The 60,948-nt window shown below is 40.1% G+C and overlaps 2 protein-coding genes and 1 long non-coding RNA gene across 3 annotated transcripts; 2 read left to right on the top strand and 1 right to left on the bottom strand.

Annotated features, from left to right (window-relative positions):
* Positions 1-8,949: 8,949 nt before the first annotated feature.
* LOC120030377 (E3 ubiquitin-protein ligase TRIM39-like) lies at positions 8,950-14,049 on the bottom strand. The gene is made up of 9 exons (XM_038975764.1): positions 13,885-14,049; positions 13,538-13,642; positions 13,160-13,329; positions 12,863-12,961; positions 12,227-12,445; positions 11,617-11,722; positions 11,319-11,345; positions 10,712-10,887; positions 8,950-10,338 (listed from the first exon to the last, which is right to left on the bottom strand). Exons 2-9 carry the CDS (start codon positions 13,638-13,640, stop codon positions 9,964-9,966), a joined length of 1,275 nt encoding a protein of 424 aa, XP_038831692.1. The 5' UTR covers positions 13,641-13,642; positions 13,885-14,049; the 3' UTR covers positions 8,950-9,963.
* Positions 14,050-22,697: 8,648 nt separating this feature from the next.
* Positions 22,698-24,843, top strand: LOC120030403. Its single transcript, XR_005473646.1, has 3 exons — positions 22,698-23,003; positions 23,559-23,673; positions 23,905-24,843. It is a non-coding gene; the product is annotated as an uncharacterized LOC120030403 (long non-coding RNA).
* Positions 24,844-35,094: 10,251 nt separating this feature from the next.
* Positions 35,095-41,055, top strand: LOC120030146. The gene is made up of 2 exons (XM_038975473.1): positions 35,095-35,186; positions 39,977-41,055. The coding sequence occupies exon 2, from the start codon at positions 40,022-40,024 to the stop codon at positions 40,964-40,966; it is 945 nt and encodes a 314-aa protein (XP_038831401.1). The 5' UTR covers positions 35,095-35,186; positions 39,977-40,021; the 3' UTR covers positions 40,967-41,055.
* The last annotated feature ends 19,893 nt before the right edge of the window (positions 41,056-60,948 follow it).

Genomic DNA, 60,948 nt, shown 5'->3' with positions numbered 1-60,948 from the left:
TAGAGCCGCCCGTCTGTCCCGAGCCGTCAGAGCCGTTAGTCAGTCAGGAGCCGCTAGAGCCATTCGTCAGTCAGGATCTGCCAGAGCCGCCAACCAGACAGGATCTGCCAGAGCCGCCAACCAGACAGGATCTGCCAGAGCCGCCAACCAGACAGGATCTGCCAGAGCCGCCAACCAGACAGGATCTGCCAGAGCCGCCAACCAGACAGGATCTGCCAGAGCCGTCAGCGAGCCATGAGCGTCCAGAGCCGTCAGCCAGCCATGAGCGTCCAGAGCCGTCAGCCAGCCATGAGCGTCCAGAGCCGTCAGCCAGCCATGAGCGTCCAGAGCCGTCAGCTAGCCATGAGCGTCCAGAGCCGTCAGCTAGCCATGAGCGTCCAGAGCCGTCAGCCAGTCATGAGCTGCCCCTCAGCCCAGAGCTGCCATTTATCCAGAACTGCCCCTCAGTCCAGAGCTGTCTCTCTGTCCGGAGCTGCCCTTCAGTCCGGAGTTGCCCCTCTATCCTGAGCTACCTCTCTATCCTGACCTACCTCTCTGTCCTGAGCTACCTTATCCCGGTGCTGCCCCTTGTCCCGGTGCTGCCCCTTATCTTAAGGTTACCATTTATATTAAGTGGGTGTAAAATGAGGGTGGTCATTCTAAGGGGGAGACGTAAGCTGGGATTGACTATGGTGGGGTGGGGACCTCGCCCAGAGCCTGAGCCACCACCGTGGTCAGACGCCCACCCAGACCCTCCCCTAGACTTTTGGTGGTGCGTTCGGAGTACGCACCTTGAGGGGGGGGTTATGTCACGTTCCTGACCGGTTTTCTGTTATTTTGTATGTGTTTGACGGTCAGGGCGTGAGTTTGGGTGGGTAGTCTATGTTATGTGTTTCTATGTTTGTTAAAGGGTGACCTGATATGGTTCTCAATTAGAGGCAGGTGGTTTTCATTTCCTCTGATTGAGAGCCATATTAAGGTAGGTGTTTTCACATTGATTGTTGTGGGTGGTTGTTTCCTGTATCTGTGTTTGTTGCACCATACGGGACTGTATCGTTCGTTCGTTTTGTTTGTAGTCAGTACTGGTTCGTTCGTTCTTCGTTACGTGTAAGTTCGTAGTCCAGATCTGTCTACTTCGTTTGTTGTTTTGTATTGTTGTTCAAGAGTTTTTCCATCTTCGTCTGTTCCTTGTAATAAATAATATGTATAACTCCAACGCTGCATTTTGGTCGAATCCTTGCTACTCCTCTTCGGATGAAGAGAAGGAGGAAGCCCGTTACAACTACATGTTTTATATACAATGAACTGAGTCCTAATGGCCACTACATGTTTTATATACAATGATCCGAGTCCTAATGGCCACTACATGTTTTATATACAATGAACTGAGTCCTAATGGCCACTACATGTTTTATATACAATGAACTGAGTCCTATTGGCCACTACATGTTTTTTATACAATGAACTGAGTCCTAATGGCCACTACATGTTTTATATACAATGAACTGAGTCCTATTGGCCACTACATGTTTTTTATACAATGAACTGAGTCCTAATGGCCACTACATGTTTTATATACAATGAACTGAGTCCTAATGGCCACTACATGCTTTAGATACAATGAACTGAGTCCCAATGGCCACTACATGCTTTATATACAATAACTGAGTCCTAATGGCCACTACAAATATTTTGTCATGTTTTTTTACTTATTTGTTACATGTTTTTTTCTTCTTCACCCCAAACACTTACGTGACGCAACAAAAATCAATTCGAAAACTTTTTTGGTTGCTTGATCTGATTAGGCTATACCTTCTTTCTCTCTCTTTACAATGTGTTACAATGAGTGCTTATCCCCAGTATTATGTGAGCTCAAGGACTCAGGTGAAAATATGCACTATACCCTCAGTTAGTCTCACTAAACCAGTTCTCTCTCTTCCCCCGTTGCCAGTGGACACAACGAGTCTGTGGAGTCTGTGGAGTCATTGTGGCCTGAGAGCCCAAATGGGACGAAGAGGATAAGTTGCCTTGCTTTCACACACTTAAGAGTTTTATTCCAAAACGCTAAATATCCAATTTCAGAAATGTTTGTAAATGAGCTTTTATTGTTTAAATAAACTATGAAAGGGATTGGTGTATTTTTTCACTATCTAATCATGGCATCGGGTTGTTCACTGAAAGACATGTATTTGGTTAAAATCTATCACTTCATGGTTTCATTTCAGAGAGGCAAATAATCATGTTTTTTTTGCAAAATGCTATATATACATTTACATTACATTTAAGTCATTTAGCAGACGCTCTTATCCAGAGCGACTCGCTCTCAGAGAAATAAGTAATACTGCTAGATTTTATACACTCAAATGTAACAAATAACTACATTTTTAATAAAGAAATGTACAAATGATACATTTGTAACATCAATATTTATAAAAAATATACATAATAATAATTCAATATGAGATCTGTATGTGTAACCGATGTGAAATGGCTAGCTAGTTAACGGTGGTGCACGCTAATAGCGTTTCAATCGGTGACGTCACTCGCTTTGAGACCTTGAAGTAGTGGTTCCCCTTGCACTGCAAGGGCCGTGGCTTTTGTGGGGTGATGGGTAACGATGCTTCGTGGGTGACTGTTGTTGATGTGTGCAGAGAGTCCCTGGTTCGCGCCCGGGTCGGGGCGAGGGGACGGTCTAAAATTATACTGTTACATTGATGCTGTTGACCTGGATCACTGGTCATACAGGATATGTAAGGGGAGCCGGGAGCTACAACTGCGTAGGTGTGAAAGTGTTACTTCATTATAACTCCTTCTGGCTGCAGGGGGAGTATTGAGTAGCCAGATAAAAGGTGCCCATTTCAAACGGCCTCGTACTCAATTCTTGCTCGTACAATATGCATATTATTATTACTATTGGATAGAAAACACTCTCTAGTTTCTAAAACCGTTTGAATTATATCTGTGAGTCAAACAGAACTCATTTGGCACAAACTTCCTGACCAGGAAGTGGAAAGTCTGAAATCGAGGCTCCGTTCTACTTCCTGCCTATAAATGGGCATGATACGTATTAGTATACATGCACTTCAGAGACCTTCCCCTGGATGTCAAGAGGCGGTGAGAGAAGAAATTTAGTGTTTATCTTGGTCTGAAGTGGAATACAAGCTCTTTGTATGACGTGTACCCCATTTCCTGTTTCCTGGAGAGCGCGTCAAGGGACCTGGATTTGCCTTCTGTTTAGCTGCCGTTATAGGCGACTACTATCTCTGGCTTTGATTTTATTTGATACATGTGACCATATCATCGTAAAGTATGTTTTTTCAATATAGTTGAATCAGATTATTGAAATTTTTTGGGGAGTTTTGCCGTGTTCCGTTCTCTGACTTTGTTGACGATGGATAGATTCGCGCCACTTGGCTAGTGCGCTTGCTAATTCAAGAGGGAAAGAGTCCGTTCTAAATCCAAACAACGACTGTTCTGGACAAAGGACCCCTTGTCCAACATTCTGATGAAAGATCAGCAAAAGTAAGAAACATTTTATGATGCTATTTCATATATCTGTCGTACATGTGAACTAGTCGTGGGCGCCCAACTTTTGTGTACTCTAGCTATACCGAAGCTGGATGTCGTAATGAAGTTATTTTTTAGAATTCTAACACTGCGATTTCATTAAGAACTAATGGATCTATCATTTCCTATACAACATGTATTTTTTAGTTATGTTTATGAATAGCTATTTGGTCAGAATATGTGTGTCAGAAAAAGTGTCCGAAAAATATCCGGGCGTTGTGGGAAAAAGTAGCTAAGTTAGCACAACGTATAACCATTGATTTCAGCTCTAAATATGCACATTTTCGAACAAAACATAAGTGTATGTATAACCTGATGTTATAGGACTGTCATCTGATGAAGAAAATCAAGGTTAGTCAAAAATTATATATCTTTTACTGGTTTGTTACGATCGCTAACCTTTTGCTACTGGGAAATGGCATGTGTTTCTGGCTATTGTGGTAAGCTAATATAACGCTATATTGTGTTTTCGCTGTAAAACACTTAATAAATCGGAAATATTGGCTGGAATCACAAGATGCCTGTCTTTCATTTGCTGTACACTATGTATTTTTCAGAAATGTTTTATGATGAGTAATTAGGTATTTGACGTTGGTGTCTGTAATTATTATGGCTGCTTTCGGTGCAATTTCTGATTGTAGCTGCAATGTAAACTATGATTTATACCTGAAATATGCACATTTTTCGAACAAAACATAGATTTATTGAATAACATGTTATAAGACTGTCATCTGATGAAGTTGTTTGTTGGTTAGTTTGGTTGGTTCTTGGTTAGTTAGGTTGGCTTTGTGCATGCTACCTGTGCTGTGAAAAATGTCTGTCCTTTTTTGTATTTGGTGGTGAGCTAACATAAATATACGTGGTGTTTTCGCTGTAAAACATTTTAAAAATCGGACACGTTGGCTGGATTCACAAGATGTGTACCTTTCATATTTTGGTGATTACAATAATATTGGACTTGTTAATGTGTGAAAGTTAAATATTTAAAAAATATATATTTTGAATTTCGCGCCCTGCACTTGAGCTGGCTGTTGTCATAAGTGTACCGACGTCGGGCTTGTGTGAAAGTGTTACTTCATTATAAGTATCTCCAAATGTTTCTCCTTCACTCATTTGAAACGATCCAGCTAATGTAGAGGATCTCTCGCATTCCTCACCGGCCAATACTTATTTATTTATGACCCCAAGACCTGGATTGAAGCACAGAGATACTGCAGAGATAAGTACACTGACCTGGCCACCATAGACAACATGGAGGATATGAACAGATTGCTGAACTTAGAACATTTTGGTGATTACAATAATACTGTCTGGATAGGGCTGTATGATGATGTTAACAGCTGGAGGTGGTCTCTGGAAGACAGTGACTACTACAGTGAGGGAGGGGCTGAGTTCAGAAACTGGGGCAGTGGACAGCCTTATGACCAAGGCAGTGGACAGCCTGGTGACCAAGGCAGTGGACAGCCTGGTGACCAAGGCAGTGGACAGCCTGATGACCAAGGCAGTGGACAGCCTGGTGACCAAGGCAGTGGACAGCCTGATGACCAAGGCAGTGGACAGCCTGATGACCAAGGCAGTGGACAGCCTGGTGACCAAGGCAGTGGACAGCCTTATGACCAAGGCAGTGGACAGCCTGGTGACCAAGGCAGTGGACAGCCTGATGACCAAGGCAGTGGACAGCCTGGTGACCAAGGCAGTGGACAGCCTGATGACCAAGGCAGTGGACAGCCTGATGACCAAGGCAGTGGACAGCCTGATGACCAAGGCAGTGGACAGCCTGATGACCAAGGCAGTGGACAGCCTGGTGACCAAGGCAGTGGACAGCCTGGTGACCAAGGCAGTGGACAGCCTTATGACCAAGGCAGTGGACAGCCTGGTGACCAAGGCAGTGGACAGCCTGATGACCAAGGCAGTGGACAGCCTGGTGACCAAGGCAGTGGACAGCCTGATGACCAAGGCAGTGGACAGCCTGGTGACCAAGGCAGTGGACAGCCTGGTGACCAAGGCAGTGGACAGCCTGATGACCAAGGCAGTGGACAGCCTGATGACCAAGGCAGTGGACAGCCTGATGACCAAGGCAGTGGACAGTACTGCGCAGTGATGAGAGACAACGGAAGGTGGAACGACGATCGTTGCTCAAACAAGGAAATCTTCATCTGCTACGACGGTAAGAAATAACCGACTACATCAACCTATTATGCATTTATTTTGGACGATACACACACCACTGGGCACACCAAGTCATTTCAATGTGGACAATTGGGTAATATTTGTAGATACGTTGATCAATGAGATTACAATTTATATTCACCCACTCAAAAAGACAGCCAAAGGTTTTTTGAAATCCAAATGTGTATTCACGTTGCTTTCAACCATCTAAAAGAACCACCAAATTCCAAAGAAAAAATAATGTCTTATTTTTGGTTTAGTTGACACGTGTTATCACTGCACATTACAACAATTTTAAAGCACAACCAAATTCAAGTGGGAAAACAGGTGTCATTGGATACTTGGACCTTGTGACCCGCCCGAAGGCATATCCAATAAGACATGGGTGTAAGGTTCTGTATTTATTTTCTTAGTCAAACTTGTGTTCTGTTTCATTGTGTTCTTGAACGTAGCCCTGTTTCTTTGTGTTCTGGAACGTAGCCCTGTCTTTCATTTTTGTTCATTGATTTCACCTGTTATTTACTCACCTGGTCGCATCAGCTCCTTATTTAGTTCAGTTCATTCTGTTTGTGCCTTTGTGAGGTATTGTTCATTTGGACTCTACTAAGCCTTTTCCTAGCTTGTTTGTGAGAACCAGTTATAGCCTTCAGTCCTAGTTTTGATTCACCTGCCTGTTTGCCTACCTGTGTATGACCATTGCCTGCCTGTGACCACGATTCCTGCCTTCTGCGAAGGTGACTCACTTCTGCGCGTGAGTCTACACCTTTTTCTCCCTGAGTATTCATTACAATGGGGATGGGCTTATTGGAATGAAATAAATGGAACGGAGTGAAACATGTGGTTTCTATATGTTTGATGCCGTTCCCAACTATTCCATTCCAATGAGCCTGTCCACCTATAGCGCCTCCTACCAGCCTCCTCTGGCCATGCACGCACACACACACACACACACAGGTCAAATTTGTTCATAATATCATTTCCCAACAGGAGGGACCAATTCCTCCAATAATTTCAGTTTGATTAATGAAAGCCAAAGTTGGTCTGAGGCGCAGAGTTACTGCAGAGAGTACCACACAGACCTGGCCAGTGTGAGGAACCAGACTGAGAACCAGGAGATACAGGTTTCTTGTTTTCTTCTATGTTTCGTCCCTAATATATGCCATTTAGTATATGCCATTTAGCAGACACTTTTATCCAAAGCGACACAGTCATGCATGCATACAAACATTTGAACTTACTGTCTTGGCATTACAAGCACCATGCTCTACCAACTGAGCCACAAAGGAACAGAGGACCACTTGTGATCTCCCTTTCTCTTTCGGTTCTAGGCCGGGTTACAGTAAAGAAGTTACTTTATGACAACTGCTGATGTAAAAAGGCTTTATAAATACATTTGATTGATTGGTACAGAGAGTGGCCAATGGTAGCAGCATGTGGATCGGCCTGTTCAGAGACTCCTGGAAGTGGTCAGACCAGAGCGACACCTTCAGATACTGGGACGAGGGAGAGACTAATAATTTCCAAGGAACGTCTGAGGGTTGTGATGAAGTATGGATCACAAACAATGGACTATGGAACAATATTATCTGCACTCATCCAGTCTTTTGTCTGCTACTACACAGGTGAGTGAAATGTGTGTTTGTGTACCCAAATATTAAAGTAATAATGAGAGCATGAAAAGATTTTAAAGACGGAGGGGGTACTAAGTATGCGTGTGTATTGGGGGATATGTTGGAGTGCAGGTGAAATTCACCTCGACAATAGCGCTAACAGATTCTAACATCACCGAACTGGTCTTGAAGAAGGTGAGTCATTCTACCTCACCTGTTAACCGAACAATTTTCCCTTACCTTAACAGACAAGGAAACAAAGGCCCTAGTTAGTTAGGAGTTATTAACAGACAAGGGCCCTAGTTAGTTAGGAGTTATTCCTGGTAATAACATATATAATGTATATGAATAATATATGCCAGGGTTCCCCAACTGGGTGATTATATTCGACCCCCCAAGTTTTCTGAGCAATTTGTTTAACTTTTTATTATTAATTATTGGACATAAAATACTGTAAAAACACCAGCATATCAGCTCCAAGTGATTTTAATTTTGTAAACCTGTCTCCTCCCCTTCATCTACAATGAATGAAGTAGATTTAACAAGTGACATCAATAAGGGATCATAGCTTTAAAAAAGAGCAGGTGTTCTTAATGTTTTGTATATTCAGCGTATGTGATGTTATACAAACGTAAGCAAGGTTTGAAATTATAATTTTTTTGTCAAATATGATATCTGTTTGGGTCTTCTTGCAGTGAATTTTCAGTCTACAAATGATTTGTAACTACACTACCGCTCAAAAGTTTGGGGTCACTTAGAAATATCCTTGTTTTTTAAAGAAAAGCACATTTGTTGTCCATTAAAAAAACATCAAATTAATCAGAAATACAGGTAGACATTGTTAATGTTTTTTAATGGAATATCTACATAGGCGTACAGTACCGTTTTGCAATTATGTTAGCACAGCTGAAAACTGTTATTCTGATTAAAGAAGCAATAAAACGGGCCTTCTTTAGACTAGTTGAGTATCTGGAGCATCAGCAGTTGTGGGTTCGATTACAGGCTCAAAATGGCCAGAAACAAATAACTTTATTTTGAAACTCGTCAGTCTATTCTTGTTCTGAGAAATGAAGGCTATTCCATGTGAGAAATTGCCAAGAAACTGAAGATCTCGTACAACGCTGTGTACTACTCCCTTCACAGAACAGTGCAAACAGGCTCTAAATAGCTGTAATCACTCATCTAATACATTTTTGAACATACTATATCAACTAAATCAACATTCTTCATGTTATTGTCATCTTATCATGTTATTGAAATGTTATTCGTCATGTTATTCGTCATGTTATTTAAATGTTATTGAAATGTTATTCGTCATGTTATTGAAATGTTATTCGTCAAGTTATTGAAATGTTACTCGTCATGTTATTGAAATGTTATTCGTCATGTTATTGAGATGTTATTCGTCATGTTAGTCATATTATCTAAATCACAGACAGTTAACACCAAGTTCAACACATAGGCAGATTGATTATTGGACAAATAATCAGTACTATCATCAAGAACTACAGTTCTCAACAGACCAGAATCAATCAAATTACATGTGGCCCATTCCATCTTGATTTTTAACCAATCAGCCTGTCAGCCTCTATGACTGACAGGCAGAATGACAAATGGGGCAGAGTTCAAGAATCATAAAATACCATTTATAATATCGCATATATCATTACATTTGCATACTGGCAAACAGTTCAGCAGAAGTGTTTTTAGGATGGACACAGATGGGGATTTTGTTTGTTGCAGGGTCTTAAAACAATATGGCCTTTAATAAACGCATTTCATGCAATTCTATGTCATTTAAGCCTACATGACAGGAGACATTATCAGATTTTTTTATTTATATTACTACACAAATGAACGAAATGAGTGGCTACTCTGACACTGTCAAACAGATGAATTAAAAATGACCTGGTCTTGACCTGGCCCATGGCTAATAAAAAGAAACGAGACAGATTGTACAACATTAGGAGGAAATGTATTATAGGCTATAGCAGGATTCTAAATCAACTTTCCACTGGCATTGACTCACCCAATGATGAAGATAGCATGAATATGTTTAGCCTTGTCACCGTACCGGTGATGGTTTCAAGATAGGCCTGAGCTACTTTGAAAACAGTGCTGTTCGTCTGAGTTGGTAGCTCCTACAGACAGATTAGTCTTCTCTTTTCAGCAGTGGGCATTTGCTTTCCTAACATATTTCCCTCAATTGTATTTAGACATTTGCAAAAGGCCTTTCGCTATTCACTGACGGCAACGGAGAAAAAGAAAACCCATAGAAATACAATCCATAGAAACAGAAACCATAGAAGGAAAGTGTCCATTAAGTCAGGACTGGCAGCCATTTTGAGCGTACCCATGAGTATACCAGTGAAATTGGCAAGGTGAGAATCCTTCTATGGATAATATCTCTATGGCCACAACTCAACATGTTGTTCAATATTTGGCGCACGTGCTGCACAAATTCAGTCAGTGTTCAGACAGAAGTCATTATATAATTTAGGCAAAATTATTTAAATTTATCAGGGGTGGCGGCAGCCCTACTTCCCTTGGCTATGTCAAGAATCAGAGTTCTCAACACACCAGAACCAATCAAAATACATGTGGCCCATCCCATCTTGATTTCTAACCAATCAGCCTGTCAGCCTCTATGACTGACAGACAGAATGACAAATGGGGCAGAGTTTTTATCATTGTCATTGACACTAGAGCTCAGGAAAGGGAAAAGTTTCTCATTGAAGGTGCACCCAGTGAAGGAATAGATATGAGCCTTGGCTTCCGAGTCGTAAAAAGACACCAACCCTTCCTTGTGATCCACAAACACCCCCACCTTCTGGGGCTTCTCCCTCAGGGAGAGGAGGGTGGAGCCAGAATCATCTGCAGCCTTGTACTCATACCTATTGGTCAACCACAAGGTCCAGTAGCCAATCGCAGGGGTCGGGAGTGCCTTCCCCTTCCTGTCGATGGACTCCCTGGCCACTCCTAGGCCCCAGTCAGTCTTCCCAGAGACCTGCACCTTTAAGTTCAAATTCAAGTAAAAAAACAAACAACATTTATAGTTATATTTTTGTCATTCAGCAGATGCTCTTATCCAGAGCGACTTACAGTTCATCGCTAGGTACGAGAACCACATCTTACAGTCATAGCAAGTACAACTTCCCTTTAATATACCCGCAAAACTGAAACAACCCTACAATGATACTCTGAGGGCTGATTTCTTACCTTTGAAACAATGATCTGAAAGCATTAGTGTGTTTTTTTTGTCCAGTCTAATATGGTGGTATATAGACCGAAAAGATAAATATCTAAAAGCCCAAAAAGTCTAATATCCACCGATAATGTCAGTCAACCGATACATCCGTTTGGCTCTTTATTGTACTGTATCTCACCTCGAAGTAGAATCTCCTGGAGGAGAACCCTGTCCTCCCAAGGACGCTGATACTGGTATTGAACCTCTTGGGGTTGAAAGGCAGGATCCTCCAATCGTTGACGTGTCTCGCCTGTTTCCCATCCTCAGACAGAACCAGGAAAGGATGAGCTGTGTCGGGGTCCAGAATCACGTTCACTATCGGAAAATAACAATAAAGCAGATATATCATTCATCCATTAATCAATTAATTAATACATCCATCAATTCATTCATTCATTCATCCATGCATTAATTCATTCAGCCATCCATCCATTAATTAATACATTCATTTATCCATCTATCCATTCATCAAAACATTCATCATACATTAATCCTTTCATTCATCCATCCATTATTTAATCCATCCATCCATCCATTCTGTTAGTTTTAATTAGGGACATGAGTTGTCCATGACCACCCTGTGGTGTCACCTGACCAGGCTATAGTTAGGATCAAAACAAGAATGGATAAATGACAGTAAAATGTAAAATAATTAATTAAATGATGTGGTAAATAATTCAACGGTGGGTTAAGAGATTGAGAAACGAGAGATGAACATGTGGATTGCAAATTGTAGCATGTTTTACCTGCATTAGTCTTCAGCAATTTCAACCCTGAATGAAAAGAAAAAACTCACAATTGAAAATGTCATTGTTCATGGTGAAGATTTAATCTAATTTAATTATAGCCAAATCGAATGGGTCCAAATAAAAAATGACTGTAAATGTGTAAAACACTGGTTGAATCAACGTTGTTTCCACGTCATTACATTGAAGAAATGTGGAATAGACGTTGAATTGACGTCTGTGCCCAGTGGGTCATGATTCTACAGTATTTGTAAACTTTTATAAAATGTATCATTATAGATAAATAAAGAATTGTAACCTTTATCCGTGACTTTCTTCATCTCCTCTCTGAAGGTATCCTCCAGTTGGGACACAATTCCCCAGATGTTTTTTCCACCACCGCTAGCACTGATCTCAGAACAGATCTACAGCAGAGGACAGTTTGGATCGAGTTTTACTAAGGACTGATCTCAGAACAGATATACAGCAGAGGACAGTTGGGATCGAGTTTTACTAAGGACTGATCTCAGAGCAGATATACAGCAGAGGACAGTTGGGATCGAGTTTTACTAAGGACAGACTTCAACTAAATGTATTTTATGCATTATTTGCATAAACATTGTCACAAAGTGCTTAACAGTAACCCAGCCCAGAGCAGAAGAGAGAAAAACCTGACTAAGAGGGGTGGCCCTCTTCTGGCTATACTGGATAGAGTCAGCTGAGTTGAGTTTTACTAAGAACTGACCTGAAATAATCCTAACCCTGGCTTCATGTGCACATCCCGTCTCAACGCTAAGGCTAATCCTAACCGTAGCTTCAACCCTAACCATAACCCTAGCTTCATGTCCACATCCCGTCTCAACCCTAACTCTAACCCTCTAGTCGACGACATTCAACTCGACCACAGAGAGAAGCAGTAGCACACCTACCTGTTGTGGGGTGGAACGGAGTTCCCCTTGTTTATTATTTCCACTCTCTAAATCTGCTACTTCCTGTTCCAGCTCCTTGATGAGCCAATCAGCTTGTTTCTCCACAGCTCTCTGTTTCTCCTGGATCTCACCGACGACGTCAGCCTGGCTCCTCTCAATGGAGCGCAACAGCGCAGTGAAGACCTGCTCATTTTCCTCTATGTCTTTCTGTGAACTAGCCTGTGGAATGAAGTGAAATAGATTCAGACCAATTAATGTACTGTAAAAAATGACCTATTGTGAATCTGGGTCACAGGTGTTACTTTATGAGGAAATAAAGCACACAATCAGACCATTCAGATTGTGTGGCCCGGAACTATTTATCAGTTTTAATTTAAAAAATGCAGCTATGATGATGAAAGTAAAATAATTGAATTGAATTACTACAACTGCAGAAGACCCGTACCCTACATAGATGAGAACAACAGTCCGATGCTTATCAGGGCCTGTATTCATAAAGCATCTCAGAGTCAGGGTGCTGATCTAGGATCAGGTTTCCCCTGTCCAAAATAATCATATTCATTATGCTGTAAAAAAGCTAAACTGATCCTATATCAGCACTTCTAAGACTCTTTATGAAAACGATCCAGAACTCACTCTGCTGATCTCCACTGAGTTTTTGATCTCCTCCACCTTCTTCAGTCTGGCCTGGATCTTCCTGTTCACTCCTCCATCTGTAGTGTCCCCCTGTTCTGGCTATAGGGGGGAATGGGTTGATTTGAACCATAATCACAATGTTGATGGACAATTGTTTAATTGACCATACCAGGTAAAACTTTGGGCCCTGGTTATAAGTTCTAAACAAGGACTGGAGTTTTTCCTAGTCAGGTCACATGATCAAGAACAAAAATCTTCTATCTTTACAATTTTACTCAGCTGTCCCACACCACGTACCTCTCTCAATGCCAAAATGGTGTGTGGAGAAATGTCCTCCTGTGCCGATTTGAACTGGTTGATTATCTCGTTAATGAACGTGTTGACGTGGAGGTCGGGACGTTTCTTGAACGTCTCCTTACATAGAGGGCAGATGGCTTCCCTGATATCCCAGTAGTCAGAGATACAAGCTTTGATAGATAGATAGATAGATAGATAGATAGATAGATAGATAGATAGATAGATAGATAGATAGATAGATAGATAGATAGATAGATAGATAGTAACTTTATTAATCACTTAGGGACAATTTTTATGTACATCAGTGGCAGACAAAAATAGATACAATTTACTGTTTGAAACTTAATACAAAGTTAAGATCCATAAAACATGGCGTACATTTGCAGAAGTTGTGTCCACACGGAGTGGAGACAGGGTGGACGAAGATATCCAGGCAGATGGAACAGCGCAACTGGTCTTCTGTCATGCTGAGAGACGCCATATCTACACGCAAACACACACACACACACACAATTTGATCATATAGGCTAATAATGTTAGGTATCAATTTACATTGCTTTAACCCTTTTACCTTTGTAGTACATTTACATTTTAGTCTATTAGCTAGCAGACACGTATCCATAGCGACTTACAGTCAGTAATGGTGTAATAACACAAGCAACAGATTGTATTAACATGTTGTTACATAATATTGCAGAAAGCGTCTTGACATGGAGTTTTCCTACCTTAATTCTTGATTTTTTTGCTGTCGACAGTGGAGAACAGTGAAGTGTAGTCGCTCACCCAGTGAATGGAAAGCAGACTATACCAAAGGGTCTGGCTGTTCATCTGCACAGGTGAATTATTTGTAACGGTGGCGTTTACAAGAAACGGGGAGCTCGACACTTTCATTTTCACTTAGAAGTCTTCTTACATTTCTCCCTCGGTGCAATATCATTCTCTCTTAAAGGCACAGTGTGGTCTCAAGTGTGGGGATATTGAAATAAAGTCTTCAAAGGCTTCTCTAAGCACCTCATTTATCACGTAATTTACCAACAAGAACATTTCAGTAGGCAGGTCAATAGACAGGTCTCCACATTAGATGGCACAAATGTCATCCTCTGTGTGTCTCTATAGTACTGTATTAATATAATTGGAATATTGCTTTTCTACTGGAAAATAGCTCTTTCAAATAAAGTATATGTTTTTTAATAATAAAAAAACACATAAAAGCAATTTTTCCAATTATATTAATACAGTATGATTGAATACAAACAGTCCAGTGATACCCTCCGTAAAGCAATAAAACAGGCAAAACTTCAGTACAGAGACAAAGTGGAGTCGCAATTCAACAGCTCAGATGTGGCAGATGTGGCAGGGACTCCAGACAATCTCGGTTTGTAAAGGGAAAACCAGCCACATCGCGGACAGACGTCTTGCTCTAGGACAGTCCTTCTCAAATAGTGGGGCGCGCCCACTATTGTTTTTTTGTTGCACCGAACAAGAGCACACAGCACAGAGCAGGAGATATGAAGTGCAGATAACAAACCCTTAAGAGACACCATGGAAAAATATTTAACAGGGATGAAAAGAAAGGCGGAGAGAGACGGAGATAATGAGACAAACGTAAGTCTCCCGAAAGCTAAGATGAGGAAATATGACGACGCGTATGTAGCGCTTGGCTTCACTGGGACTACGGTGGGAGACGAGGAAAGACCGGTATGTTGACTGTGTCTAAAAATGTTGGCAGCGGACAGCATGAAGCCAAATAAATTAAGGCGTCACTTAAAGACATTACACCCCAATCACGCTGATAAGCCGCTTGAGTTTTTTCAGCGAAAACGTGCCGAATATTGCCAACAATCGTCCCGCTTTGTGAATGCTACTTCAGTAAACCAGCGAGCACTGTTAGCATCATATAAGGTGGCGTACCAAATTGCTCAGTGCAAAAAAAAACACTCCATAGCAGAGGAGCTGATACTACCTGCAGCATTAGACATGGTCTCTGTCATGCTGGATGACGCAAGTGCTGCAAAAATAAAAACTATGACTTCCTCATTTAGATTTTTTTTTAAATCAGCACAAATTGTTTTATTCATTTTTGTTTTATAGGTCAAAGTGTTCCATATATTGTGCTCCTGAGTTAATGTTGCTGATACATTTGAATTTATTGTTATTTATTGATTATATTTAATTTTATTTTTCAGTATCAAATGGTAAAAAAATGTTTACAGTTTAAATAAGGCTTGATTTTTTTTAAAATTTCAGGCAAATCGATGCACTTGAAGTCTTTTCTGTTACAGACTAAAAAACAATGTTAATAAAGTTATTCTTTGTTTATAAGTTGATCTATATTTCTTTGTTTTTTGTTAATAAGGATACAATGTTATGCAGAGGTGTACTTATAACAATTTTAGAGACAAATTATACTATTTACAGTCGCGGCGGAGAGTTGGGGGGCGCGAAATGTTTACTTCTTCCTAGGGGGGGGGGGGGGGGGGGGGCGTAACAGAAAATAATTGAGAAGCACTGCTCTAGGACAAGCTAAACACCTTTGCTCACTTTGAGGATAAGACAGTGCCGCCGACACGGGCCGCTCCTGAGGACTGTGAACTCACGTTCTCAGTGGCCAACGTGAGTAAGACATTTAAGCATGTTAGCTCTCGCAAGGCTGCCGGCCCAGAATGCATCCTTAGACGCGTCCTCGGCTGGCTGAAGTGTTTACAGACATATTCCATCTCTCTCTATCCCAGTCTTCTGTTCCCACTTGCTTCAAAATGTCCACCATTGTTCCTGTACCAAAGAAAGCGAAGGTAACTGAACTAAATGATTATCGCCCCGTAGCATTCACTTCTGTCATCATTGTCACGAACCGGCTCGAAGTCCGTAACAAAAAGGGAGACAATGTGGAGATAAGGAATAACAAAAATATATTTATTTACTGAAGTAACGTAAATACAATCAACAATGGTGTGTGTAGTCAGTAATCAGTAGTGTGAGTGGTTGTGTGCATAAATGTGATAATGAGGGGTGTTGAAAGGTGCCAAAGCAAACAAACAAAAATGCCACAACCAAAATCTAACAGTGTGTCTGCATGGAGAGAGTCTCCTCAATGAATGGTGAAGAGGTGTATTTATCCCGGGACACACCCGAACCCAGGTCTGTCCCATGTCGCTGACGACCCTCCCAGCTCCGCCCGCCGACATCCTATTAAGGAAAACAAGAGCAAAGAGAAAGAATTCGGCAGACAGAGTGGGAGGGTCGTCACATCATGAAGTGCTATGAGAGGCTAGTTAAGGATCATATCACCTAACACTTAGACCCACTGCAATTTGCATACCACCCCAACAGATCCACGGATGATGCAATCGCCATTGCATTACAGACTGCCCTATCCATCTGGACAAGAGGAAAACCTGCGTCAGAATGCTGTTCATTGACAACAGCTCAGCCTTCAACACCATAGTACCCTCCAAGCTCATCATTAAGCTCTGGGCCCTGGGTTTGAACTCTGCCCTGTGTAACTGGGTCCTGGACTTCATGACGGGCATCCCCCAGGTGGTGAAGGTAGGCAACAACACATCCACTAGCATATCCTCAACACAGGGGCCCCACAAGGGTGCGTGCTCAGCCCCCTCCTGAACTTACTGTTCACCCATGACTGCATGGCCACGTACGCCTCCATCCAACTCCATCATGTTTGCAGACGACACAACAGTGGTAGGCCTGATTACCAACAATGACGAGACAGCCTACAGGGAGGAGGTGAGGGCCCTGGTAGAGTGGTGCCAGGACCTCTCCCTCAACTTCAACAAAATTAAGGAGCTGACCGTGGTCTTCAGGAGACAGCAGAGGGAGCACGCCTCCATCCACATCGACAGGGCCTCAGTGGAGAAGGTGAAAAGCTTCAACTGACAATCTGAAATGGTCCACCCACACAGACAGTGTGGTGAAGAAGGCACAACAGCGCCTCTTCAACCTCAGGAGGCTGAAGAAATTTGGCTTGGCACCTAAGACGCTCACAAACTTTTACAGATGCACCATTGGGATTATCCTGTCGGTCTATATCACCGCCTGCTACAGCAACTGCACCGTCTACAACCGCAGGGCTCTCTAGAGGGTGGTGTGGTAAGACCAGCTCAGTTAATCCCTACCATTGTGGCAATGAATCATCATAATGCTGCATCAAATGTACATGATCCTAGGGGCATTGGCAATTGATGTGCCCCTAATAGCACTGAGTATCTCTGTTTATCCTACAGCTATTGTAAGCAGTAATCATAAGCCTATGAACCAGAGTTACGCTGTTAGCACTGAAGCGGTGTGCCCTAGTAGAAAGACCCTGCACTATCAGCTCCAATATAAATAACATGAGCAAGTCTACTTCTAATAAGCTTCCCAGTAAAGCATTAAAAACAATCAAGCAAACCAGAAAGGTGTCACGCCCTGACCGTAGAGAGCTTTTTATGTCTCTATTTTGGTTTGGTCAGGGTGTGATTTGGGTGGGCATTCTATGTTCCTATTTCTAGGTTTATATTTCTTTGTGTTTGGCCGGGTGTGGTTCTCAATCAGAGGCAGCTGTCTATCGTTGTCTCTGATTGAGAATCATACTTAGGTAGCCTTTTTCCCACCTGGGGTTGTGGGTAGTTATTTTCTGTTTAGTGTTTTCTGCACCTGACAGGACTGTTTCGATTTTGTTTATCACTTTGTTGTTTTTGTTCTAGTGTTCAGCCTAAATAAAAGCATGAACACTTACCACGCTGCGCTTTGGTCCGATCCTTCTTCACGCAACGATGACCGTTACAAAAGGTGCTAAAAATAGCTCATATTAACATATTCAGCCTAAGAAACAAGGTCCATGAAGTCAATAACTTGCTATTAACAGATGACATTCATATTCTGACTATCTCTGAAACTCACTGAGATAATACCTTTGGTGTTACAGTGGTAGCAATACATGGTTATAACATTCCCCGAAAAGACAGAAATGCCAACGGGGGAGGTGTTGCCGTTTATATTCAGAACCACATTCCTGTAAAGCTTAGAGACAATATAATGTTAAATACTGTTGAAGTAATATGGCTACAGGTTAATCTGCCTCACCTAAAGCCCATTCTTGTTGTCACGATCGTCATATGGTGGAAGAGAGGAGGACCAAGGCGCAGCGTGAAATGAATACATCTTCTTTATTAATGAAGACGAAAACGAAACGAAACAAAACACTATACAAACTAGACAAAATAATAAACCGACAAACGTGAAGCTATATAAACAAAAGTGCAGACACAGGCAACTTAGACATAGACAATCACCCACGACATACCCAATGAATATGGCTGCCTAAATATGGTTCCCAATCAGAGACAACGATAGACAGCTGTCTCTAATTGAGAACCAATCTAGGCAACCATAGACATACAAACACCTAGACTGAACACTGCCCCATAAACATACAAAAAACCCTAGACAATACAAAGACACATACATCCCCCATGTCACACCCTGACCTAACTAAAATAATAAAGAAAACAAAGATAACTAAGGCCAGGGCGTGACACTTGTGTAAAGCTGCTATAGACAACCAAGTGCTAACAGTCAGTATCTGGATAATATGTGTGAAATGCTTTATAATTTATGTGATATCAACAGAGAAGTATATTTTCTGGGTGATTTAAATATTGACTGGCCCTCATCAAGCTGCCCACTCAAGAAAAAACGTCAAACTGTAACCAGTGCATGCAACCTGGTTCAGGTTGTCAGTCAACCTACCAGGGTAGTTACAAACAGCACAGGAATGAAATAATCAACATGTATTGATCACATCTTTACTAATGCTGCAGAAATGTGCTTTAAAGCAGTATCCAAATCCATAGGATGTAGTGATCCCAATATAATAGCCATATCTAGGAAAACCAAAGTTCCAAAGGCTCGGCCTAATATAGTGTATCAGACAGGCCTGGGCAATTATTTTCCATGGAGGGCCACATTAGAATATATTTTTGCCATTGCGGGCCAGAATCATATTACAGGATTATACATCATGTCCAGATATGCTACTTATTTTACTTTTTTAACATGCACAGAAATAAACCACATCCATGTTCTCCTTTTGGTAGGTATTTTCATTATTAAACATGCAATGAACTAGACAGGGGGAAAAGTACTGCATTCAGCACCACGGACAGAACTCTTGCGGGTATGCAAAAAAACAAAAGAAAGAGAGAGAGCTCAACATGACATTTAAACTACTCAATCAGTGTGAGGAGTGAAGTCTCTGATGGGCATTGACTAGAGCAGTGAAGTCAGGTATAGTTTCTGACGTCGATATGCGGTGGATTGTTGAGAGGTGAGAGTCAGTAAGAGATGATATGTGCCTTGACTTGTTATATTTCATCAATTAAAATTTCTGTTCACATACATAGGTTGACCCAAACAGTACAGACATCTTCTGAGCATGACTCCTAATTCATAGAATACATAGAACCTCGTCAGTGACATTGTTTTGAATAGTTTTCCAATCACTGCATCAGACTGAAGATAGATAAACTCAAGTTGCAGGTCAGTGGGAGCGTTATCCACATTGAAGGTGAAAGGAGAGGAAACCAACAGTATGTCATTTTCCAACACTTTGAAATCCTACCAAAATGATGAGAAAACTCACCGTTTAAAGCACGCAGCAGGATGTACACTTCTCCCGCTGGTCATCTGATAGGGAACAGACGAGTACAGTTGTTCCTCCTTTAAAAGTTGCATCATACTGCGATAGACCTTGCATGCTGCCTCAGCATTATGTGGCACATCATATAAATCTCAGCTATTTTTTCTGTTACTGCAAGTTTTTGCTAGTTTGACCGCCAGAGGGCATCTTCGAGAAGCATTTGATAGTCTTCCATATTCCAGACACGCGGGAGACCGGGGTTCAATCCCCCAAAGGGGAGGAAGGAGTAGACTGTCCTTGTAAATAAGAATGAGTTCTTAACTGATTCCATATGTGTTATTTCATAGTTGTGATGTCTTCACTATTATTCTACAATGTAGAAAATAGCAAAAATATAGAAACATCCTGGAATGAGTAGGTGTGTCCAAGCTTTTGACTGATACATGCTTAATTAATTTGATGAATATTATGGTGTTTCTATTCCATGAAAAACGAAAAACCCTCTGGGTAAATTCAGACCGTTTCGCTCTCGGAGCGCACACAGGATGTTCGGGCTGAGGCAGTCAAGCAACCAAGCTAACATTGGCTAGCTTGCTAGCTACTTCCAGACACAAATGAGACCACTCTGACCATTTTACTCGCCCTAGCAGACCTGGCTAGGCAGTTTTCGTGTTAACCAGAACGTTGGTGACTGTAATAGGCTGACCATACAGCTTGCGTTGCGTGTGCGAGCGTTGCAAAATAAATGTAGAAATCCATGTTATTCAATTATTGCACCCAAACTGCACGCGTGCGCCAACGAGCGTCTGCGTTGCCATGGGCTAAAATATAAATCAGATCTATTTCTCTCTCTGTGCACAACCGGATATCACAAGAAACTGGGTGACGTGACAAAATCAATTACTTTTCAAAAACCTTTAAATTTCACATTCAGCAGTATATTTTAAACAAATGTTGTTACCTAATACCTCATCAGTGGGGTCTCAATGTCAGTGCTTCTTCTCGTTGGCCTAAATGACCAAAATGTAAATATATATGTAGAGGCTAGTTGCAACTGAATAGCAGATTGACTTGTTTGTGATCCTCCTTGATTGGCCAACGAGTTGTCACTTTGTATCAACAACAGTTATTCTATTCATACTTTGGGAAATTGTGATGTTTTAAAAATATTTTTAAATAATGTAAACACATTCTAATGTTCAATACAACATTGACCATAATTCATTCAACTATTGTTTATGAATTACATATTTTATTAAATGCTTTGGAAAATATCAAGAAGTATTTAATCAGAACAAACAATCCCAGTCATAATAATATTAATACAAATAAAATAAACAATGATGATGTAAATAGCTACAATAAAACCATTTTTGGGTCTTGATTATATAAACTTGATATCCTATATTTTCCTTATGAACATGTGAACAAAAAAGTAGTTTTCCTCATATCAAATGTCCATATTTAGGGCCTATAACAATAACATAAAGTTGCATAGAGGGCACATCTTCACATCTTTGCAACAATGGCTTCTATGACAGCATGGACAGTGCCATTGATGGTTACTGAAGGCTAATTGAGGGCTATTTGAGGGCAAATAATTATTTAAAGTAATAAAAGCCTATTATGTTTAATCATAGAAAACAGTTTGTCTTTAATATGTAACGGTAATGTTTTATAACTCTGGTCCAGGGTCACATTCCCAGTCGAGAGCTTTGGTCCAGGCCTCCAGGGAATCTCACTCTCCTCCTGCTCCACAGTCACCTGGTAATGAAACATGACAGACAATAAAACATGAAAATAAAGGAGAGCCGCACACTCTAGGAGCTCAGATGCAATTTTTTTATATCCAACGTTTCGACAGACAAGCTGTCTTCATCAGGGTATAATCACAAACACTGCGGGATGACTCGTTTATATAGTGTCAAAAGACACACAGGTGTCTGTAATCATGGCCAAGAGTGGCCTAATATCATTGGTTAATTCTCAAACATTAAAATGGCATACAAAGAACAGCATACAAAAACCAAATGGATAGCATACGATCATAGACAATAAAACATGAACACACTGCCCCCTACAGCTGAATTACAGGAACAACACTCAGAGATGGGTCAGTGTACAGCAGTATGGAACGCCGTTTGGGTCTTAAAGCACGTGGTCAAAACGCGATATTTTCAATGCTGCGTGTGTAAAGTAAGCAGGTGTAGGTGCTAAATTAATGCGTGCACGCATTAAATTAACGTCTTCACGCGCTAAATGAACACATACACGCGTCAAATAAGCACGTGCAAATGTGCAAAATAAACGGCTGCAAGTGGTCCTGCACACGTCAAATTAACACCTGCAGCTGCTAAATATACACCTACACAAGCTAACTTAACGCGTTCTTTAATATGCTAATTTTACCAGCCAATTTCCCTAGCTCCTCCTTTCATTAAATCGGTGTACAGTCAGTTTGATGCAACAACACCACAATTGAAGATGGTGAGAAGGAACTTCCATATCTGCTGCAAACAGACCCTAAATTATGGAACGCCGTTTGGGTCTTAAAGCACGTGGTGAAAACGCGATCTTTTTAATGCTACGTGTGTAAAGTAAACAGGTGCAGGCACTAAATTAACTCCTGCACGCGTTAAATTAACGTCTCCACGTGATAAATGAACGCCTATACGCATCAAATAAGCGATGTGCTAAATAAACGGCTGCAAGCGGTCCTGCACACGTCAAGTTAACGCCTACAACTGCTAAATATACACGCTAACTTAACATGTTCCTTAATATGCTAATTTTACTAGCCAATTTCCCTAGCTCCTCCTTTCAACCACTGCAAGCAGAGTTTGAACCTTTACAAGGTAACGGTTTTGTCTTTGAAATTTGTTGTTACTGAATCGTAAAGTTTATCAGCTAGTTTACAGTGGAAGGATCTGTTTCTCATCACTGGCTATAAAATTCAGCTAACATTAATCTAGCACCAAGATCAGTTTAGCATAAACTAAGTCAGATATTTTGCTAGCTAATTTAGCTAACGTCAGTAGCCTTGAACCCCGGCCATATTATATCATATAGTTAGCCTCAAACTTTGCCCGGACATACTGCTAGCCGCAGTGAACGACACCGTCTTGTGTTTTATTAAAAGCCTTGCTGAAAAAACATGTAAACTATAACAGCCACGGAAACACATTGGACTGTGTTAATACTATCAAGGTAAATTAACTTACATACTAGCAAGATTGTTGCTTGAATGCAGGGCCAGGCATACATAGATTAGACAACGGAGAATCTCAAAATCCTGGTAGTTCTCGATTTTTGGACTATTGTCTTTATTTTGCTTTATCATTGACAAGCTACCTAAATGTTACTTATCGGCTAGTACTGACGCAGGACATGTTTTTGAGTTACGCTTTTAGCCCAAAGCCTTGTATTTAAGCAAAATAACTTAAGGTAGGCAACTTCTTGAGCCTGACTGGCTTTGATTTAAATGCTAGCGTTAGCCGCGCTAGCACGCGATTAGCATGAAGACACAGAAAAGCTCACATAAAGCAAATTTGTCTAGTGACAACCTTGTAAAACCCTTGCTAACATCTAACGTTACATGTCAGCTTTCGAACAGAGTAGACTTTAATGTGCATGTTCACTTTTTTAATATATTCCATCGAAGCTTATTAGGGTAAAATAACTTCAGGCATATACCCAGTACTGCTTCAAAGGAATAGGGTTCCCATTACTTCCGCTTTATTTTCACAAAATTGTGTCTTGCAGAAGGGAACCATGAAGAGGGCAAGGGGGAGGCTGAAAGCAGCAAAGAAGAGCTGATTCATCAAGTATCAATTAATTCTGGTGATTCTCACCTGGTTGGCATGCACAACATGACAAGGTATGCAACATTAAGCCCAATCAAATATCCAATGTTATTAAGACATGTATCCCAATTTACAGTCAAGCAACGTTTGTCAGTTGTGTTAATGTTATGAACTACAAACAATCTATGGTTCTTGTACTCAATGAATCAATTGAAAGTGACTACAATTAGACATTTTAAAACTGTGCCAGTGAAGACAACAAAAAAGTTAATCTGCTCTTATGGTTCTGTTTACATTTTTTCCAGACACTTCAATCTGACACTCTTAATGTTTGACGTCAGGCCAAATGTCTTCAGCCACTGTAGGACGGAGAGCTGCTGGTTGGCATTTTTGACTGCAGTGTCTGTGTGGGTGTACCAGAAAAGGACGTTAGAAGTTAGGTCCCCATGATATCGAAGCTTCTTACCATATCCACTGTAGCCCAGTCGATATCGATTTTAAAAACTGGAACAATAGATATCGTGCAGCACATAGTAGCAAACATTTCACTGGACCAACTCCAGTTTGCCTTTTGTCCCAACAAACGTCAATTATACATTTTTACAAACATCAGAGTGCATTTTCTTTTATAGCTCTGCTTTCAACGCCAACCTGACCCACAAACTGGTTAGCCGACTCAGGGCTCTGGGTGTAAATCCTGTAATAACAAATTACATTTTTTACATTATCACAAGAATGTGTATCCACAGAATGGACCCGACACTACCATGGTACACCTGATCACCAGTGATCATGAGTACATGAAGGAGCTGTGGGACCTGACATAATGGTGATAGGACAACAGTCTCAGCGTAAGCAAAACAAAGTAGATGGTGATACTTGACCGTTCTCCCATCCACTGTACATTGACATGGAGATGATCAGCAGCTTCATGTTCCTGGACACCCTGATATCCTTTTCTGTCCTCAGTCACTTCACTCAAACTGTGCCACTTGTGCTTCTCCACTACCCTCAAACTTGCTGCACCACGACCTATGTACCAGCTACGGTGTCTGTTTTTACTGCCATAACATGTAAATGAAATGTCCATATTTACTGTAAGTTTTATTTATGGTGACATTGCACATATTGTAACATAGTCCCTTGACATACATGACTTAACTACTTTGAATAATGCTCAGTTTACCCACTCTAACAAATCATACATTTATTTAAATATTAAAGCTGCATTATGTATTACTGTGTCCAATTGATTCTGGTTGGTTGTAATGTTTTTGAAAACTTTCACTACACAACTGTTTTCTGCTGATGGACAATCCTGTCAAACTTTCATAATATAAATTATTTTGGAACACATCACCAATTAACATTGGCTGTGGGTATTCTGAATTTACTAGGTAGTCATGCAATAAACATTTTGGATAATTACCCTTAAATTAATTCTCTTTCAATCAAATCGTATTTGTCACATGCGCCAAATACAACAGGTGTAGACATTACAGTGAAATGCTTACTTACAAGCCCTTAAAACCAACAATACAGTTTTTTAAAAATACAAAAAAAGAAAAGCAAATAATTGAAGAGCATCAGTAAAATAACAATAGCGAGGCTATATTCAGGGGATACCGGTACAGAGAATGTGCTGGGGCACCGGTTATTCGAGTTAATATATACATGTAGGTAGAGATATTAAAGTGACTACGCATAGATAGAGTAGCAGCAAAGAGTCTGGGTAGCCATTTGATTAGATGTTCAGTAGTCTTATAGCTTGGGGGTAGAATCTGTTTAGAAGCCTCTTGGACCTAGACTTGGTGCTCCGGTAGTGCTTGCCATGCGGTAGCAGAGAGAACTGTAGCTGTGGCTACACTAGCAATCCCAGCCTAGGAATGCTGAAGCCCCTGAAGTGAAAATGAAAACCTTCTGAATGGTTAAAGGGTATGTGTTCCCTCCTGAAAAAAGGAAAGGGGGAGACATTAAAGTCCATAAGTAACACTTGTTGGAGAACACAATACTCTTAAGTGAAAGTAGGTTGGGATTTATTTGATCTATTACATTCTTAGGGGGCCCATGGAAGAATAAGGCTACAAAATGCTGTCCCACAGTTGTGAGAGTGATTAGGTGATATTTTACTGGTGTGGGCCGTGCTACTTCAATGATCATGGTTTTGCATCTAACCTTCCACCTCCAGCAGCCTGTCCCTCCAGAAACATATGACCTCTCTATTGCTCTTTGATTGGTGCCAGGTGGGGAGCGCTCTGCTTTGAAGAGAGAAGCTATGTCTTTGGCCAAAATACGTTTCCCAGCGTAGATGAAGACCTCTCTGAAGAGGCTTGAGTGTCTATTCATGTAAGGCAGGAGACCGAGACACCCCATACCCTCTTTGAATCTATAAAGTAAAAAAAGTCTATGAATTTGCCCTGAAGAATTTAACTAAACTTGAGATTCCTTAGATATATGGAAACTCACTGCTCAAGAGCATCCCGTATCCTGCTTTCTAAGAACTTTGTGGCTGACTCCACCAGGGCATCCCTCTCCAATGTACGAATGTATCGCACTGGACCCAACATGACCGCTTCCTGTGCCTCGTCAACAGTTTGTGCTAACTGGATCTTAGATTGTTTATTGTACTGTGTTTTGGGACAAATTAGCAAAACAATAAACTGATTATCACTACCCTTAAAAATTATTGACTGCCAACAAAAGGAAACCAAATCCATGTGGAAAAGTATTCATGAACTACAACCCTAATTTTTTTCAAACTTAGTGCAATTTAACAGTAACATAACATCCATCACAGTATAAAGTGACTTACCTGGCACAGGAGGTTGTAGGCCACACACTTGCCTTTATAGCCTCTCTGAAAAAATGTGGTTCTACACCCCCATGTACCAGACAGCAATCACGCGGCCCACCTGCTTGTATACGCCATCATAGAGTGCTGTCACACAGAAGACAAACAGTAAAGGACACATTACATTCAAAAATCAATGTCTTACTCAAGTCATATATATGGCCATAAACAAATGTGTCTTTGTTGGTATAAAAGTGTAACTCACCTTGAGAGTTGCAAGAAAGGCATTTTTGCCAATCAGGTCCCTCAAATATTGCAGAGGAATGGATGGCCCTCATTAGCAGCCGGAGAAATTCTCTTGAGGGACCACCCTCATCAGCTGCCCCTTTTCCATCAGCATCCCTAAAAACCATGTCTATTTTTGCCTCCGGACTAAAGCGGGCTCTCTTAAAGCCTCTCATTACACAATCATAAACGTTGTCCCTCATCACGTTAATTTGGTTGGCATCTCATTAACTTCAGCAGTGTTTGGAGGTCAACACTAACAGAGACATTCAAAACAACAAAGCTCAGATACTTCCCACAATTCATCTGTAATAACAAGACATTGAATTATTTACAGGGATGACTTACTCATTGTCATCACCAACATCAACAGAAGAGTGTGGTGAAGGTGGACGATAAGCCTCAGGGAATGGTGGAGGGGAGGCCACAGGAAGTGGTATAGGTGGAGGGGGGCCACAATAAGTGGTGCAGAAGATGGGGGGGGGGGGCACAGGAATAGGTGCTGCCACAAGTGTAGCCTCGTTTGTAGAAGTAGTCTGTAAAAGGTCATTTAAAGGCTTATACATTTCAAAAACATGGAGAAAGCAATAAAGCTGTCAAACATAATGTAATTGCGTTCTGAAAATGATTTACAGAAAATAAAATGTAGCCGCATGCATCACTCACTATAGAATGTAATCAATGTGTAGGTCAAGAAGACCTTAAGGATGCATGTAGCTCTATTTTTTAAATCATATTTTCAATATGTATTACATTCAACAAGCAGACGGTGTTGTTTTCTCCTCCATGGTCTGTTCTAACTCTGGAGGGAACACCATATCTGGAGACAGCATTCATGAAGCAATCCATTACAGTACTGCTGCGACTGTTGCCATACACAGATCTGTCCTCTGTGTTAGCTAGCAGATCAACTTTATGATTAAGTAATAATAATATTTAAAAAGAATCAACTTTGTTAACGTGGACTGAAGGGCATCAAGTCCAGGATTATTGGAGAGCAGAAGCCGAGTGTAGCCATTTAGGGTCTGTTTGCAGCGGATATGAAAATTCCTTCTCGCCATCTTCAATTGTGGAGTTGCATCAAACTGACTGTACACCAATTTAATGAAAGGAGGAGCTAGGGAAATTGGCTGGTAAACTTAGCATATTAAAGAACGCGTTAAGTTAGCTTGTGTAGGTGTATATTTAGCAGCTGCAGGTGTTAATTTGACATGTGCAGGACCACTTGCAGCCGTTTATTTAGCACATTTGCACGTGCTTATTTGACGCGTGTAGGCGTTTATTTAGCACATTTGCACGTGCTTATTTGACCCATGTAGGCGTTTATTTAGCACATTTGCACGTGCTTATTTGACACATGTAGGCGTTTATTTAGCACATTTAGCACACACACAGGTGAGATTTTTGGTATGTCAGTCATACCCTCCTGGGGTGTGGCTGTCCTGGCAAAGTGGGTAAATAATTTAACCTATTTTTTACAGGCCCATATGAATTTAACAATCCGAGGATTTAGCCAGCTCTCATTAGATGTCCAAAATCTGAAAGCAGTCGTCAGCCACCATGAGTTGCCGTTAGATGATCTTTTGGAGAAGGAAGGAGGACACTGTAATGTATTAGGTATTGTTGATCCTGACAATTGTGTTATGCTCCTCCTTGACTCCTCTGAGAATATGACTGCGATAGTTGATAAGATTGCTGATCTTAGTAAAACTCTCAAAATCTGAAAAATCTGTCTTTGACAAAATTGGTGACTGGTTTAATGCTACATTTGGAAATGTAACGGGGAAAGTTATGTTAACTTTGTTTTCATTGTTTACTCCTATACTTGTTTGGTGATTTTAGCTACTGTTTGTATTTGTAAGAGAATGACTGAAACTGCTCTTGAACATGCTGGAGTGATGGTGTTGGTGGAAGCTGATGCAAATCGTGTTGATGGTGAGACTGGTTTCTCTTAATCCCATTGTCTATCCAACTCGTGAGGTTCTTCCCAGCACTCAGGAGGAATGGGAATATAGACAGACTCACCCCAGCAGCATTCCAGGAACCTCAGGAGTTGTTTCTCCCTTTAGCAGGCTGGGATCAAATAGATCCTGGGGATTTGCCAACTCTGTTTGATTTCAGAGGAGAATATTATGATTGAACCTGTGAGACTTATTAGTCTCAGAGGGGGGAATGTAGGGGGTGGGTCCCAAAGACCCTCCTCATTATGGATTAAGGGGACTTTAAGATTCATATGTTTTGCTGCAGGCCTTATAATAGATACTGTTGCTATGTGTCTAAAAACTCTGCCATTATACATTGCACAAACTATCTATATTAGTCTTTGTGGTTAAGCTATGGCTGTTGCGAGAGTGTGCTTGCAGGCTAGGTCTGAGTCAAACCGAAACTAGATAAAGAGAAGTAACCACTGTTTGGTTTTGATATTTTGATCTTGTGAGAGTGGACAATGCTAATAAATTCAGAGAAGCTACTGTACTAAGTTGCCTTATAAGGTAACCTCAGCTTATTGTTATACATTTTATTTTTTATTTTTTTATTTTACCGTTATTTTACCAGGTAAGTTGACTGAGAACACCTTCTCATTTACAGCAACGACCTGGGGAATAGTTACAGGGGAGAGGAGGGGGATGAATGAGCCAATTGTAAGCTGGCGATGATTAGGTGACCATGATGGTATGGGAATTTAGCCATTGACGTAGGGGATCTTACCACTAGGGAGTGATCACAGGTATATAATCAGCTGTGCCCTTAGGTGGGGTGCAGAACTTACTCGAAAACATGCGTGCTATGTTCCTGATTGTCAACTTCTTTCTGCAATTGCATTAAATAAAGGTTTGATTGATTTACTTAAAGAAGATATTGTCTGACTGCTGATTTCACCAATAAGCCAAAGATTGACAAGGGACAAGGAACCTACACCACCATTAGCAATTGTCATCATGAATCAAGTCAACAATCTGCTGGCAAATCCTTTTTAATTCATATGAAGAGAAATTATAGATAAAACGTATCAGTGCTCATCGGCCATTGAACATAAACATTACATAACAAGTTGGAAATCGCAAATTCAACAATGAGTGGTTTGAAAGGAATCAGTGACTGTGTGGTCCCAAATCTGTGAATAAGAGGCTCTTTTCCAAGTTTAAAATGATAAACATTCAACATTGGCCATGCTGTCAATGAAGCATGATTTGTGCCGCGCTCAAAACAACTGTTAACTCAGAACTGTGAAAACTAGACTTCAGTGAGTTCAAGACAACTGGGAAGTCGGGAATAAACTAGCTCCGACTGGGAAAATACATTTTGAACGGTCATCCAATTCAGAATTATAAATTCGGCCTCTTTCTAGAGCTACGACCTGAAGATCAATGACGTCATCATGATTCAACCTTGTTTTTTTTCAGAGTTCCCAGTTGTTTTGAAAGCACCATAAATCCAGAGAATGCCAGACTCTGATGACAAAAATGTGCACATGAAGGACCGCCGCGCCCCCTTCCTGTTCAAGTTAGCACAGCGCAACAAGGTGAGTCCAAAAATCTATTGTATGTTGCTGCATAAATTACACCAGGAATGCACAATCCCTCCATCAGTGCTCAGACTGTCCGCAATAGGCTGAGAGAGGCTGGACTGAGGGCTTGTAGGCCTGTTGTAAGGCAGGTCCTCACCAGACATCACCAGCAACAATGTTGCCTATGGGCACAAACCCACCGTCGCTGGACTAGACAGGACTGGCAAAAAGTGCTCTTCACTGACGAGTCGTGGTTTTGTCTCACCAGGGGTGATGGTCGGATTCAAATTTATCGTTGAAGGAATGAGCGTTACACTGAGGTCTGTACTCTGGAGCGGGATCGATTTGGAGGGTCCGTCATGGTCTGGGGCCGTATGTCACAGCATTATCGGACTGCGCTTGTTGTCATTACAGGCAATCTCAATGCTGTGCGTTACAGGGAAGACATCGTGCTCCCTCATGTGATACCCTTCCTGCAGGCTCATCCTGACCCTCCAGCATGACAATGCCACCAGCCATACTGCTCATTCTGTGCGTGATTTCCTGCAACACAGGAATGTCAGTGTTCTGCCATGGCCAGCGAATTGAGCATTGAGCATGTCTGGGACCTGTTGGATCGCAGAGTGAGAGCTAGGGCAATTCCCCCCCAGAATTGTCCGGGAACTTACAGGTGCCTTGGTGGAAGAGCGGGGTAACATCTCACAGCAAATCTGGTGCAGTCCACGAGGAGGAGATGTACAGCATCTGCAGTGGCCACACCAGATACTGACTGTTACTTTTGTTAGTCACATGACTGTGGAACTTGTTCAGTTTGTCTCAGTTGTTGAATCTTATGTTGATACAAATATTTACACATGTTAAGTTTGCTGAAAATAAAAGCAGTTGACAGTGAGAGATGTTTTTTGTTGTTGTTGCTGTGTTTAGTATTTGTCCATAGCCAAAGTGTCAAAAATGTTACCGCTCTGAAGTTTACAAGCTCTGCTCCGGTCCGCTTCCGATCATAGGCTACACATCGGACAAGCGACTCTCTTGCTTCTCGGTAACAACCAGTCAGTCACCAGCAGTATGCGTTTGTACTTGCCTTTGACCAAAGCCAGTGTCAAATCGTTACCGCTCTGAAGTTAACAAGCAAAATTATTAAATTCAAAATGTTGACTAGATATTTCAACTCTGTATGGCAAGCGTGAAGCTGAGGCTGCGTTGAGCCACAGCTCGTAACATTGTTTTCGCAAGACAGCCTGGTATCGAGAATTCTCACAACCAAGTGATTTATCTTGTAGTGTGTGACCCCTGTCTGTGCCACTACAATGGAAACGCAATAGAACGACAGGAAAGAAAGTTGTTTAATGTGAGCGGCTTAGCGATTTAAGGATTTTGAAAGTCATGTAGTGTCCACCCGGTTTTAGTGTTATTCTCCGACTACCCATTCTAACGCACTACATACAGCATTTAAACTGCATACTATGTACTCAGTGTGGCTGTATGGTTGAGTGGGTAAAATCCCATTTTACTGTTGCTCCGGTTTATAAACTATCTAAATCATTGAAAAAGTAAAGGTGGAATTCCACGAAAAATATTTTCCATAGGGACTTATTATCAATCAATATTTAGGCTATAACCCTTTTGCGTTTCTAAACCATTAGTTGTATGAAAAACACCATTTATGATTTGATGCGGCACTGAAACCCCCAAAAGTGTTTTCACAACACTCTAAAAAGACGCCTTCGATATTTTTTATCATGTGTTTTATTTGTTTACCAGTTGTAATATTAAAATACAAAATATATCACTTGTGGATTTTATCTTTAATTCTCCCAAAAAGTATTTAGCAAAAATTATATTGTTCTCTTACTTTTTTTTAATACATAAAATAATGAATAGATTCAATTTTAATTTATTTACATTCTATTGATATCCAAACTGTAAAGAGTCAGATATAAATTTACCTGAATTGTCTGAAACATTTTATAGTGTAGAGTTGTGGCAAGGCCAGAGCTATCTGGCATCCTTGGGACGTCCAACCTCTTAACCCTAACCTGAACCCCTACCCTAGGCTACTTGATAATAAGCGTTTCAATTGTTACATGTAGTACAGTGTAATTCTAGCAAAATACATTTTCTGGAATTGAAAATAAAAATAAAACTCAAATTATAATTGTTTTATTTTAATATTACAAAAGGGTATACAAACAAAACACGTATAAAATAGATAATCTCTAAGGTTTATTTAATTTACACAAAACATCAAGAATAAACTTAATTTCAGTATGGCCCACACTTGAGCCCACAATGTGCCTTTAAGATATATTTGTATTGCCCTGAGGGAGAAGTGCATGCTGACTAGAAAGTGAAAGTGTCCATATCCTACATTTTGTTTTACTAAATGTCGCTGTTATAAATAATTACCGTGCGCAGATAAACAGCCAGACCTTTTGGTATCCTCAGCTTTTCATACACTGGGTGAGAGACCACACTTCACTGTCGACTGCAAATAGTTTAAGAATTAAGGTAGGCCTAAACACAACTTAATTTAAAGGCAATTTCGACATTATGTAACATGTTAATACAATCATATTGCTTGGTTGATTTCTCGTTATAGTTTAATGTCAATATAATGTAAACAAATTAACGTCATGTATTCAATCCCCAAACAAGATACAATCTGGAATTTTTTATTTACATTTTTTGGGGTGAAAATTCTAAATTAATACCAGTGGTGGGTGGTATATGGGGCTTTGGTGACAAAACGAATGGCACTGTGATAGACTGCATCCAGTTTGCTGAGTAGTGTTGGAGGCTATTTTGTAAATGACATCGCCAAAGTCTAGGATCGGTAGGATAGTCAGTTTTACAAGGGTATGTTTGACAGTGTGAGTGAAGGAGGCTTTGTAGCGAAATAGGAAGCCGATTCTAGATTTAATTTTGGATTGGAGATGCTTAATATGAGTCTGGAGGGAGAGTTTACAGTCTAACCAGACACCTAGGTATTTGTAGTTGTCCACATATTCTAAATCAGAACCGTCCAGAGTAGTGATGCTTGTCGGGTGGGCGGGTGCGAGCAGCGATCGGTTGAAGAGCATGCATTTAGTTTTACTAGCATTTAAGAGCAGTTGGAGGCCACGGAAGGACTGTTGTATGGCATTGATGCTCGATTGGAGGTTTATTAAGTGTCCAAAGGGCCAGATGTATACAGAATAGTGTCGTCTGCGTAGAGCTGGATCAAGGAATCACCCGCAGCAAGAGCGACAACGTGATATATACAGAAGAGTCGGCCCGAGAATTGAACCCTGTGGTACCACCATAAAGACTGCCAGAGGTCCGGACTACAGGCCCTCTGATTTGACACACTGAACTCTGAGAAGTAGTTGGTGAACCAGGCGAGGCAGTCATTAGAGAAACCAAGGCTGTTGAGTCTGCCGATATGAATACAGTGATTTACAGTCGAAAGCCTTGGCCAGGTCGATGAAGACGGCTGCACAGTACTGTCTTTTATCGATGGCGGTTATGATATCATTTAGTACCTTGAGCGTGGCTGAGGTGCACCTGTGACCAGCTCTGAAACCGGATTGCACAGCAGAGAAGGTATGGTGGGATTCGAAATGGTCAGTGATCTGTTTGTTAACTTGGCTTTCGAAGACTTTATAAAGGCAAGGCAGGATGGATATAGGTATGGAACAGTTTGGGTCTAGAGTGTCACCCCCTTTGAAGAGGGGGATGATCGCGGCAGCTTTCCAATCATTGGGAATCTCGGACGATATGAAAGGTTGAACAGACTAGTAATAGGTGTTGCAACAATGGCGGTGGATAATTTTAGAGAGGGTCCAGATTGTCTAGTGTGAACGCTGCGTGTAACCCATCCGGTGTCAGGATACATAAAAAGCAAGGTCTGTTAACTTTCTTTAATTATGTTTAATTACCGCAAACAATGAATGGCAAATGCAATTTTCGTATATACGGGTTCGCTGTTTCACCGCGCAGGATGAACAGGGAACTGGCAAGAAGTACGTAAACAGCTGTTCTTATACCGTGATGACGTCGTTTCAACGCGTCTGTTAGCCTATCACAGTAGAGGCTGGGCTTGGTTTAGACTTTGCCCCCCTTTGCTGGCCCCTTGGCCCGTTCCTTTGTCCGCATCTGGTTGCTGGGTAGATTAGCTCCGTCTTGGGTCTGTCGATTCTACACTAAAACAGTTCCTAATATGGTATTGTCCAGTATTCTAACCTCCTGGTTGGTCTAGAGAGATGCACCCTTCCCCTCTCCAGACTGTCCACAACTTTTATGGCCTGTGTTGGTCAGTCCTTACACCTACACACACACCCCCCTCTGTATAGTTTGTGTATGTGTGTAACAAAACAATATTCCTCTTCAACCAATATGCTAACAGGCTATTATGCATAAACATAAATCCTAACACTAGCCCAGCTGATTTGTACGGGTCCAGGTTTTGCTTAGGCAAGTAGCTGCGGGGGATGCGGAGCTGTTGGCCGGGGTTGGCGTAGCCAAGAGAAAAGCATGGCCAGCCGTAGAGAAATGCTTATTGAAATTCTCGATTATCATGTATTTATCGGTGGTGACAGTGTTTCCTAGCCTCTGTGCAGTGGGCAGCTGGGAGGAAATACTCTTATTCTCCATGGACTTTGGTGTCCCAAAACTTTTTGGAGTTAGAGCTACAGGATGCACATTTCTGTTAGGAAAGCAAAGGCTAGCTTTTTCAAACTGACTGTGTATTGGTTCCTGACTTCTCTGAAAAGTTGCATATCGGGGGGACTATTCAACGCTAGTGAAGTACGTCACATTATGTTTTTGTGCTGGTCGAGGGCAGTCAGGTCTGGAGTGAACCAAGGGCTATATCTGTTCTTAGTTCTACATTTTTTTGTAAACGACACTGTTACAAATAATTCCCTTCCGCAGGTAAACAGCCAGGCCCATTGGTATCGTCAGCTTTTATACACTGGGTGAGAGACCACACTCCACTGTTGACTGCAAAAAGTTGAAGAATTAAGGTAGGCCTAAAAACACCAATTTAAAGGTAATTTCTTTATTATGTAACATGTTAATATTATCCTTTTTTTGTAAGATTTTATTTTTAGTCCTTTTTTTTACGATACAAAACATACACATACCATTGACGACATACAGACACACACAAACATCCATAACATCACCCCTGCACAGACCCACCTGCTCACACCCCATCTCACTTTCAGCCACATGGCCTCTAACTGCACCATTTTGTTTCTCTCCGTCCACCACACACTTTCAACATTTACACAATAAAGCATTTGGCATTTCCATGGTGGTGTTGATGCAGGATTGGTTGATTTCCAGTTAAGTATGTTTTTTCAAGATGATTGACGAGAAAAGTATTGTCCAACTCATTGCAGACAGATTAGTTAAACGTACAATTACACTTTGTAATACTTCTATCAATATAATGTAAATCAATGAAAATGTAATGAATTCAATCCAAAAGAAGATGCAATCTGGAATTTTTGTTTGCAAAATGTTTTTTATGGAATTGAAAATTAAACTCACAAATGGGAGTGGGCAGTTTTCACTCTGCAATAACCTACACAATTATCAGTGTGCTGTAGATGTGAGCCTGACTTACAGGTATTGAGTAGAAATTCTGTGGCAGTGATAAACAGTAAATGAGTTGGGGTTTTTAATGAGGGAGTGGTGGTATCCTGGCATCTTTTGGCGACTGAAAACAGCAACACTGCAAATAGCAAACAAACATGTATAAAGCAGAAACAATCCTGACCATTTTTAAAATGTATTATCAATCATGAACAAAATCATGTAACATCAACGTGATAAGTTTGTGAACGTGATAAGTTTTCGCTCTTCCCTTGTACTTGATTGATGAATTAAGGTCACTAATTAGTAAGGAACTCCCCACATATGGTTGTCTAGGGCTTAATTGAATGGAAAAACCAAAACCCTGCAGACACTCAGCCCTCCATGGAATGAGTTTGACAGCCCTGCCTAAGCCCATATAGCCCATCTATCCTATTTAAAAAGGACTCAAGACAAACAGAATTTCAACATATTTATTAGTGACAAGTGCTTTAACATATATACAGTAAATCAAATTGCCTAGTACACACACATGTTCAAATCAAAAGCCTATTGCACAGAAATGTGTGGACAGTCGCATGCATCACAAATTCAGAACCGCTGGACAACAACATAAAATAAAGCACTGATCATTGGGAACAAGATCAGAATGACTGCTAAGGCTTAATCCATGAATTAAATAATTAAATGGGTAGCCTAGCCTACAAAACTAAAATAATCCATATGTTCAAATCAAAAGGCCTGATTAACATGACATCAATAACACAGGCACATCCAGAGTCCCCGGTGCTGACAGATTCACAAATCAGAAGATGGATTAGTATTTAGTTTAAAAGCTCTCAAGCCCAAGAGAACAAGAAACACCTTTCAATGAGAGAACAATAAACACCTTTCAATGAGAGAACAATAAACACCTTTCATTGAGAGAACAAGAAACACCTTTCAATGAGAGAACAATAAACACCTTTCATTGAGAGAACAAGAAACACCTTTCAATGAGAGAACAAGAAACACCTTTCAATGAGAGAACAATAAACACCTTTCATTGAGAGAACAATAAACACCTTTCAATGAGAGAACAATAAACACCTTTCATTGAGAGAACAAGAAACACCTTTCAATGAGAGAACAATAAACACCTTTCATTGAGAGAACAATAAACACCTTTCAATGAGAGAACAAGAAACACCTTTCAATGAGAGAACAATAAACACCTTTCAATGAGAGAACAAGAAACACCTTTCAATGAGAGAACAAGAAACACCTTTCATTGAGAGAACAAGAAACACCTTTCATTGAGAGAACAAGAAACACCTTTCAATGAGAGAACAATAAACACCTTTCATTGAGAGAACAATAAACACCTTTCAATGAGAGAACAATAAACACCTTTCATTGAGAGAACAAGAAACACCTTTCAATGAGAGAACAAGAAACACCTTTCAATGAGAGAACAATAAACACCTTTCATTGAGAGAACAATAAACACCTTTCAATGAGAGAACAATAAACACCTTTCATTGAGAGAACAATAAACACCTTTCAATGAGAGAACAATAAACACCTTTCATTGAGAGAACAATAAACACCTTTCAATGAGAGAACAAGAAACACCTTTCAATGAGAGAACAATAAACACCTTTCAATGAGAGAACAAGAAACACCTTTCAATGAGAGAACAATAAACACCTTTCAAGGAGAGAACAAGAAACACCTTTCAATGAGAGAACAATAAACACCTTTCAATGAGAGAACAGAAATATTTTTCCATACTGAGAATGCGTCATGCGCGATTGTGTTTCCTGCTATTCTATGATTTCTTTCTTTCTTCTTCATGGCGTTTGCATTTCGCCACCTACTGTGCGGTAGTGTGTTCAATCACGTTACATTTGTGATACAAAATACAAAAGGGGGGAAAAATAACAATTTAACCACCAACCAACCCGACGCCTATATACCAAAAAATACAAATCTCAAAACATATTTTAACTCTTCTGCAGAAATCTAGTACTTCTCTGCAGCTATAATAAAATTATTTATATGTTTAAAGATAATGATTAAATAATTCTACCCTGAAACCTAACTATTAGGGATTATAGTTTATGTAGCATGTATAAGGAATAATTAAAGTATTAAACATAAGTCCGACTAAGGTTCAGAAGAGACTTGGGTGTGAGAGAAATGTGTATGAAAATACTGAGAACAGTTCAACTGTGTTTGACTCGACCTGGCTAGAACGCTGAGAAACTTATGATAGGACAGGGAGTACTTCTCAAGGTCTCTCTAATCTCGGGGGAATGGTACTGTCGGCTGGGTAGTGATACACAGTGGTGAGAACTCTGGAGATGGATACAACTCACCTACTGTTCGTGTGTATGTATGTGCGTAGGATACTCACTGTTTGTGTGGAAGTATGTGCGCAAGTATAAAATGGATGTCTTTGTATAATGGACATCAGAGTGCTCTCGTGAATAAACGTTTTGACTATTGTAAGCTGGGAACTCTTGTCTGTTTCATTCAACCAGAACCTTACAAACTCTGGGTTGCAGACTGAGTAGATTAATTTAAGTTTATGAACATTGATAACAAAAGCTACCATCTACACTCATTAAAAACCCAAGACTCCATTTCACTACTTTGACCTTATCTGCTCTTGTATCATGCCAATGACCTTGGAGGATAGGACACCACCACTCATCACACCCTGTAAAATCTCGTATACCCAAATACTTCTCTGCAGCTGCCACATCTATTTTCTGTGATTTACGTTGCATTTCTGCGGTACATTTGATAACCATTGCTATGACTGCGAAGAAACCAACCTTACTGAAGCATAAATCCCTCATTGGCCTATTCCTCTGTGCGGGCACAAATCTACTACTCACTGATATCCTCTTAGGATGCCTCACCCTTGACCCATCTTCCTCTACAAAAGTTATAACAGGACATCTGATATATCCTAACATGACTTTGTCGTGTAGAGACTCTGACTCCAAAGGACTGACAGTGGCTCCTCTATTTTACCACGCTCCCCACCGGGTCTGCCCGTCGCACCAAACGACGGGCGTCACAAACGGCAGGAATTTTCAACTTCAATTGCTCCACCTCCACACTTAACTTAACCCCAGAAATCACTAATTTCAATGGCGCCCTGTTCATAAGAGCAAAGAAAAAATATATCTTGACCCAAGATGCATGACACGGAGCACCTGCTCCCTCTGATCAGAAGAAACACAAACAACTATCACCTGTCCACTACAGATTACCTTCACTGATTCAACAAACAAACACCCAACTCCTTTCCCACCCACCCTGAAACTACAAATCGATCCACCAAAAGGCAAGGATCCAAAAATGGCACTGCTACTGGACCAGATTCTTCTTCATCATGTCCATCGATGCCAAGCTCAGGTTCCAAATGCCATTTCCCCTACAGAACTGTGGTGCCCTGCTCACTCTGTTTGCACTTCTTCTTCGACACTCCATCTCCATTTTTATCACCGTCTTCCTCAGATTCAAATCTCTGCTTTCCTCATGCTCTTTATCCTCTTCCTCTTGAGTCTACATTGAACATACGTTTTAGTCCAGGACTAGGCTTAGTCTGTGTCCGGGAAACCGACCCCAAAAGTATACATTTTTCTAAATGTTGCATACTATTAAACTTGATTATTTTGCATACTAAAACGGCCTACTATTTAGGACTCAAGTATGGGTATTCTGACACGGCCAGTAATTTAAGTACAATCCAAAAATGAGAGTGAATTTTTTGGGGGAAATACTTTATAAAACTTACAAATGAGAATATTGTTATTTTAATCCTACAAACACATTACTCCCATTCACTGTTTATGATTGATCACACATTTTTATGGTTAGGCTACTTGATAATAAGAATTTTAATTTCGACCTCCAATTGTAGTACGGTGTTCGAAGATTTGGGTAAAATAAAGTGAAGGATCAAGTACTTTTCTATTACTTATAAATTTCACATTATGCAGTGTATTTCAAACATGATGTTGTTGCCATGTGTAGCATTTTGAAAACGAATCAGGTAGTATCTCAATGTATTCTCAGTCTAGTAGCGTTACATTTACAATTTAAAACTATTTTAGATTAGGAAAAATAACATAACAGGGTCATGGCATCAGTAAAAAGGTTTCCCAAGCCCTGATAAATATTTAACTATCCTCTTTTCCCTTTTCTTGTCACCTAGGAGACTGGAGGTAAAGAAACAACGGTGACCAAACACCATCACACCATGGAAAACTACACAGATTATTATCCTCTGTATCCTGACGATTACTATTACAGCCCTGACGATGACTATAACCGCCCTGACGATGACTATAACCGCCCTGACTCAGGGGCCATTGTAGCGTCAGTGCTTATTCTCCTTAGTATTCTCCCTGTCTGTTGGATTATCTGGTTTGCCTGCTGTAAACTCCGCGAAAGAGCACTTGTCACAGTCTTTCTTGTGTCCCTCCTTATCAATGACACAGTGCAGCTGATCACTTCCTTTTTTGCTGTGGGAATTAAACTAATGGGTATTTCCTGTTATAGTTCGTGCCATGCATTACTCCAACTGTTCATTCTGTCAAGATTCTGCGGTCAGATTTTTCACCTGCTGGTTGCTCTGGACAATATATTCTGTCTGAGTCGTACACGGTCTTCCACTCCACCGGGGTTCAAGCTTAAGTGTTTCTTCTATCTCCTCTCTGCAGCTGTTTGGCTCGGCTACATTGTAATTGCATTTTTAGTAAATGTGGATGTTATGAATAATTATCTTTGCTATATATTTTTAAATTTCTTTGGAGTTTTGTGCACAGCTGCTGCAGCATGTATGATGATCCTAAAACCATTGAACCCCACCAAAACTAGTCAGAGTTTGAAGGTATTAGCAGTGGCCATGTTAACTTATGTGATACTCTATGTTCCTGATTCCCTCTACTGGATAATACAACACTACGGATCTGCTTGGACAGATGGGTTTAGATATGATTATTTTTTCCTCTACCTGCCGTGCCTGAGACCCATCACTGACTGTGTCCTGTGTTGGTATATCTGCAGGGCACATCGTATAGAGTGGAATGAGGTAGGCATACTACCCAATTCACTTACCCTCGATTCCTCTCATTCTGTCGTCGCCTTCTCAAACTGCATTGGAGGAGGACCATTGGGAGGGACCTCCAATACTGGAGGATGAGAGATTATGGGATGTGAGGAATCAAGGAAAGATACATTGTGATAAAGCCCAGTACTGAAGGCTATTTGAGGGCTAATAATCATTTGAAGGAGTGGAGGCTGGTGGGAGGAGGTATAGGAGGACTGGCTCATTGTAATGACTGGAATGGAATAAATGGAACTGAGGCTAACATGTGGTTTCCATATGTGTGATGTGTTTGATACCGTTCCATTAATTCCCTTTCCCTCCCATTAAAATGAGCCCATCCTCCTATAGCTCCTCCCACCAGCCTATACTGGAGTGATAAGGGAGAGATCTGGGGAATTTGGAATGGACGATACCTGTGTAAAATGTAAAAAAAAAAAAAAAAAAAAGATATACAAAAAGAAACATTCTGTTGTAGTTGTGTTTTGCTCGAAGGCCGGAGTTAAATCCGACTGCGGGTTGTCAACAATGCAGCTTTGAAAGGCAATTTCCAATTGAGTCGACATATGCAGCGGTTACCGTGAATGAGATCTCCGTGACCGCGGGAACTTTAAAAGCTGCATTTTTGATAACCCACGTCGGATTTAATCCCGGACTTGCACTTGTCTTTTTCCTACTAGCACTGGGCTTTGCTGATAACTGCTTTTAATGGAGAATGTTTTTACTTGCAATGACTTTTGACCTACCTTAGATGAATGCACTGACTATAAGTCACTAACCTCCCACAACATTGACCATAGTTCATTCACCTATTGTTTATCAGTTACATCTTTTATTACATGATTTGGAACATATCAAGACGTTTTTAATCAGTACAAACATTCATAATTATAATAAACAATGATGTAATTAGCAGGATTTTTTGTTGTCTTGATTATAACCTTTATTATATATTTTCCTCATGAACATGTAAACAATCATTAAGTTTTCCCCACCATGTTGTGTCCTTGTTCAGGACCTAGAACAACAGTACCATAGAGAGAGAGAGGGCATATCTTTGCATCCTTGTAACAATGGCTTCTATGACAGTATGGACAGCACAATTTCGGGGCATCGTTGGCTATTCATTATATAAAGTAATAAAAACATGTTTAATCACAGCAAAAAATTGTGTTTATTATATGTCTTCATATGTAAATGTTACATTTCATAACTCTGATCCAGGGTCATTTTCCCAGTCGAGAGCTTTGGTCCAGGCCTCCAGGGAGTCTCACTCTCCTCCTGCTCCACAGTCACCTGGTAATGAAACATGACAGACAATAAAACATGAACACACTGCCCCCTATAGCTACATGTTTTTTATTTATATATATATTTAAATGTAACCATTATTTAACTAGGCGAGTCAGTTAAGAACAAATTCTTATTTGCAATGACAGCCTACTCCAGCCAATCCCGGATGACTATGGATCAATTGTGCGCCGCCCTATGGGACTCACGGCCGGTTGTGATACAGTCTGGAATCAAACCAGGATGTCAGAAGTGACACCTCTAGCACTGAGATGCAGTGCCTTAGACCGCTGCGCCACTCGAGAGAACCCCACAGGACAACATTCATCACAGGAACAGCACTCAGATGGGTCAGTGTACAGCAGTGGTCAATGACACCTGGTCATTGAGAGTTTACAGCGTGGTGGAGGTTTCGTTGGAAAATATCAAGAAGTATTTAATCAGTACAAACATTACCAGTCATAATAATAATAATAAACAATTTTGCAACTAACTACAACAAACTTTTTGGGGGGTATTGAATATATTGACAAAAAATATGGCTTAGTTTTCTTTATTTACTCACCCCACAGCCATCCTTAGCATCGCTGCTAGTGAAACAATGGGAGTGGTATGGCCTACGACAGGATGCTTCAGAAATAATGCCCAAATCCTTTAAGTTACTTTAAACCAAAAGGTATTACACCCAAAATATCAAAATAAGTTGCACATAAAGAATATTGGAGGATATTATAGAACTTATGGATCTTCCTGTTCACTCCTCCATCTGTAGTGTCCCCCTGCTCTGGCTAAAGGGGGAAATGGGTCGATCTGAACCATAATCACAATGTTGTGCAGGGTTTTAGCGCTCCATCACTTTTATCAATTAGAGACATTTTATGAATTATATTTAATTACCACTGAAATTCAATTAAAACGATAGAATGACAAACCAAATAAATATGTAAAGCAGCCTAGAGGTAACCAACTCACTGGGTGCTGACTGCAGGAAAAAGTGGCGAAAATAAATGTCTCTTTCCTGGTCCAAAACGCCCGGCGCTCACTTTGAGCTGGCACAGTTTTACATAGAGCCTCCTCCTTTTCCCTCCAAACATAACGATGGTCATTACAGCCAAACAGTTCTATTTTTGTTTTTTCATCAGACCAGAGGACATTTCTCCAAAAAGTACGATCTTTGTCCCCGTGTGCAGTTGCAAACCGTAGTCTGGCTTTTTTATGGCGGTTTTGGTGGAGTGGCTTCTTCCTTGCTGAGCGGCCTTTCAGGTTATGTTGATATAGGACTCATTTTGCTGTGGATATAGATACTTTTGTACCTGTTTCCTCCAGCATCTTCACAAGGTCCTTTGCTGTTGTTCTGGGATTGATTTGCACTTTCGCACCAAAGTACGTTCATCTCTAGGAGACAGAACGCATCTCCTTCCTGAGCAGTATGACGGCTGCGTGGTCCCATGGTGTTTATACTTGCGTACTATTGTTTGTACAAATGAACGTGGTACCTTCAGGCGTTTGGAAATTGCTCCCAAGGATAAACCAGACTTGTGGAGGTCTAAAAAAAATTCTGAGGTCTTGGCTGATTTCTTTAGATTTTCCATGATGTCAAGCAAAGAGGCACTGAGTTTGAAGGTAGGACTTGAAATACATCCACAGGTACACCTCCAATTGACTCAAATTATGTCAATTAGCCTATGAGAAGCTTCTAAAGCCATGACATCATTTTCTGGAATTTTCCAAGCTGTTTAAAGGCACAGTCAACTTAGTGTATGTAAACTTCTGACCCACTGGAATTGTGATACAGTGAATTATAAGTGTAATAATCTGTCTGTAAACAATTGTTAAAAAAATTACTTGTGTCATGCACAAAGTAGATGTCCTAACCGACATTCCAAAACTATAGTTTGTTAATTAACAAGAAATTTGTGGAGTGGTTGAAAAACAAGTTTTAATGACTCCAACCTAAGTGTATGTAAACTTCCAACTTCAACTGTATGTGGTAGTGGCGTAGGGGCCTGAGATCACACACTTAGTGGGTTGTGAAATCTGTTATGAATGTATTGTAATGTTGTATAACTGCCTTAATTTTGCTGGACCCCAGGAATAGTAGAAGGAATAGTTATGGGGATCCATAATAAATACAAATACAAAAATCCGATGTAACAAGAACAGCCAAAGACAGAAAACTCTACAAGGGGTTGCTAAAACGGCTGTCCTCAAAACAGTTTGTTATGGACTTGGGGATCATGTATGACAAAGTTAATGAACTCTGTCTGATTGTAGCCTATGTCTTTCAAGATGACATAGGCCTAATGATTAATGTGTATTTTACATAATAGAACCTGAATATAATAGCATAGTAGGCCTATATTACTGATACACCAAAAACAACCCCAATCAGGCAGGCTGATTTGTCAGACAGACATTTGTTGAGCTTTTAGGATGCTTGCTGAAGCCGAACAGTCTTTTTTCCCTCATGTGGCTAAAACTCAACAGAGAGCGCCACTAGGCAGGATATATACTTTGAAACAAAATACAAGAAAGACAATAGTTTTAAACCATTTGCTCTAATTCGCTCATGAAACAGTAATTCAAGAATTTCTAAATGCATATTCCAATGAAACTGATTCCCTAAAAAAAATACTAAGTTATGTCAACTTGATTCAACCTGATTCAAGTCATAAGTCCTCTCAACTTACATTGTTTTGCTCAGCTGATGGATTTTTCATTGTTAAAAACACTTACATTTTTACATTGTAAATACTAGTGATTTCATATTGCCAGGATTCACAGCTGCACTCAGACATGCATGTTGAGAGGACTTACCTTAATATTTCAACAGCTACTTGCTTGAGTCTTTTTTCTTCTAACAGTTTGTAGTGCAAAGGTTCTGTACATTATACTGAATAAAACCCTTAAAAGGTGCTCAACTAGTAAAACATTGGCTAGTAAAACAAGTAGTCCCAGTCTTGACCAGACCCAAAATCAACAAACAGTTCACACAGGACAATAATTCACCATATTGAGTCTCGGTATTGAGTGGAGACAACCAGTTTAACAATCTCTTTCAGGTCCATCAATATATCTATCCTAACTAGAACACGCTATCATACATGTCGATATAGAGCATTCCAAACATGCTCAATGGGTGAAATGGCTGGTAAGTATGTAGGCCATGGAGGAACTGGGCCATTTTCAGCTTCCAGGAATTGTGTACAGATCTTTGTGACATGGGGCTGTGCATTATCATGCTGAAACATGAGGTGATGGCGGCAGATGAATGGCAAGACAATGGGCCTCAGGATCTTGTCACGGTATCTCTGTGCATTCACATTGCCATCAATAAAATGAAATTGTGTTTGTTGTCCGTAGCTTATGCCTGCCAATAACATAACCCCACCTCCACCATAGGGCACTCTGTTCACAACGTTGACATCAGCAAACCACTTGTCCACACAACGCCATACATGCTGTCTGCCATCTGCCTGGATATGGAGGTCCTGGGCTGGCATGGTTACACGGGGTCTAAGGTTGTGAGGCCAATTGGACGTACTGCAAAATTCACTAAATCAATGCTGGAGGCGTGCAAACGGCAGTCAACATGCCATTTGCACGCTCCCTCAAAACTTGAGACATCTGTGGTATTGTGTTGTGTGACAAAACTGCACATGTTATGCACATGTTATTGTCCCAAGTACAAGGTGCACATGTGTAATGATCATGCTGTTTACTCAGCTTCTTGATATGCTACACCTGTCAGGTGGATGGATTATCTTGACAAAGAAGAAATGCTCACTAACAGGGATGTAAAACAATTTGTGCACAAAATGAGATAAATAAGCTTTTTGTGTGTATGGAAAATGTCTGTGATCTTTTATTTCAGCTCATGAAACATGGGACCAACACTTTACATGTTGCATTTATATTTTTGTTCAGTATAGGTGAACATGGGTCGACATTCTGCTAATTTTCTCATTGATGAAACATCTGATCTCAATACATTTTTCTGTTTCCAAAACTAGAATATATTAAGAACACAGTGCACTAAGTTTTATGGACTTGACGCATTGCCAAAGTTTAAAAAAAGAAGTGTTTTTTAGAATGAGTGCAAGGTTGAAATGAGTTTGGGCACATGTGCACTTCAAAGAGGAAGCGTTCCCTAATGAAAATATGCAAATAGAAGGCTCAAGGTCATTGGCCACAGATTTTTTTTATTTTTTTATTTAACCTTTATTTAACCAGGTAGGCAAATTGAGAACACGTTCTCATTTACAATTGCGACCTGGCCAAGATAAAGCAAAGCAGTTCGACACATACAACAACACATAGTTACACATGGAGTAAAACAAACATATAGTCAATAATACAGTGAAAAAAAAAAATAAGTCTATATACAATGTGAGCAAGTGAGGTGAGATAAGGGAGGTGAAGGCAAACAAATATATGTATAAATAAATAAAAATATAAAAGGCCATGGAGGCGAAGTGAGTACAACACAGCAAGTCAAATAAAAACTAAAAAAACACTGGAATGGTTGGTTTGCAGTGGAAGAAAGTGCAAAGTATAGACAAATAATGGGGTGCAAAGGAGCAAAATAAATTAATAAATAAATACAGTAGGTAAAGAGGTAGTTGTTTGGGCTAAATTGTAGATGGGTTATGTACAGGTGCAGTAATCTATGAGCTGCTCTGACAGCTGGTGCTTAAAGCTAGTGAGGGAGATAGGTGTTTCCAGTTTCAGAGATTTTTGTAGTTCGTTCCAGTCATTGAAGATTGAGATAAAATCACGTCAAATGACGTTATATGTACAGTAGCTGTTACGGCGATCCTCCTCCTCTCCATCTTCGGAAAAGGAGGAGTATTGAGGGAACCAAGGCGCAGCGAAGTTTGAATACATATTTATTTAAACAAGACGAAAAACGAACACGAACTACACTTGAAATGATACAAAATAACAAACGACGTAGACTGACCTAAACATGAGAACTTACATAGACACGAAGAACGCACGAAATAGGAAACAGACTACATAAACCGAAACAGTCCCGTGTGGTACGAAATAACATACAGACACGGAAGACAATCACCCACAACGAACACTGTGACAACGCCTACCTAAATATGACTCTTAATTAGAGGAACGCCAAACACCTGCCTCTAATTAAGAGCCATACCAGGCAACCCAAAACCAACACAGAAACAGAAAACATAGAATGCCCACCCAACCTCACGTCCTGACCAACTAACACACATAACAACTAACATAAATAGGTCAGGAACGTGACAGTAGCTTTGATTGGACTGATCATGTCAACATCATACTTTCTAAATCTTAGGTAGCAGTTGTCATCATGAATCAAGTCAACAATCTGCTGGCAAATCCTTTTTAATTCATATGAAGAGAAATAATGACGAGAAATTATAGATAAAACATATCGGTGCTCATCGGCCATTGGACTTAACCATTACACAACAAGTTGGAAATCGCAAATTCAATGAGTGGTTTGGAAGGAATCAGTGACAGTGGCTGTGTGGTCCCAAGTCTGGGATTAAAGGGCTCTTTTCCAAGTTTAAAATGATAAACATTCAACATTAGCTATGCTGTCAATGAAGCATGATTTGTGCCGCGCTCAAAACAACTGTTAACTCAGAACTGTGAAAACTTGACTTCAGTGAGTTCAAGACAACTGGGAAGTCGGGAATAAACTAGCTCCGACTGGGAAAATACATTTTGAACGGTATTCGGAATTATAAATCCAGCCTCTTTCTAGAGCTACGACCTGAAGATCAATGACGTCATCATGATTCAACCTTGTTTTTTTCAGAGTTCCCAGTTGTTTTGAAAGCACCATAAATCCAGAGAATACCAGACTCTGATGACAAACATTTGCCACGAAGGACCGCCGCACCCCCTTCCTGTTCAAGTTAGCACAACAAGATGAGTCCAAAAATGTTTTGTATATTGCTGCATAAATTATGTAATATGCCAGGGAAATATGTATACTGTAGCTAAGAAAGTATTACAAAGTGTATGTTGTGTAGTAAGATGTTAGTAGCCTATGTGCCTCACCCTAATCATTTGGTCTATTAATCCCTCTTAATTTCACCTACTGTTCTGATTTGGTAGCTTATAACCTTTGTTAGAGAAATGTCATCATTGAATATTGGAAGAGCTTTCATTGTCTGCTTATATTCCCCCTTTAATTATCCTACAGTTCTTACTTCGTGTACAGGGAGAACATTGTAAGAACGGCCCAGGTTCTGAATTCTGTTGCTGTACATTTCAAAAGTAGTAAACAAATAGTTATATTGACTATGTCCGTCCTAGCTCGCTCATGAATGTCTTAATCGAAATCATGGATTGCCTCTTCTCCACTTGTCGTCCCCTTATGCCATAGTTTGTACAACTCAATTGTCATTAGAAACCACATTTGTTTAAACAAGTCAGCCATATCAGCTATGTTTTTTTAAAAGGCAGAAAATGAGGCTGAATGAACTCTTTTGCTGCCAGAAAAGGCTCCGCTGATAGCCAGGTGTAGAGTGGTAAGATGTTGGGACTGTTGTTGGGACAGCTTTATGTAGGCCCTAACAGTTTGTTGGCACCGGTTGTCACCGTTATGGTGCAATGCATGTATTGTTTAGGGTTGTGTTTTATAGTGGCATTGCTGGCATGCATCCCACAAATGTTTATTATTTGTCCCACCAAGATTTGACATGCTAAAATCGCCACTGAGTAGGGTACTATGGAGCATTAAGGGAAGTGAGGGTATGAGGTCGAATCCCGTTGAAGACACTATTTGGATTATAGTTTTATGTGAAAGCACACTTTCTGTACTGTTGTTCAAATAATTAGTTTTATTTACTATAGTATAAGCTTCTGTGTTAAGCATCCTAAATAATGCCATAGATTCCGTTTTTGAAAAATAGTAAACTTGAAGGAAAAAAAGGGAAGCATGATGTGAGATACAAACCTGGTATTCCATCTGATTATACAAAGGCAACGACTTACTGCTGTGCCACAGAGTACAGATGAAAACAGTGAAGAAAACAAACGTCTGCTATTTATTGCTGACCAGCAGATGTCCCTACTGTGCATTGTTAATGAAGCCCAGCGTAATGAACCGTTTTCTGGCAGAAAATGATGAAAGCGCAAAAGCCTTCAGAAAGCCTCGGTTTCCCATTACTAATAGTTACTAGCCAGCCCACTCCAGACACACTGTTGAATAATACATGCAAAACCAAACCAAACCAGTGATTATCTGCTGCATTTAACACAATTATGTGTCCAAAAACAGTATAAAATTATTTTAATCAAAAGGTTTATAACTTACAATGTTGTGTATGAAATATGCAAAAATTATGGTTTAATGGCTGCAGGTGCAAATTTGTAGCAGGGTTGCCAGGTCAAGCTAAAGTTTCTAGCCCAATGACCACTCAAAACCTGCCCAAAAGGCCTGAAAACGAACCCATTTTTTTTTCAAGCAAGAGAGGAGTTGAAATATTTATACAATACAACTTTTTCCAAAACGTTATCGAAACAATTAAGAAGAAATATAATAATAACTTGTAATGACGTTAGAAGCAAAATTAGGGTTTCCTCAAAATAATAATTATTCCAAGCTATGACAGGACATAATAAAGGAGTTCGAATAGGTGGTGTGGTGGCTTATTTCTGCTTTACCAAATGAGGAGAGTTACAAACTTCACACACCAGTCAGAGTTATACTTAAACTATATTTTTTATAATAATAAGAGCTTTGCAATAGCCTTTTGACTTTCAATGATGCGCCATCTCTAATGAACCATTGAAAGTACCAACAGAAAAGTACAAAGATCTTTTATAGCCAAGATACACCCCTCTCAACTTACATGACGAACAACAGATACATAGAATGGTCACAAGGTTAAGATTTGTATGAAAGATATCTATAAAACATAGCAGACAGCAACTGCTGTGTCAACAGTTTTCATTGTAAAGACCAGTGTCTGGCCCTCCTACTCCAAACTGGAACCCGACTCACCCTGGTACGGTATAGCACAAAAAACATTACCTCATGTTATCTGGAATGCTCTTTAGGCTTTATTACCCAAAGACATCGTAAATCTCCTCTGTCAGTGCTATCTCATAGAGGCCCATCCTCAGTGGAACACAAACACAATACTCTATTCTGTTGAATAAAACAACCATTATAATGCAATACAAGCATTATAACATAATCTTGCAATTTTCCACGACAGTAGCAAGAGTAAAGAGAATTCGCCCTTGGTACGTGGCCAATATACCACGGCTAAGGGCTGTTCTTAACTTCTGTGGGATAGGGGGCACCATTTTCACTTTTGGATGAAAAGCGTGCCCAGAGTAAATTGCTTCCTACTCAGTCCCAGATGCTAATATATGCATATTATTAGTAGTATTGGATAGAAAACACTGAAGTTTCCAAAACTGTTTGAATGATGTCTGTGAGTATAACAGAACTCATATGGCAGGCAAAAACCTGAGAAAAAATCCAAACAAGAAGTGGGAAATCTGAGGTTTGTAGTTTTTGAACTCAGCCCCTATCGAATACACAGTGGGATATTGGTTATGTTGCACTTCCTAAGGCTTCCACTAGGTGTCACCCGTCTTTAGAACCTTGTTTGAGGCTTCTACTGTAAAGGGGGGCTGAATGAGAGGGGATTGAGTCAGAGGTCTGCCAGCAGCCTCGATCTCAGTCATGCGCATATCACATGAGAGGTAGCTCTCGTTCCATGGCTTTTCTACAGACAATGGAATTCTCCGGTTGCAACATTATTGAACATTTATGATAAAAACATCCTAAAGATTGATTCTATACATAGTTTGATATGTTTCTACTACCAGTAAAATAACTTTTGGGAATTTTCGTCCAACCTTTCCGCTTGAAGTTGCACGCACGTTTCGATTTGTTTACCAAACGCCCTAACAAAAGGAGGTATATGGACATAAATGATGAACTTTATCGAACAAATCAAACATTTATTGTGGAACTGGGATTCCTGGGAGTGCATGCTGATGAAAATCATCAAAGGTAAGTGAATATTTATAATGCTATTTCTGACTAATGTTGACTGGCGGATATTTATTTTGGCTGTTTTGGGCTCTGAGCGCCGTACTCAGATTATGCTTTTTCCGTAAAGTTTTTTTGAAATCTGACACAGCGGTTGCATTAAGGAGAAGTTTATCTAAAGTTCCATGCATAACACTTGAATTTTCATCAACATTTATAATGAGTATTTCTGTGAATTGATGTGGCTTTCTGCAAAATCACAGCATGTTTTGGAACTACTGAACATAACACGCCAATGTAAAATTAGATTTTTGGATATAAATATGCACTTTATCGAACAAAACATACATGTATTGTGTAACATGAAGTCCTATGAGTGTCATCTGATGAATATCATCAAAGGTTAGTGATGAATTTTTATCTCTATTTGTGCTTTTTGTGACTCCTCTCTTTGGCTGGAAAAATGGCTGGGTTTTTCTGTGACTTGGCTCTGACCTAACATAATCGTTTGTGGAGCTTTCGCTGTAAAGCATTTTTAAAATCAGACACTGTGGCTGGATTAACGAGAATTTTATCTTTAAAATGGTGCCTAATACTTGTATGTTTGAGGAATTTGATTTATGAGATTTCTGTTGATTTGTATTTGGCGCCCAGCAATTTCATTGGCTGTTCATTGGCCACTATGATTCGTTCATCTGCTCCCATTGGAAACGACAGACTGTAGTCTATCTTGGGTTAGTTATAAAAATCATTGATTTTCTACCGCTAGCGGAACCCCGTTCCCAGACAGGTTAATTAAGCATGACACAATGCGAAGTGCCTGGATACAGCAGTTAGATGTGGAATATAACCGCAAACCCCGGGGGTGCTTTATTGCTGTTATAAATTGGTTACCAACGTAATTAAAAGAGTAAAAGGTAATGTTTTGTCATAGCAGTGGTATATGGTCTGATATACCACGGCTTTCAGCCAATCAGCATTCAGGGCTTGAACCAGGTTTATAATTGTAAATAAATCCCCTTTGTGCATGTGCATAGCTATGGATACATCAAACAGGAGGGTTTGAGTGATGAAAGTTGGACAGAGGATCTCTAAATCTCTGATCAAGAAAAACCTGGATGAACATAAAAAACGAATGTTAGTCTATTTTCTGCCAATTGTGATGTTATTATGAGCCAAATGTTAAGGCTACAAATGGCCCATTTGCGAGATTGACTTATCATTTCAATAGGCATAGGCTACAGACTAAACTCTGTGTTTAGGATTGTAATTCAATTTTGCCATGGTTTGCTTAGATAAAGGCAGGTAGCCTATGGCCCCTGATAGGCCTACATCTAATTTCAGATAGTCTACAGTAGCCTGGACAAGATGTAGGCAAGATGTAGACTGAACCATTAAGCAGCTTGCTTAGTTCAAATTAACAGACTCATTTATTCAACATGAATAGCGAGGCGATTAAGAGGTAAGTTATTGGGTTTCTCAATAGCCTGTTGGAATAGACTACTGAGGATGGGGTCATCATTTTAATCACTGAATTAAATATTAATAATATGTAAATGAATATGCTTGTCAACAACAGCCAGTGTTAATTTTTAAAATTTGTATTGCCTGCCTAACCCGACTACTGTTACGATTAAATCTAATGCGTTCTAACTGATAAGCATTTGCGATAGAGCTTTGATCATTTCCAATTTAATTAACTAAACGTGTCCATTAATAATTGCATAATAACACAAGACTACAACAACAATAAACTGAAGTTATAGTATATTTATTACATTTGTTTGCCAACAAGTGGCAATAATTGATTTGCAATGACTCCAGTGATATCGTCATTTCAACATATTTATTGTATTAAATGGTAGCCTACAATGACATATACATTAATAGGCTACTTGATGGCCAACAGAGGCAAATGTATCATTCTTCACATTTAGCCTAATGTCAGTTTCATTGAGAACTTTCCCCATAAAAAGAACCACGCCAGGGAGTTCCATAACTTCCATTTCAAATTTCCACTCGGGCAGCTCCGGAGACCCAAGAACTGAGCATGCATAAAGCACTTCGCTTGATACCGTTTTCTTTAAGCAGTCAACATTCGAATGCAGCTTAAACCACCTCCTAATTAATTTATGCAATGCGCTCTAGTGCCCCAAAAGTCATTTTCGAGTGCTTTGTCTCCATTATTTATTAATATGCATCAGTTATAGCGTATTAATATGTTTTATGGAAAATGGGTTGGAAATAGGTGCCTCCATATGACAAACTCAATAGCCTATTTACAACTGGTAAAAAATTGTCACAACGTGCGCGCCTGCTGCTCTCGCCTCTCGCTCACGTGACTCAGCCAATAGCTGTACTGCTCTCTCAAAACAAACACACCCCTCTGGGCTCCCCATCACTCACTCAGCAACAGCCTGCCTCACTGCCTGACAGTCAGCAGCAGCAGGTCACAGTGAAAGGAATGCCATGGCGGCCGCTGTGCAACATAGAAGTAGGCCAAAATTCTGCAACCGGCGACAAATACATTTTCACCGGCTACATCGTTTTCAAAGTAGCCCAATTTTTTGATAAACGCGAACATGGTAACACTGTTTTTTTAGAGCTTGAAGCCCCTGAATAAAATATTATGAAACCCCGTTTCAGAGGAGCAGGCCAACAATAAAAATGTGGTCAACGATCCCAATGAGCATGCGCAAATGGGTTGAAAACCCTCCCTCTAGTGAAATTTGGGTGTGCACATAAAACAATATTAATCCAGAACACTAATAGAAATTGGTGGGCCAACTACTTTTAACAGTTGAACTCAACTTTTTCACATTTCTTTGTCCAGTTTAATTTCCAATGATTGTTGTTCCAACGTTTTGCAAGTGGCTTTTTTTTTTACAGCGTTGAGATCAAATGACTGGCATTCAGATGCAGTTTGGAGTTTGGACATGTTAAAGCTGAATAATTATCATTCATGATTGACAGGGATGATGGCCTATTTTGAAATAGGTATTCCTAACTTGGTATTTGAGGGTATTAAAGGTATAAAGATTTCTTGAGACAATATTTGTGGGAATATATAGACTTTGCAATGGAGCGATGCATATTCTACAATGATATTCAATAAGTCTACATCTGTCTGTACAAACTTGATTGAGAAATAATAATGTAATTGAAAAAAATAGTTGCACCTAAAAACCACACCTAAAAAAAATAGCACTCCACCACTGATGTTATGTATGCCTGGGAAATTAACAATTGTTTAATTGACCATACCAGGTAAAACCCTGGGCCCTAGCTATGAGCTCTAAACAATGCCTGGAATTTTTCCTAGTCAGGTCACATGATCAAGAACAAAAACTCCTGGCTTTACAACTTTACTCAGCTGTCCCACACCACGTACCTCTCTCAATGGAAAAATGGTGTGTGGCGAAATGTCCTCTTATGCCGAATTGAACTGGTTGATTATCTCGTTAACGAACGTGTTGATGTGGAGGTCAGGACGTTTCTTGAACGTCTCCTTACACTGAGGCAGATGGAGTCCCTGATATCCCAGTAGTCATAGATACAAGCGTTTGATAGATGGATAGAAATTGTCCCTCAGGGAGGAATAAATACCCTATGTAAACCATAGAAAGTTCCATAAAACATGGCGTACATTTGCAGAAGTTTTTTTCACATGGAGTGGAGACAGGGTGGACAAAGAGATCCAGGCAGATGGAACAGCGCAACTGGTCTTTTGTCATGCTGAGAGACGCCATATCTACACACACACACACACACACACACACACACACACACACACACACACACACACACACACACACACACACACACACACACACACACACACACACACACACACACACACACACACACACTAATAATGTTAAGTATCAATTTACATTGCGTTAACTCTTTTTCCTTTGTAGTACATTTACATTTTAGTCTATTAGCTAGCAGACACTCTAATCCAGAGCGATTTACAGTCAGTAACATTGTAATAACCCAACCAACAGGATTGTATTAACATGTTGTTACATAATAATGCAGAAATTGTCTTGACATGGAGTGTTCCTACCTTAATTCTTTAACTTTTTTCTGTCGACAGTGGAGAACAGTGGAGTGTAGTCGCTCACCCAGTGAATGGAAAGCAGACGATACCAACGGCTCTCGTTGTTTATCTGCACAAATTAATTATTTGTAACAGTGTCACATACAAGAAATTAGGATCTGGACACTTTTACTTGGAAGTCATCAGAACTTCTCCCTCAGTGAAATATAAATATCTCTTAAAGGCCATGTTTCACTTTAAACACCGCCCCCAAACAATAATGAGTACATTATGTATCAATCTGATATGTCACTCTTTTTCAATCCAACATTGTAAATTGGAGATATAATCGATTATATACTGCTGGCTGGAGTGTGTGCAGTGTGGGGAGACTGAAATAAAGTGAATTCTTCAAAGCATCCTAAGCACCTCCTTTATCACGTAATTTACCAACAGGAACATTTCAGTAGGCGGTTCAATAGGCAGGTCTCCAAATTACATGGCACAAATGTCAAACTCTATGTGTCTATACATTAAGGAATATTTTCCAGCTGGAAAAGTAAAAAAATAGCTCTTTCAAATAAAGCGTATGTGTGTTTTGTGTTGAAAAACTGAACAGTGAAATTAAGAAAAACTAACAGAAGAGAAAGGGGGAGATTGAGTGAGGGAGGGAGGGAGGGAGGGAGGGAGGGAGGGAAAGAGGGATATGTGGTGAGGTACTTTTCTAGCCTCACATCCACTGAGAGAGACAGACAGACAGACCGACCGACTGACAGACAGACGGCCTTACCACAACGGTTCATGCTATCTGGAATGCTTGGGACGTCCCTACCCCATTGAAGATTACATTTAAAATAGTTAAGGTAAGGGTTAAGGTAAGGTTTAAGGTTAGGATAAGGGTAGGGGTTAGGGTAGGGTAGTCCCAAGGATCCCAGATAGAACTTGCGACAAATCTCTACACTAGAAACAGTTTCTCGGGTAATTCAGTTAAGTCCAAATATGACTAGTCATAGTTTGGAATTCAATATAATGTATGTAATATATGTAATTTTTCATGAAAAAAATAAGAATGTGGAAAAATATAGAAATTACATTTTTGCTTAATACTTTTCATGGAATTGAAAATAAATCTCACAAATGAGACTTTGTATTTTAATCTTACAAATGTCAAAGAAACAAAACATATATAAAATAGGAAAATCTCGAAGGGTGCTTATAATTTACACTTTCAATCAAGAATTCACTTTGTTTCAGTAATGGCCCACACTTGAGCACACACTGTGCTTTTAAGATATATTTATAGTGCACCAAGGGTCATGGTTAGAAGGGATCCAACTGTTGTCAAATTAACTTCAAAAGTTAAAATGTTTAGCATTTTAGCTAACACTGATTTCTCCTAAACTGCTGCATAAATTCTAACCTGCTACGAAAAAGTTTATCTGACGGTCATTTGACTAAATCTGGATCCCTTCTAGGCGGGAGAAGTGCGTGATATATTCCAAGTGAAAGTGAAAGTCTCCAGCTCCCCATTTCTTGTAAGAGACGACAGTCTACTGTCGACTGCAAAAAAATTGAAGAATTGAGGTAGGCCTAAAAACGCTACACTCTATTTCAAAGCAATTTCTGCATTATTATGTAACAACATGTCAATACAAACATGTTACTTGGGTGATTACTCGCTATAGAATTGATATCAATATAGTGTAAATAAATTAAATTCTAATGTATTCAATCCCTAAACAAGATAAAATCTGGAATATTTCATTGCAAAATATTTTTGGGGAATTGAAAATGAAACACAAATTGGAGATTTTGAATTTTAATCTTAGATAGACAGTGTGGTCGAGTCAAACTATAGTCCCGATTTTCATGACTTGTGAGTGGACTTGGACTGAAGCATTAGTGACTCAGACTTGGACTCGCTTTCTCGACCATTGGTGACTCGGATTCGCCTTCTCGTAGCTTGTATTTGCGCTTGAACTGGATAGGCTACTGTGATAAACAGAATAGTAGGACAAGGTGCGCCCAGCACAGCAGCGAGGGTTCCATTATCTAGCAGTGGAAAGCGCCACACCCTGCATACGCAGAAAATAATGATTGTGGGCAGACAGGCAGACTCTGCTCCGGATCCGCTTCCGATCATTGGCTAGACGTTGCGGAAGCGACTCTCTTGCTTCTCTGTAACCACCAGTCACCAGCCTACCATTTAGCTTTGCCTGGTTAAAATGGTTAAGAAACACAAACTGCTTTACGAAATTGAAAACAATACTAGTATTGAGTTTAATAGTAAAACAACACTAGCTTCTCTCTCTCCCCTTGAGTATAATGGAAAAGTAGATTGTCGCCGACGCTCGTTTAATGTGAGTGGGTCAAAGACGCAATCTGAGGGCTACCGATCTCGTCTTTGAGCAGTCCCAGAGGTCCTGATATTTCCAAACAGGTTTGATTTTATCCGCACAAAATCTGCGATGCTCTTGTAGTGTGAGATGTGCTACAACAAGTTTTGAGAACGGTGATCAGCAACAGCCAATGAGAGCTCGCCAGAGAAGAAAACAGTGAGATCATAAGGTTGTTTCGCGTCACCCAGAATGAGTAGACTAGAGCAGGAGCGATGACTACTACAAGTATGCGGTTTTACTTGCCTTTAACCAAAGCCAAAGTGTCAAATCGTTACAGCTCTGAAGGTTACAATCAATGTTATTCAATTCAAAATGCTGGCTAGATATTTCAACTCTGTATGGCAAGCGTGAATGTCTGACTGAACGTTTATGGGGCTGCTTTGAGCCACAGCTCGTAGCTACGTAAATCTAATCATATCATTGTTTTGGCGAGACAGCCTGGTATCGAGAATCCTCACGAACAAGTTAATAATATTGTAGTGTGTGATCCCTGTCTGTGCCACTACATTGGCAACACAGGAAAAACGGAAGGAATGACAGTTGTTTAATGTGAGAGGCTCAGCGATGTTAGTATTTTTGAAAGTCGTAAAGTGTCCACCTGGCTTCAGTGAAATATACAAACAAATGTCAGTGTCCGAATTCCCATTCTAGAGTACTACATACAGTATTTAAACTGCATACTATGTACTCAGTGTGACTATATGGTAGAGTGGGTACAATTCCATTTTAATGTCCCTCCGGGTTATAATCTGTCGAAAGCATTGAAAAAATAAAGGTGGAATTCCACAAAAAATATTTTCCATAGGGACTTATCATCAATCAATACTTAAGCTATAAACTATTTGCATTTCTAAACCATTAGTTGTATGAAAAACACCGTTTGTGTGTTTTGATGCAGCACTGAAACCCCAAAAAGTGTTTTCACACCACTCTCTTAAAGAAACCTTCAATCTTTTTTTCTCTTTTATGTGTTTTGTTTGTTTGCCAGTTGTAATATAAAAATACAAAATATCTCATATGTGAATTTGATTTTTAATTCCCCAAAGAAGTATTTGCAAAAATTATATTGTTCTATTTTTTTACGCCCACATTTGATCTTATTGTTTTTTTTTACATAAAATAATGTACATTCCATTTAAATTTATTTACATTCTATTGATTTCCAAACTATAAAGAGTCAGATTTGGACTTCCCTGAATTGATGGGGAACTTTTTCTAGTGTAAAGAGTCGTGGCAGTGCTATCCGGTATCCTTGGGACGTCCCTAAACCCTAACCTAAACCCCTACCCTTACTCTTACCCAACCCTAACCTTAACCATTTTAAATGTCAATTTCAATGGGGGTAGGGACATCCCAAGCATTCCGGATCGCACATACCTTTGTGGCAAGGCAGTCTGTATGTCTGCCAGCCTTTTCTAGCATGTCTGTGAGGCTAGAAAAGTACCTAACCACATCCCCCTCTTTCTTTCCCTCCCTCACTCAATCTCCCCATTTCTCTTCTGTTACTTTTTCTTTAAAAACACACATACACTTTATTTGAAAGAGCACATTTTTTTCCTTTGCAAGTTGGAAAACGATATTCGTTAATGTATAGACACATAGAGTTTGACATTTGTGCTTTGTAATGTGGAGACCTGCCTATTGTCCTGCATACTGAAATGTTCCTGTTGGTAAATTACATGATAAAGGAGGTGCTTAAACCTCTTATGGCTGCAAGCCCGAGGTCGGTACACCTATGACAACATCCAGCTCAAAGTGCAGGGCGCGAAATTCAAAAAAATATATTTTTTAAATATTTAACTTTCACACATTAACAAGTCCAATACAGCATATGAAAGGTACACATCTTGTGAATCAAGCCAACATGTCCGATTTTTAAAATGTTTTACAGGGAAGACAAAATATGTAAATCTATTAGCTAACCACGTTAGCAAAAGACACCACTTTTCTAACTCCATCAGTTTCTTACTCCATCAGGTGCTATCACCATAGGCGGAAATCCCAGGGTGGACGGGGGGGACACGACCCCCCCATCTTGGAAAAAATATGATTTGTCCCCCCCAATATATCACTGTAAACATAACTATGTAATTTCAATAATATTAATAATACGCAATGAAAGCACTTGTGCTGATTATAGACACTTAATAGCGCATTTAAATTTCAAAAGATTGCGACCCCCCCCGCCCTTTGCCTCACAATGGTTTGATCCACTGCCAGTTCTTTAGCTGGCAAGGTAATAGAGAGTTCGTATCTACTGTCCGAAAGGGACATGTACGTAACTGACGTGAGGTCAATTCAGTCAATCCATAGCAGGTCCATAGCAATGTTATTTATTTATTTTTATGTTGGCAGGGTTCACACACTAGGGGAATTTGCAGAGCTAGCGCGCAAACTAAAGCAAACATTAACTATCAAGCTAGCTAGTACCTATTCCATTTATGTGGCGTCGTCAAAGATGGAATCTTTGCTATCGTCAGTTTATTCCAAGATCAGCATGCAGCTGTAGTGCTTCGACGTCCCTGTGATAAGGTTAGCAATAAACTGAAGTCCAAACTGAACAGAACAGAACTACACTCTCTTCTACCATTGTCTTAAATATATATAATGGTCTCGTTGCAAAAGATAAATTGTCGCTAGTGAACTTTTTTTATTTTATTTTATTTCACCTTTATTTAACCAGGTAGCAAAGATTATAGCAAACACACAGAAACGGAATTGGTGCTCGCTAGCTTTACAAATTCAGCTATTGTTGGAAGCCAGCCAATATGAAACAAACTATTTAAATTACAAAAGGTTGCAGCATGTGTTGTGTAAATGTGTGTGTGTGCAGCTAGGCCAGCCAGCCAGCCAGGTAGAAAAATGGCAGAAAAAAGTAAGAAGACGGACATCAGAGTATTTGTCAGTACACCAAAACGCATAGTAAGAACTCTAGTATCCTAATATCTCAAAGACTAGTTGATAAAATGTTCATAAGAAAGAAGTGAAATGCTAATGGAAATGTTTCACAATGATGTCATTAGGCAGAGCAGGCAACAGATGGCACACAGACAGCAGAGTTGGGGACAGATATGCAGGGACAGATTGGCAGACAGGGAGTCTCAGGTAAGTTTGTTGAGTCTTTGTTTGGCAACATTATGAAAGGTTCTCAATTTTTTTGACTTGTAAAATAGGGACATAATTGGAAAATGCCATGGATACCCCCACTCTCAACTTAAACTGGTGACTAAACTAAGATTTGTTTACGGCAATGGTATTGCTGTTGTGATTAATTGTGTAGTTTTGGGTACCGGTAGTTAGGAGTACGGCAAACACCTTATTTATTTTCTAG

This window comes from Salvelinus namaycush, chromosome 36 (assembly GCF_016432855.1).
Source record: "Salvelinus namaycush isolate Seneca chromosome 36, SaNama_1.0, whole genome shotgun sequence".
Taxonomy (NCBI): Eukaryota; Metazoa; Chordata; class Actinopteri; order Salmoniformes; family Salmonidae; genus Salvelinus; species Salvelinus namaycush.
The sequence above is the reverse complement of the archived record's forward strand: the minus strand, read 5'-3'. Positions and strand labels throughout refer to the sequence as shown.

What these genes read in the sequence shown, in the direction of transcription:
- LOC120030146 (XM_038975473.1), top strand. Translation starts at nt 40,022, where the DNA reads ATGGAAAACTACACAGATTATTATCCTCTGTATCCTGACGATTACTAT.
- LOC120030377 (XM_038975764.1), bottom strand. Translation starts at nt 13,640, where the DNA reads ATGGCGTCTCTCAGCATGACAGAAGACCAGTTGCGCTGTTCCATCTGC. An exon ending in TGGACACAACTTCTGCAAAT is followed by an intron (nt 13,330 to 13,537) that starts GTACGCCATGTT and finishes TATCTATCAAAG; the next exon opens with CTTGTATCTCTGACTACTGG. An exon ending in GAAGAAAGTCACGGATAAAG is followed by an intron (nt 11,346 to 11,616) that starts GTTACAATTCTT and finishes CTTTTCATTCAG; the next exon opens with GGTTGAAATTGCTGAAGACT.